At 39.6% G+C, this 60,808-nt stretch overlaps 2 protein-coding genes across 3 annotated transcripts; both read right to left on the bottom strand.

Annotated features, from left to right (window-relative positions):
• Positions 1-20,680: 20,680 nt before the first annotated feature.
• Positions 20,681-52,274, bottom strand: STX7 (syntaxin 7). 2 transcript variants are annotated; one of them, XM_030448266.1, is made up of 10 exons: positions 52,161-52,274; positions 44,878-45,031; positions 31,687-31,756; positions 29,775-29,865; positions 27,948-28,085; positions 27,159-27,211; positions 26,311-26,401; positions 24,816-24,888; positions 24,501-24,583; positions 20,681-22,348 (listed from the first exon to the last, which is right to left on the bottom strand). In XM_030448266.1, exons 2-10 carry the CDS (start codon positions 44,957-44,959, stop codon positions 22,244-22,246), a joined length of 786 nt encoding a protein of 261 aa, XP_030304126.1. In that variant the 5' UTR covers positions 44,960-45,031; positions 52,161-52,274; the 3' UTR covers positions 20,681-22,243. The 2 variants fall into 2 exon arrangements, with proteins under 2 accessions (XP_030304126.1, XP_030304125.1); XM_030448265.1 differs by having other exon boundaries at positions 52,146-52,266.
• A 6,903-nt stretch (positions 52,275-59,177) lies between these two features.
• On the bottom strand, positions 59,178-60,206 carry TAAR5 (trace amine associated receptor 5). Its single transcript, XM_008494079.2, has one exon. The coding sequence runs from the start codon at positions 60,204-60,206 to the stop codon at positions 59,178-59,180; it is 1,029 nt and encodes a 342-aa protein (XP_008492301.2).
• Positions 60,207-60,808: the final 602 nt, after the last annotated feature.

Here is a 60,808-nt window from a genome sequence, read left to right as displayed (position 1 = left end):
CCAGATCCCCGCAAATCTAGATGGAAATTTTAAAATAGCACCCAGAATGGGAAAGCCGTGGTCCACGAGAGTCATGTTGGCCCTTGAAAGATCCAAGTGATAGTCAGTCAGTTATAAAATGAATTGAGCTGTTTGAATTGTGTTTTGTTTATGTTTAAACAAAAGAGAAAGAGCCTGGCACTCAACCAAAACGAAACACTAAACCCAAGAAAACCAATCAAATTAGTACGTAAGGGAAATTAAAAATGCTTCCTTTTCACTCTGTTGCATCAAAGTATTTCACAAATGTTACTAGGGCTTCCAGCCACCTACTGTGATGTGAAGAACACATCAAACTGCAAAACAGCTTCTAGAGAAGAAAATGCTTAAAGCATCAAAGCACCAAAAGTTACTTTCACCTACAACAGAACAAGAAATAAGAGAAAACCAATAATTAGATACTGGAGAGATGAAAATAACTTTTTAAGGGAAAAGATTGGTGTAACCTTTTGAAGTAGCTTCAAAAGTGCAAAGTTAGATGACTGACAGAATAGAAAATGGTGAGATGCTCTTCTTAAAAATTGCTAACATCTACAAGTGTATGTAGATTAATTTAAGAAGAAAGTACAAGTGTGTGAGACCTGTCAAGGTCAAAGGTGTGATCTCAGCAGGGCATCATGCACTATTTGTAAAACTGTGCTAGAGAAGGGATTATTAAGACAGTTTTTTAAAAAAAGTACATTTATGTTTTCTGGGGACAGGGGCAAAGAAGGAATGATGTTTTTTAAAATTAGCTTTTTTTCTTCATTTTTGTATAAGATTGTATACTATGTTTTTGTATAACAGAAACCCTGAGATAAAGTTTCAATCAAGTGGGCGTGACAAACTCATCACAAGCTCTCACTCTCAGGAAGAACCATTGAATTAGACATCTGGTAGGAGGATCACTGCCTTTCAACCACAACAGCGGGCACCAAACAAACTAGTGCTTCTTCTAGCATGTGTTGTAATGTGTTTGTGCAAAATAATGGAAAATACTCACTTCAAAGAGCTCTCAGTTCAATAAGGATTGTGCTGACAACATTGAAGAGGCCTGTACACAACATGGAATGTTGCAATATAGGGAAGGATGCTAGAATATCCTGTGAAGTGCACTACACTGTACAGCACAGGAAGCAGGAGTATTGCTCTCTATACAGGTTCCATGAGGGAAGCAGGGCTGGAGGTAGGTGTGCACCACAGAGGCTGTTTTTGGTAAAAGCTGCACACCTCTTGTGATGGAGAGCCCAGCCTCCACCCCCCCATCACCTCCATCCAGCTCCCTGCTCCTCTTACAGCAAACAGGCACAGACAGAAAACCAAAAACCAGGTTCCATTGGATTCAGACTTGGGTCTGCTGGGATTGTTCCCGTAATTCAAACAAAACCCAAGCCAGCAGGATTACCTTGGACAACTGGCAGTATCTCAGGAAAAGCAGAGGTTTGTTTTAGAGTGTCTGGTAAAAGCAGTGACACTCATGGGAAACAGCCTGATGTTTCTGGTGAGCTGAAGGGGCTTTGGAAGGGGGACAGTCCCAGTAAAGCCCAGCTTGCAAGTGTCCTGTATTGTCAGAGTCTGTGGCCAGGATGCCCCTGTTCCACCAGATCGCTCCCAGGCTTTATTTTCTTTTGTGGAGGAAAAATGACATTTTGGAGGCTGAGAGCTGGAATGAAAACAATACTCAAGTTCTTGAAATCTCCCAAGGGATTGAATGATCTCTCCACAAAGCTTGAGAGTCAGTCTGCTGCTTCTCAGAGGCTCTGAAGCCTTTATTCCCAAATCCTCAAATTCTCTTTACCAGAATCAGATGCTGGGAACCTGTCTTCCAGCAATGGAACCACACTCAGAAGCACTGCTCACCCCGGCACTCTGTCCAAGTTATCCCTGTAACAGGAGTAGCCCTGCTACTTTCCAGTCTCCAGCAGATATTTTTTTTCCACCAAAACAAACCATCCAAATGGCTTTGCAGATCTGCACAGCTGATCCACAAAAAAAGCTGTGATAAGCCCAACCTTTTTCTGTTAGCTGCTATTTATAATCCCAAGAACAATACTTGTGTAATAAAACTTTCCTAATAGAGTTAGAAGAGGCACTTTGTGGGCAGAGTACTGTAATTCCCAAAACTCACATTAAGAGACTTTAGTGACTTCACTAAAAATTCTTTGCATCATTCAGAGACCAAATGGGTAAAAAAACCCACAGTCTAAATCTGAGCCTTAGCCTAGAAGTAATGCCACTGGAAGGAACCCAGGGTGACATCAGATTACCACCTTCTCCTGGCTGAACTGAATCCTGTTGCTCCTTTTCTAGAGGAAGGCAGTCATCTAAACAAGCACAGAATAATTCAGTAGTTATTTTTCTTTTTGGATTATCTTACTACCATTACTGAAGATGATCCTGCCAGTTGCTTTCTTGCACTGGTTTTAACCATGGTTCAGCATGGTTTTAAAAAGGGAATTAAATGCTACTTTAAAATGCTGTTAAAATACTGTATACAAATCAGAACCATCTAGTTTGTATCACAAACACTGTGAAGAAAGCACATGATCTTCAAAACGTTAAAAACTTGCTAAAAACCATAAACATTGTTTGATACAAAATAATATGCTTTGCTATAGGAGACACTCAACCTATCAATTCCCAAAACTCTAAGGAAAGAAAGAACATGGCACAGCTAAAACAAAAGCCTGTGACTACCCAGAAGCAAGCTGGCCCTCTGGGTCACTGGGCCACTGCTCAAGCCAGTGATCTAATTAAGCTGTGTAATAAAAATCTTAAAAATCCTTGGAACTGACCCTGCCACCAGATTTCAGTCAGAGAAACAACAAGAACGTCTCCCTCAAACAAGCTGCTTACCTCTCCTGTCCCAGATATCCCTTGTCTAATGAGTATAGAAGCATTTGAAACCACCTGCATAAGAACCTCCTCAGGTCCTGAAAGAAATGTTTGCAAATGCATTACAAATAAGCATGGCACCAAGTAATTGGGAGTAATGCTGTGGAGAATGGAATACAGCAATTACCATAAAAAAAAATTATTTCTCTTAAAGATGTGCAAAGAACTTTTAAACTGTGTGTATATCTTGTGTGACAGCTAGCTGGACACACAGGTAGGATTGTAGTTACATGTGTATTAACTTAGTAAAGATACATATGAAGCATAAATAACAATTTTTAAATGGTACTTGCACTGAAAGGTTTGTATGTTCAAAGGTATTCCACTACAGGGAACATCAGTGCCAGAGCAGATACTCTCAGTGAAGAATTTTTAAAAAATAATAATAAAAAAAAATTAAAAGATTCAGATGCAAGGGAATTCATTCTTTCCCACAACTGAGGAGATAAAACCATGTAGAAATGCCATTGCTGAGGCATCCCCTTGTGGCATTTGCTGTCAGCCAGCTCCCAGCATTACATAGCAATGCTGTCTGTAGCTAAGTGCCTCCTTCCACAGAGGTACTTGTAAAAGGAGGGAAAAGGCAACAACCACAGCCAAGAGAAATGAGAGACTCTTTGCTGTAAAGCTTGTCAGCTTCTCCAACTGGTCTAATAAAATTCTTGCCCTCCAATTTTCTCTCCCAAGAGAAGCAAGGAGTTTTTATGAACTTGAGTCAAGGTATTTGGGAATTTGGCAATGTCTGCAGAAACTAGCTTGCCAATATGGACAGGAAAGCTAAATCATTCCACTAGTGCCACAAGCACAGGACTAGGAAAATGAATTTTTCTAATCTTGATTTTATTCCTCTGTCCACTTAAAACATCAACTGGCATGAGTTCAAATTGATCATAAGAATAGTTGAAAGCATGCTACTCTTTATACCAGTCTGAGATTAGCAGAGCACTTAAAACCTAGGTTGTAGGTAGTACAGGAAAGCTCCAAAACTATCCTAACTGGAGCCAAGGTCAAGCTGCTTCAAGAATGGAAGGGTGGGAATGCTCCACCTCTGTACCCCCTGATGCCAAGCATTACTTCCAGCTCTAGTGATCAATCTATATTACTTCATAAGAAGAGTTTGTAGCTCCTTGGTATGCCCACCTGAAGGTGAAAACACAACTGTGTCTGCCTCTCTACTGCACCTGGAAAAAAAAAATACATAAAATGCATAGAAAAAGAATTTAAGAGGACTTTATAAGATCCATCATGCACTTACTCTGTTCACAGTGATCTATTACACTGTAGGAATTTTCCATTTAAAAACGTAAAAAAAAAAAAAACCACGAAAAAATTTGGGAATGGAGTGAAAAAAAGGAGAAAAAAAAAGCAACAGAAAACAAGCACTTAAAAACCCCAAAGATGTAGTAATAAAGCACATTCTGGACAAAATATATACTGAAATGTAATGCTGGACAACTTGTATCTCTACTTCAACAGACATCTCGCTTTCAGAGGGCTTCCTTTTCAGAAGACACAATAGAGCCATATATTTCTCCTCTCAGAGCTAGTCAATGCCTTTGATATCTTTAGATTAGGTATCTTTATAAGTATTGGGTGTCTTTATGAATATATAAATATAAATCGTTATAAACAGTGTATTTACGTGACCATGTTGCTGTTCTCCTAAGCGCAGCTTCAATAAACATCAACAAACTAAACAGGATGCTTTCTTCTCTCATCTTAATCAAGAAGGCTAAGATACACTAGTTGTTCCCAACAACTCTTTTTTGCTCTAAGTTTAATACTTTAAACAAACATCTAAGAGCAGCCAGATCATAGTCTGTGCTCGAAGAAATGTTCGGTGCTAGTGGAGGCACAGGTAGAATGTTTCCAATGTTTCCATCTTCCTCTTGAAGCAATCTTGGCCTTGAACCAAGACAGAAGAGTTTTCCAGCTCCTCTTACTTGTGCTAGGAGGATGTTAATGTTCCCTAGGAGCCCATCCTGCTGGCTCAGTATTTTGGAGACAACATCAAGTTTAAACCACAAACCTTCACATGCTCATTTCTCATCAACACTGAATGCAAACGAGATTTTGGACCCTAGAGCCAGTGATGCTTGGTTTCTCCTGCACAGGTACAGTCCCACTGTAATAAGCTGTAATAAACAGTTGGGTCTGTGAGACACTTCTCTAGCACTGTTGCATCACATTGACATAAAAATCTGGATATATGTAGGGCATTCTGCTGGTGGACAGAAAATATTATTTTTAAAAGAGTAAATAAAAGGTGCATCATTTAATTTCATTTCATTTAATGGGTGAGAACACTCTTCTTGCCCCATGCTACCAAGATGTTGCTGTTTTCTAGGTTGTTCATAAAATGTTTATAAAAGACCTTTCATTAATTAGTAAAGTATAGTCAAAATCCAATATTCAATGATTTTCTGTCTGTAAGATAAATGCAAACAGCCAGCAGGCATCCACAACAAAGTCTGTCACAGAGCACAAGGTACATTAGAAACAGGCTGGAACCAGATTTTATGTCTCTGGGACATCCTGTTTGTTGCAAGACAAACCTCTCTTAGGGCACGGCACTCCAAGGTCCAACAGCTGTCCCAGCAGAAGTACACAAAAAGTGCCCTGAGTTGGTTGCCCTCAGGACTGGTCAGCCTGGCTCAGTGCTACTGCTCCAGATTCAACTGACCACTCTGCTGGCTTGCTCAGGACTGAGCTGAGCCTGTGTCTCAGGCCTCACCTTTTATTGGCCCCCTAATCCTGCTCATGCGCAGTTGGGGCCCGCCCTAATCAGGCACAGGTGGGCGTAACACAAGCTCATGCCCACTGCCTGGTAATTAGTGGCACCTGGTTGCCTCATTGCCTCATTTCACTACACCTGTTGTCTACACATTGACAGCCAGACAGATCTGCCGGGCTTCTTTCTGGCAAGGATGCCTCAGTGATGCAACACACCAGCACTGGTGAATTATGAGTTAGGTCCCTACCCATAATCAAGCTCAATCTCCATATTTAATTAACTCATTAAGGAACAATAGGGAGACACCATCTCTTTGCCCTGTGCTCCCCAGTTCCTATCAACACCAGGGAGCATCCTCAGTTGGGTAGCACCAGGCAGCAAAGTGCATCTCTTATTTCCCAGAACTCTCAACCATCTGCTATACCCAGGTATTCCCAACCTCACTAAAACCTGCCAATCTATCCTGTGTGTACAGGTATTGTGGATGTCATGTGTAGGCCTGAATGAATAAAAAAATCATTATGTCTAATGAGTATGAAAATAGTATATATTTTGGAAAGAAATCTCTCTAAATGCACATAAACCATAGCTGACAAATTAACAAATAAAACCAAAACCACAACAATGAAACAAAAACAAGCAACCCAACAACAAAATTTAGAGTTGCAAATCTTAGTTTTTCAAAACAAATGAGGAATCTGAGGCTTCTGGGTTTTGGTGGCTTATGGTACACCTCTAAATCGTTTTCTCATAGTCTCATTAAAAATTCCATCCGTATTTTTGAACAATATTGCAATAAAAATTATGGTGATGCACAAAACATCTGGATGGGTTGAACACTATTAAATAGTTCCTCTTTTGTAATGGTTTTTCACTTAAAAACACCTCCCATACTCTTTCTCTCAAATAGCCAGATAAATCTATTAATTTGAAATAGAGGCAGAGCAGAGGAAGCCAACCAACCCCAGGAAGAAGGACAACTGGTGCTATGTGGACTTTCACCACAATGAAACAAGGGGAAAAAAATGCAGTCAAGCTACTTTTCTCTGCTGTGTCTTTGTAATTTTGAACATAAGCACAAACCTGGAAAACTAAGGATATTCAAATAATTTTTTTTTTTTTTTTACTGGTCATGAGAGGATTGTAGAGAAAGTATGATAAATATCAAGTCCAACCCTTAATCCACTACCACTGTGTTTTAAATATTATCTGTTGCTATCTTCACCTAATACTACACTTCTGAGAGACAGTGTATGATAATAGGTTTATAAAGGCTTAGTATTAAGATATATTTTATGAAAAAAAAATACAGGCTGTCAAATTACTTTTTTAAGGAGCTAACGACCTCCTTTCTCGTGCAGCCTTTACAAAGCTCAATTTGCATCCACTTTTTTACATGTGAAAAACAATCTGTACTTTTTTTCCCAACAGGACAGATGGATTTAAAAGATTCAGAGGGCATAACTTATCAGTGGGTTTAATTCCTATCTCTTGTTTACAAGTCAAAATGAGCAGAAAAAACACAAAACAGAAGGAGAGCTGGAGGTGGGACTTGGTGCCTTTGGGGAAATGTGTTGTTCTGCAGAAGTGGAGAGGCTCCCTGTGCCTTACCCTCTGTGCAAACAGCTTGCATAGCCAGTCAGAGCTATAAATACAAACAAGAAAAAAATATATAGCAGAAAGAGGGTGCCAAATGTACTGCATCCTTTGGACAACCACCACAGCATCTGTCTTAACAACGAATTGTGAAAATTAGCTCACAATTACGATATCACATAAAATGGAAAAAAAAACAACCTTGCTTTTGAGAAGGAAAGCATTCCTTGTTAGAAGAAAAATACTTGTGACTCAAGCTTACAAGCACTCTGCTCTTTTCATCAGTTCTGAGGCTTTTTTATTCAGGACTGATGCAATACATTTTGCTCCTGTATATCTTACACACACCCTCAAACATGCATACACAAGATGACTTGTGTTTATGCAAAGGAGAAAGCTTGCTTGAGATGTGCAGTTTGTATATAAAGTGTGTGCACATAAAGCATGCACAGGTTGAGGGATGAGATTCTTGCCTGCTGGTTTGAAGGGAAGTTTACTGTAAGATTTCCAAAAGATGGTGTTCAATGTGGTCATCATTAAAATGCCTGGTTTTTTCTCCTGGGTTTGTTGAGTTGTTTGCCATGGTCATAGATGATTTGTCAAGTTTCATACCTAGAATAACAAGCACTGTTACAATTCAAGTGATAGGAATATGGAGAAAAGCAATGAAATTAAAGTCCTGATAATTAAGAAATTACATCACGTCTTGACATCACTGATGTTGGCAATTTATCACTAACTTCACAGGACACAAAGCAGCCTTGAAGAAGGAATGCAAAAACATAAGACCATAATACCAACCTTAGAAAAATAAAGTCACAAGTAGAAAAAGTACACTGTAAGCAGTGATGTTGAGAGAGATGTCTTGCTAAATAATCTATTGAACAGGAGCCACCCAGTGTGAATGAGAGGAGAGCTGGCTGTGCCTCTAGTGAAGGAGGCAAGCATTGCTCTGCTCTGTCCCCTGTGCCAGGGTCCACACACTGAAAAGAAAGTTAGCATACTAAAAAATACACAGAAAATGACTGACAGACTTGCTGAAGGCCTTGAAAATCTGCTTCTATTTCTTTGCTCTGAGTCAGATGTAAGAGGTGAGTTGACCATTTATCTGTAACTACCAACAGATAAAAATTACAGTTAAAAATATACTCTATAAATAAAGATGTTTCCCAGTGGAATCACTGAAAGCAAAAGCTGTTCAAATTCAAAACAAGGACATGGAAAATTTATGTGGTAACCACAGATACCTGACCAGCTTCCCAAAAGGTATGGTAGGTACTCAGGACCTGCAGGCTGCAAAACAGGGCTCATGGTCCCATATGCATGCTCAATGCAGAGCTCTGAATTGGGTACAGAAATTTCTGGACATCACTCCATGGTGATAAGACATCAGAGTCACAGTAGCCATTCTGGCATTTATATTGGCAAAGGATAGCAGGGCATAGATCTGAAGCAAAAAAAGCTTTATGAGAAAGCTTTATGAGAAAGCTTTATGAGTTCTGATGCTTAATGACAAATTTTAAGATATTTTAATGGGTGTAATACAATCTGAAGCATGATCAGGCTGCTTCTCACATCCTGTTCTTACTAGGTACAAAGATTGCTGTCCCTGCCAATCCCCAGATAGGCACCATCACTTTCCTAGTTGCTCCCATCTCTCCATTCTTACCCTACTCTGTTTCTGCTCCTTGGTTTACTGCCCTAACCACTCCCTAGCACAGTTTTTTTCCAAATGAGCTGGTCCAAAATCCTGCTTTTAAAGCTTCTAAACTAGCATAAACTAGCATAGCTCATATTTTTTACAAGGAATTGTTTTAATTTTCAGGTTTTATTACTTTTTTTTTTTTTACTTACCTTGCTCCATCTTTGTACAAGGAAGACTTGTAATATCTTTGCAACACCACCATTCACCTTTTCTGTAGAAGTCTGTGTAGAGAAGGGTCTGCACAGATGGTTTAGGACCATATGAGAATGTCATATCTGGTAAAATATACTCCTGTGCTCAGTTTGGTCATTTTAAGAATTACTTTAAGATAATTACTTATAACTTTGCATTCTTATTTCTTTATAATACAGCTTTGTTGAGAACACGGTGTCATCGGTACATATTATTTTATGAATCACTGACATTTTTTTCAAAGACACCATGCAAGTGTTGCAGAAGAAAAGGTATAAGATAGACTTCCAGACTTATTGAGAAAATTTAAGTCCAGATGACATCAGATTGCAGCCATTTCTTCTCAACATCAGGTGAAAAGAAGCTGTCCGCTGGTCCCATTTGAGCACTACTGTGCAGCTTTACAGCTGCCTGACATTCAGAGGCACAAATGTTTTCAGATTCACCAAAGCTGGAGTCTTCCCAACAAAACTAAACAAATCATTGTTTGGAGCACACAGCACCAATCCAAAGCATGAATAATACCATTCCAATTTTTGGCGATGACAGGCTTGTTAATATACTGTCAGGACTGAAGCCCAAAACCCATACTTATATAAGCAACCTTTCTACACATGACTGTACCAGCTGAGATACATACCCATAAACTATTTGCAGGGACTTCTGGGTGGAGCTGTATTTGAAAACTTCTGCTGGTGATAGGGATTTGGATCCTTCCTGGCTTTATAATCCATCAGCTGACTCCAGGCACGCTAAACCGCAGGAGTATGAGGGGAGAGCAAAGATCATGCAGAAGGGACTGCCTGTTTGCTTGCTTTCATTTTAACCAAGGCTTCAATTCCTTTTGTATTAATCATAAATCATGATATTCACCAAATACCCAGATAATCCCATTTTGACAAAACATCACTGGGCTGTGGAAAAAAGAAACTACCTCTGCCTGTAACCAAACTTGCAGGTTAAAAAAAAAAATCTTAAATATGTATTTCATTTTAGAAAAACATTTCCTTTTAGTACCAGGCTCCAAATTGATTCCTAAATTTACTTTGGGTCAGGTTGTGTGGTCAGCTTATGGTTGGGGTGGAGGAAGGTAGGGAAGAATTTACGCAAGATGACAGGGAGATGCCCCCTCCTCTCCACTCTTACCCTCCTACAGAAGTGCCAAAGCAGGGGCTGTCCATTTCCTGCTCCTGAAGAGAAAAGTTTTATCTGAGAGAAAAGCATAAAGAGAAGTGAGCAGCTCTGATTGCCATTCCTGCAGGATTGGGTGTTAGAGCTGGGCAGTCTACAAGCTGTAAATCAACAGGAATGCTCCTTCCACATAGCCAATTGTTCCACGAGTGCACTGGGGCTGGGCAAGCAAGACTTCTTCAGGAATTGCCCAAGCAAAACTATGAACAGTGGAAATAAAAGAACAATTGCTCTAATTCAATCTCCTTATGGGAATACATGTGTACAAAACAACTTTCTCAGACCTCCATCCCAAGGGATGGAAGTCCAGAGACATCCCCAAACTTAATTATGTCAAAGAATTGTTTTTTGCCTTAAATGCCCCACTCTGGTGCAGAGATTTTTCCACAGCCCATAATTTCTTTATGATACTGTGTTTTCAAGACAAGATGTTTTCATACACTACCTTAGCTCAGAGCAGAAAATGAAGTTGTTGGGGTTTTTTCCTCCTTTACTTCCCCCAGTAAAAGAAAAATCACCCTACTGAGATCAACTAGATACAGAAATTGCTCAACAAGGAAAACTACAGGGATTACAACACTACTGGGAGAGACAATTACAATTCCATTGCAGAGGACCTCAATTTCTCTTTTGGGAAGGGATGTACAGTAAGGTAAGATGGGTCACCAAGACAGCAGTGTTGGGGAATAATGCTGGACACTGAGAAGCTCTTCTTCAGGGACCAGTCCCAGAGGCTCTGCCCAGTGAACTTGCATTTCTACCCCTGCTTCACAGACTTCCCATCTCTAAAGTCCTTTAAAGACAGTGGTTTCCAACACTGCATCCATTCCTCTTGCAGCCAACACACTACTAGCACTTATCAGCAAAATTTACCATCTGCTTTTTGATGGCCCCTTGCCCTGTTAGTGTTTTACTTTAAAATGCCAGTACCTATATTGCCCTTAGAAAGAGATTTGTTCTGGCAGCATAACACTCTGGAGTTCATGTCTCTAGGCCCACAATAGTTCTGCTTTTATAGCAGAGGTCCTTGAGGCAGTAGTGAACTCAGCACTCACCCCCAAAGCCTCTGTGGAAGCTGTAGAAGGCGGTCACAGTCGACATCCATCTGTGGTTACAACCTCAGAAGACTCATGTGATACCAATGTTGTTGTCAGCTACTTATTTCCAACCTACTGGCACAATGTGTCATTTTCAGTAAGTAGTGGTATTTCATGGACTTTAAATCATAATGTGTTGGCTTTGTTTTTTTTTTTTTTCCTTCATTCATCTCTCTCCATTTTTACAAGCCTGACATTGCAACACCAAACTTCCAGTTTTCCATTAAACAGATGTAATGAAATTTGGTTTGTTTGCTCCATACTATAATTTCACAGGGCTAAGTATAGATCAGAGTCTGACTCCTCAGCATTTTTCAAGAGCATCTGTATTATTTTAACACCAAACTCTTGTTATCCCTGGTAGGAGAAGAGGTTACAGTCCAAACCCAAACTTCCCTGAAAATTGCTGGTTGGTGTGTTTGCAGCATCTTGTCAGAGATATCTCTGTGAAGTACATCACTGTGCATTCAAGAGACATCCGCAGTCACCTGTTTATTCTTCTAGCAAATCTTCGTCTGGACTAATGATCTAAAGTAGAACTAGCTAGGACTGCCGCAGAAAATTAGGCTTCAGACTCCACCACCAGGCTGTTGCCTGAGTTTCAAGTAGACAGTTAGGGCTTGTTGATTTAGTGTTTTGGGTTTTTTGAATAAAATATTTCCCATTAGTAGCAAATATTCAGTAGCAATATTTCCCAATAGTAGCAAAGTTCTGAGGTGCCGTTGACACCTCCTTGTTCTCGAATGAGAGGACATATATGCACCAGGTCAGACTAGGCCCAGTTCTCTGACGTCCTCTTCAGTCTACTTCATCCCCTAGCCCACAGAATCTTCAACAAAGTAAACACTTGTGGTACTTTGGTACCCATTAAAAGCAAATCATTACTATTAGCACCATAATGACTAACAGCCATTAAGCACTACTCAGCACAGGGGGGTGTACTCTGTAATGTGTAGTCATGCCAAATTTTATGACCCTTGATAAACAGAAAGAGCTGTTGGAGGCTGGGTTTAATCACATGAAATTTGCATTTGCCTTTCACATTTTGATTTATAAACCCCATATATTTTTTTTTCTTTAGTGCTCAGGAATTTTGATCAGACAAATGTTTCCTGATAAAGCATTTGAAAATGTTGTACTTTTTGCTTTAATGCTTCTGGGCTGATTTTGTTAAGGACCTCATCTAAAGATCCTCTATATAGCCACATGGCAAAGCCAAACCAGGAAAGCCTGAGGACCAAGCTGAGGACCAAGCTGAGGAAACTCCTCACTTCTCACTTTAGCAAAGGCTACAGAAGGCCAGGGCAAATTTGGGGTTTCAAAAAAAACCCAAACAGGTTTAGTTACCAGATAAAATTATTCGAGGTGTCCTTGGCATCCATAAGCAGCATGTCAGGTAAGCATAAGGTTTTACTACATCTTCAGTACCTGCTATTTTGAATACACAAAAAAATCAGTCTTTATCATGGGAACTGGAGTTGCTGCATCCAAGCAGAGAATGTAGCTTGGAGCAGGGTACTTGCCAGAGAGAGACATCCAAACAGAATAGCACAGGAGTGTTGCAGATGTGATTTTGGTGCAGAATGAATCGAGGTGAAAAGCACAGAGGAGCAAACACCCATAAGGAACAGCCCATTTCCTTCACCAACAACCTCATGATGGGACAGCAGAGATGAGGAGGCACAAAAGTAACTAAGAGCCAAAAGTAATTAAAATACCAACACTCTTGGAGCCTTTGCAACCTTAAGGAAATTTTGGTTATGACTTAATAAAATATCTGACTTGCCAAATGTCTAAGTTATTGAGATTAGTACACTTTTTACTTCATACACTCATCTCATGTACAGCCAAGGTGAATTATTCATGTACATCTCAATTTCCTGATGTTATTATGATGACATTTGGTTTTCTTAATCCTTTTTACAAGCTTTTTTAAACATATCTTGCCTCTGCTCTGGTCTTCCTTACATTCTGTTTTGCTTTTTTCCTTTTTCTCTACATGCACCCTTCCTAGATAACAAGGACATAACTAGGAAGTCAAGAAAAGTTCAGGCATCTGAGCCCCTCCCTGGACAAAAATCATATAAACTATATATATATATAAACTATATAATTATTTTATATTAAAAATTATATAAAAATTATAACAAAATTTACTTCACCAGTCTACTGAATCCTCAGTATACAAAGGAAACACAGCATGGAGAAAAGCTCCTGGGTTTTTCCCTCCCAAAGCAAAGAGGGTTTTTCTGTCCATAGAGAAGGTCAGCTTTAGAAGGCTATTCATAGAAGAGCAATTTCCAAAATTTGAGTCATCTGCACTGGGTGACAGTCAGACACCATTACTTGCCCAGAACAATGTTGCATAGTGTTATTCAGTACAATTCTCCACAGTCACATCCAGTTTCTCAGACCTACAGCTCTTATATTTGTTTCTGCCCTTCTCTGTATTACAGGCCATAGAAAGATCCTTTTCTGTCTCCCCTACCTCATCCTCTCCCTTCAAATATTTTTCTTACTTTCATTTAGTCTTGTGGTTTTTATGTAATATTTCTGGGTTTTCAGAACTCTTCTAGTCTCTGTGCATGGTTTACAAAATAGCCCTTCAGCCTTTTCATGAAAAGCTGTGTTTGCAAATTGATGAATCACAAACCTCATGCTGCCTTTTTTTTTTTTTTCCTTGAGAAATAATTTCAACTGAAAGTCCAGAGGAGCTGCAGTTTAGCTAGAGTTTATGGGTATCTTATGTCTGGGGAAAAGGAGAAATTTGAGGTCAAACTTCCTGGCAATGTTCTGAAGTAAATCTGGGGGGGAGGGCAGAGGAGATGGCAGGCGGGTTGACCTGTAAGAAAACGCCTCTTTTCAGGTGCAATTCCATCATAAAATTAGACCTGTAACAATAGAATAGAATATAAATATCACTCCAGTGTCTGCCAGAAGAAACAAAATTAATTTTCCTCTTCCTCAGCAACACTGAGATAAAGCTTCAACTGGCTGAGAAGTTGATGGAAGTTACTGAACAGATGATGTCAAATTGCTCCATCACTAAATGCCTTTGACGCTGAATGAATAAAATGTTTGTTCCCAGCCTAGAACTACTGGCTGGCATAGCTATCATGTAGCCAACTTCAATGACTGCATTTGCAGAAAGCAAGCCAGCACAATGGAGCAGGCAGAACCTTAAAGCAGAGCTGGTTCTGCCCATATAGGCTGTCAGGCAAAGGCTGGAGCAGGGGAAAAGCCTCTGGTAGGAAAGGCAAGACCACGATAAGTTGTGCAAGCAGTTGCTAAAAAAAAAAAAAAAAAAAAAAGCCTCCTGTCTGGGTGATTTGGTGTGGGGAGTGTAGGGAAGGTGCTGAAGGAGGTGAGCCCAGTTCTGGAGAGGAACCTTGGTTTCAGAAGGCACCACTTCAGGGGTGATCTCCAAGGGAGATGGAATGTAGTGCTGGTTGTGCTGGTTGCCTTCTCTGTGTTGGCTCTGCACCTCCTGCACTGCACTTGAGACTCAGATACAAGCCCCCCAGCCAAAAAAAAAAAAAAAAAGAAGTGTTTGCTAAGTTTCTACAAGGGTACACTGTAAGTGGTGCTTCACAGAGACAGTTTCAAAGGGACTGGGACACTGTGGTTCAGCAAAGTGACCCAGTGGCAGCTGACAGGGCCTCAAGCCCAGACAGTCACGATCTGCCCCAAAGCAAGGGTTATGCATATCCTTACTGAACCTGCCCATCTTTCCATGTAGCTGCTCATTTTAGCTTAGCATAATGAGCAATCAAGAAAATCCTCAGATTTTGTGTGTATCTTACAGAATCATACCGATATTTTCCCTAAATAAATCCCAAATACCATATAATCCACTACCTTCTGTTTATACAGCACCGAAAGCAAATTTATGTATTTCAAAACAAATCCAGATAATCCATGTTTACATCCAAATATTTCTAACAAAACCTGTGCTCCTCAAAACAGGATTCTGCCTGTTTTGATTTCTACCTTTCAGTGAAAGGTAGATTTCTACCCTTATTCGAAACATTCAGGTACCAAAACTGTGAAAAAAACTCAACCTCCCACAAAGGGTATAATACAGAAATTCCTCTCTCATCTCAAGGCACCACTATTGAGGAACTAGTCCAACACCCACATGCAAAGCAGTTATTAAGAGATAACCCAGTGGCTCTCTCCCATAATCCAGCTACATTTTCTCACTGTAATTTCAGATCCTTCCAGTGTTCAGACACCTGATTTCATTCCTATTTGCAACCAGTTGAGCTTAATAACTACCACATGATGGCCCAGCACATGATGGCTGACCAGGCTGCAGAAGAGCCCTTTCCCTGATTCCAAAACTCCAGCATCACAGAGAGCGACAGGCATCTGTTCTTCTCACAACAGATGGTGTTTAAGAGTATTTCATCCTTTAAACTAAAAACCTCTGATTGCCTTAAGACTTGAAAATTAATGATGCCCTGGATGGTCAGATGCCAAACTGCCCTTTCCCAGGGATGTGACTGGGGCTGAAGTGAAAGGATAGCGGCTCATTGCTGCAAAGACAGCTCTTCTCCCCCTCTGGAGCATCAAAGTTTGAGATTCCCTGCTTGGGAATTTACAAGCTGTAAACTAATTGAAACAATACAGATCAGAGACAAATGCTCTAGTTTCCTTTTCCATTTAAAGTTCTATTTTTATTATTTTAAATAATGATTTCCTGAAGACATCAAAACCAAGGCTGACATAGGATAAATCCTCAACTTGTTTCTGTCATCTTTCAAAGACAGTTCAAATCTACTTTTTAATAAGCATTTCTAATCCTCCAAAATTCTTCAGCCTAATTCTCCCTGCTAACATGGTGTCAAGCCCCCAAGTTTATACCTCTTTATCCGGCAGAAGAAGGGTCAGGGGATGGCATATCAGACAATGAGGCTTCTGGCAATTTAAATGACACTCTGTGTCACAGAAGCTCTTCAAGTCCATGAAATATGAAGGTCTGATTCATTCTTTGTGCTAGGCTCTTGGAATAAAAACGTGGGTTTTCAGTTCCCTCTGAGGAGGAAACATCCAGGCGTATGTGAGGGTGGGCAGGAGAGAGGAAACACAGCACAGGTGGGAGGGAATATATTTATCTATCCTCTCTCCAAGATGCTGGCTGATGATCTGGCAGGAAGAATGTCCCCTTGACCCCTCTTACCTCCTTTAGATAAAGGTCCATAAAGGTCCAGGTAAAGGGCAGGGTTTGGGAGCAGCTGAAGCTGTCGCTGAGGCTCTCAGTGTGAGTCTTGAGAGTAGTGGGGTCCTCCTGCCTGAGCTGCAAGCAGATAGCTCCAGCAGCTTTTCCCTTTTTGAATAAAGGCAGGAAGGTTTGTCACCATTTATGCTGCCTAAATTATGCTGTTTCCCTGCTCCTTCCCATGCTTATCTCTTCACAATTAAATCTGCACTGCCAAAGACTAAACGTTTCCTTAAATAAAGGAAAAACATGACCATAACTCCAGGGTATGCCTGGAAGACTTTGGCTGCAAGAGGTGAGTGTGAACAATGCTGCTACCAACACCCAATTTCTGTACTGTTCATTTTTTACCTTTTCCTCCTGCTTTCTTTGAGACGTATTTTAGAATAGGGTATTAATTTAAAAAAGCTGCAATCTGATTAATTTTCCGGTGCTAGCAGCCCTGGTAATCTAGGCTATTATTTTTCTTTCTTAAACAAGAAAAATCTATTTTAGCAGCAGTAGCAGAAAAGTGCTGTGCTGTGGATGGAGGTATTACTATTAATAAACTATTAATGAGCAAACATTTGTAGTAAGTTTTCCTTCAGATTTATTTTTGTAAATATCAACAAGTGTGATGCATTCTCTTAACCTAAATGCCTTTCTGACACTTGGAATCAGAGGAAAAAAGAATCACCACAGCTGTGTAAAGCCTAGACATTTAAAATAGACAAGTGGGAAGGCAGAGAATCAGTTTTATAAATAGTAAATTATAACATTTTTTTGGTGCTCTCATGTTGTTCTACTGGAACATACAGCAAGCTTTTAAGAAATGTACATTTTAACACTTTTTTCTTTTTTCTGGGTTTGTAGAGTTCCTTATTGTTGTACAAACACTTGGCACTTCTTTATCAATGAATATGTTCAGGATGCACAAAGAACTGAACTGCCTTATTACCTGCATTCCTTAAGCTACAGAAACTTCAGCAACTTCAGGGACACAATCAGAGGCATGGACAACAACAAAGGTGCCTGAAAACTGATTGCTTTCAGGTATTTATTCTTGCAACTGGATCCTGCAGTAACATCTCCAATGGCTCTGCATGTGGGCACCTCATCAGAGAGTAATAACTGCTCACTCCACAACAGCTTTGGGTGAGAGATTTGGAGCTAATTGCAAACTGAAAAAAGGAAAGCCACATGCTACACACTTAAGCATCACTTTGCACCATAGGTATCCATCAGTTGTTGATATTCCGCAGAAAAGAGATATCTGCACTTTCTTCTCTCACTAATCTGCTCCTAAAAGCATCAGATAGGTTCAACCAGAACTAAACAAAAGCAAAGCAAGTTGTCTACTTCCAAATGTGGTAGCCAGCAACACAGTCCTTGAAACTACCCCAACCATGATCAACTGCAAGTCCACGTGCTCTTTCAAACTTTACTAATAGATAACGTCGTTATCTCTCTCCCTCCCTCCATCTTTTGACCTCTTACTTCCCAAGATTATTTTTTTATGCTTTCAAACCACTTTTGATGCCCAAAAACTAGCCTATACTTCTGACATCAAACATATTTGCCAAATATATGCACACAGTGTGTGTTCAGAGAACTTAAGAATGCTTTTAGGTATGAAGTTAGTTTGGGAATATTGTATACCCTGCTGATTACCAAGAACAATTTCCAAAGGGGGAGGTGCAGGGGAAAAAAAACAAAAGAAAAAAAAAGTCTTTAAAAAGCCTTCTGCCCCTCTGATTGTCAGCTCTTTAAAAAGCAAGAAAGAACAGAAAAGCACCCCTGGTGTGTGGTTAAGATAACTACAAAGGAACTATTCTTACCAGGTTCTTTCAGTAAAATGAAGGATGCTTTGATTGCATTTTTTGGCCTTGCTAATCTGACAGATATTGATAGATAATTTGGAACAGCCAAAATCCGTGTTCTAAAAACACTAACTCATACATGTTACATCCAGATGTTGTACTTGGTTTTTAATAGATATCAAAGCTTTTTTTAAATACTTGGAAATGTATTTTATACAGTTAAGCATGCACATACACAGGGGAGGGAAAAGATACGAGAGGAGCTTCGATAAGAGCAGCTTTTAAAGGGTTATATACACCCCCAACAGAGACTTTCCAAACATAAAAAAGCCCAATACTGTTTCTTTCTAATCAAGTTTGAAAATCAGTAGCACCAGGATTTGTAGTGAGCAATAAGGGCCACGTTCCACCAGGTTACAGGGGTTTGTCTGTAAACAGCCCAGCGCTGCCCTCCCCATCACCCCCTGCCTGACAGCCAGGTCAGCAGCAGCAGCAGGAGCCACCTAGCCCAATGGAACCAGGAATTCTCCATCTGGTTGTCCAGGTGGGGACACCACCATGACTTCTGAGTGCTGGCCCTTCATCTCTTCCAGAGACAAAGTGCTCCTCTGTCTGCTCTGCACTGCGATTCAAGAAAGGAAAAAAATCTTTCGTCTGACAGTACATGGGGAAGGGGCCCCCACCCCATAAGTAGCTTTTATCAGTAGGAGATCATGAATGAAAGCAAGTAATGCATGCGCCATGGCACCCAGCAGGACCCTTCTCCCTGGTGGTGCCTGAACACCACTACCACCAAAGAGCAATTAAACAGATGCCGTGCACGACTGTCTAAAAAGAAAGAGCCGACTGCAGCATGTGGGAAATAAAGACAGGCAGAGAAATCAGACACAGAAGAATATGAAGAGAGACAGGAGGTTGCAGCATGGGCTTAGGAAATGAGATACTGTGCAACACACAGAATTTCTGTGTCACTCAAAATTAGTGTCCCAGTCTGATTCTCACCAGCTGCTGATGGATGAAGCTTTGTGTACTGGCTTTTCTGCCTTGCAGTCACTGCTGGGCAAACTCAGTAAGGAAGGTATTAATCAGACCCTTTATAAGGTAAATAGGCAATCAGAAATTATGTAATTTCACCTAATATGAGCAATATCCTTCAACTTGGTAAACCTTTTAGCAGGAAAACATTATAGCACAAAACCAGATAAATTGCAGTGCATACAAATGGGCCAAGTGTTAAACATCTGCAGAATTTCTGATTTGCTAGGAGTCTGAGCTAAAGATCTCCTGCTGAAGTGCTCCTTTTCCTTCCTTGGCATGTCAGTGCAATCAGTCACTGACAGAGGCTGTTATCAGGTATGGCAACAGAGAAAAGGATTTCCTGGGCAGGTAGAATCAGGCTATCCTTCAGTGCCTGTTTGCAATAGCATTAAGAGTTTGTTAAACATTAAGGTTAGCAAACCTCTAAACTAATTTTTAGGCAGTTCACTAGTGAGAAAGTTACTCAACCAAAATGCTGACTACTCTTCTAGTTTAAACTACTGTAGTCTGGAAACAAACAAATAAAAAAAGGCATTAACATTACTAGTGTGAGCCTTACCATGGCTGGTAGTGGCCCTAAGCTACCTGATGCTTACTTAGCAAGTAAGGGTAATGGAATGGCAGCCTTACTCACAGCACACAGGCAACTACAGAGCACAGTAGAGCTGGGATCTCAGCACTCAAGAGTCCATACTGCATATTACACAGAAAAAAAAAAATCTTTTCAGTCTCAGAGATGCTTACCATGTTAGATAGAACATATTTGTGCAGTTTCACGGGATTTACTTTTTCCTCCACTGCTTTTAGGAATCCAAATACAGCAGCATAAGCCTCCTTCCCACAATGTGGACTCCCATCCCTTAAAAGCTTTTTGCTATGTTGAAGGACAGATAGTTAACAGTTTACACTCAGCACCCTCTGTCAGCTGCCACACAGAGCAAAGCAGCCCTTCCTCCTGAGTCCAGGCTCATACAAGTGGGAACACAAAATCCAGGAGCATTTTCCTCAATGATGTGAAGTGCAGCACAGGAAAATAGGTCATGTTATTAATATAGTAGCCATCAGAGCTGGCTGGAGTTCTCTGCAGCTGTAGAGAGCAGTGTCAATCATTTACATAAAGGTAAAGATGACAGCTATCCTTGTAAAAACGGATCCTGGAAAAAAAAAAAAACAAACAACCCTACTAGAAAAACATACTCTTTAAAAGACCTTTATTTTGGTTGCACGGTTACAATTCTGAAGTCCATATATGCTTACAGTTAGATTTTTCTCAATTAATATTTCAGAGCTCGCCTTGTAAACAGTGTATTCCCTATCAGTCCAGTGTACAAGAACTTTATAAAATACAGATTAAGTAACTTTTTCATTTGTACACTTTTCAGATTAGTTCACTAAGATCAATTAAAAAGGCAAATAGATTATTTGGCAAAAAAGGGTTGTTACATTTTTAGTATATTAGTACAAAATGGCAAAAAAAGAAAAAGGTCATTTTAAAGGCTATAAGCTTCAAATATCTTACACAGTTTGAATCAGTTCAACCGACTTCAACTTAACTTCAAATACCACCATTGAACTTGGAATTGAACTTGTGCTCTTCAGCTGTATGAAAGGCCTCATATACAACTTTAGATTTGTTCATGGAAACCAAATCACAGCAGTTTCAGAACAGTGATATTCAAGTGCAGTTAGGAAGTTGGGAATTTCTATTCTTCTCAGTATCTCTAAGAATTCACAGATTAGAGCTTATTTTCATATTCCCAACCTCACCGATGCACATTCAGATTAAAAGACACCAGATGTGTGCACATAAAACACAGTATTTCTTAATGCAAGAACTGAAACAAAAACCCCACACGACTACATAATCCACCCTACCTACCTTTTCAGGAGGATTCCAGGCATAACCATACTCAATGACAGATACAGAGAAATATGAAACATCTAAAAGACTTCAGGACAAGTGAAGGCATAATTCAAAGGCTTCAGTTATAAAAGAGATATCACATCAACTTCAGCAATCCACATTTTATTTTTAAAGGACCCATATCAAATGGGCAGAGGATTGGGATGGGAAGAAAACAGACAGGAAGCCACTTAGAACTTAAAAATAAATTCCAAGATGTGAATCTGTCACCTCAAGCAACAGTTCAGTAGTTTGTTTTGGTAGCAACATTTATCAATACCTCAAATAATAATTACACCACCACCCCCTTTCAAAACAAATTATTAGGAGTTTGATTACCCCCTCCCCTCAAACCTTGAGAGGATTTTATGTTAAGTTAACAGAACAGTTTATGATATTGTCTGTTTTTTCTCTGGCACTCACATCCAAGAGGGCAGGCAGTTATACTGACAGTGATACTGAGAATGTTAAATACTCAGGTCAAAACCAAGAAGTCTTTTTTTTTTTATAAGTGTGATGAAGTACAGAACTAATTTTTTACTCAGCTTCACAATGAGCAAACCACTGGAATTTCCTTTCATAATTTAAATGTCAGTTACAACACTGTCTCCAGAGACTCGTTTAGGATGAGAGGAAATGGCCTCAAGTTGTGCCAGGGGAGGTTTAGATTGGATATTAGGAAAAATTTCTTTACTGAAAGAGTGGTCAAGAGTTGGAACAGACTGCCTAGTGAAGTCACCATCTCTGGAGGTGTTAAAAAAATGTGTAAACGTGGCACTTCAGGACATGGTTTAATGGGCATGGTGGTGTGGGTTGACAGTTGCACTTGATGATCTTAGAGGTCTTTTCCAACCTTAATGATTCTGTGATTTTGTAGAGAGCCATATGATGATTCCAATAATGAATACTCCAACTGCAAGTATAGCAATGAGGATGCACATCTTCTTTCGGGACCTTTGCTGCCAACAGAGAAAAAAAACAAATGAAGTTGATTTGAAACTGTACCACACATCAGAAGACTACTCAAATGCTTTTAAGGCACTGCCACTTGTGCAATCTAAATAAATTGCATTCTTACTAGCAACAAGTCATATAAAGCTCAAGAAAAAAGAGCTAAGTTTTCCATTACTTACTTTTATGGCTATATTATACAACAGAATGATTTCAGTGGTATTTTCTGGTATATGTAATAAACTAGAGAAAGAGAATCAGTAACGTACAAATGGATGTACTTAGAATACTGGGGAAAAGAAACTATGAAAGAGCAGGTGACCACATACAAAAGAAAATGGACAGTGAACATGCACAGTAGAGGAAGTAGAAATGTTCTACTAGAAAAAAGTATTTAAAGACTACTATGCATGTATATACAGAAGGGGATGAAGGATTACAATTTTAAACTTCTGGAAGATTGACAGAGTTATTTTATGGACAAAACTTGCTAAAAAAAAAAACCAAAAAAACCAAAACAAACAAACAAAAAAGAAGATAAGAGATACACCTGACTAGAGACCCAGTTATTTAGATGTCACTACAATAAAGAGTAAGTTATACCATACAGCTGTGTAACTTTAAATACCAGAGCACCCAAGACTAGCATCAGTCTGTTGCCCTTTACCTGAACAATATGGAATTTGAAGGTTTCCTTCACAACTGGGAAGGAAATTACCATTGGGTTTCACAGGCTTTTGCTGATAGCCAAGGGACAGTAACACTCAAATTTTGCGATACTAAGCCACAGCTCCAAAATCAAAGCCAGACTTTGTTCTATCTGGCAGAGAACAGACATTTCTTCTGTCTGGCTGTTTTGGTTTTTTTCCCTCCCCAAATGACTACATCTGTGTCAGTTCTTCACTGGAGCTGTCGATTCTCCACCCAGTACCATCCAGACCTCCAAGTTTCTCAACTGTTCTCCTCTAGTTTTAGTATCTCATTGCTACTTTTTCCATCATCAGGCTATGATTTTCTTAATTTCCTTGTTTCGCTTGTTAGAACTGAATCCATTTGCTAGAGTGCCCTCCTTTTTTCAAAACTGTAGCAAATTTTCTCCTTACCCTCTCTGACTCTTCTGTTTTCATCCTGGAGTCTACCTCATGCCAACAATGCATTGAAATATAACACTTTCTCTGTAACACTACTAAAGCAAGGCTATGGTCTAAAGACATGGAGATCTTATTTGTCCTTTCCTCCCCAAGATAAAACACAAAGCCTTTCATTTTAGTTTTCAACAAGGAAATGTAGAACAGAGAATTTTTTCCTGCTGCTATTTTTTTCCTGAAGTGTGTCCGTATCAAAATAGAAGACATAACCATATTTATTGTGCCAATTAGTGCCACCTAGAATACAGTACAAGGATGCATTCACTCCTTTCCACCTCCCATTTCTGAAATCAGTAGGCAATACTTCAGACATTTTGTCATTTGACATTTACTCTCCTGTCTAGTACTAACATACATAAGAGGATTAAGAGAAAAAAAAGCCTAAGAAGTAACTCTGACTTAGGAGAGAACATTTATTACTAATAAGATTATTTCTAGTAAGTTCAAAAAATCTTATACAGTGGCATTTAAAGATATTTAAAAAGCTTTGCAAAAAACTTTGGAAGTTTGAAATATGCCTTTAGCATCAGTGTTGCAAGTAACAAAAGCTCCATACACAGCTTTGAGAAGAGTTCAGACTCAGCAAAAATTGGTGCTGACTGACTGAATCTTCCCAAGACTTTCCTGTGTATCTTCCTTACTTCCCTAGTACTCCTTCAGTGATCTTTAGAGACTCTCTCCTCTGTACACAGGATCCTTTCAGTTTTTGAGATGTAAAAAGAGCAGTTAGTTTGTTTGGCTTTTTCTGTTTTGGTTTTTTTGTTTGTTTGTTTGTTTTAAAAAAAAGGTGTAACTCCAGCTCCACTGAAAGAACCTGGCTAATTTTACAGGAAGTGCAAAGCTTTCAGAGGTCACTGACTTTTGTTTTATAGTGACCCAGAAATGCCATCATAGTCTAACCTTTAAGTAAGCCTCCAAGACTTGAGGAAATTGATAAGCAAAATCTCAACTGCATAAGTCCTGACTGCTAAGGAAGGAGAGTTACACATAACTGGCAATGGGTATTGGTTACCTGGTAGTTTGCTGCTCTTGAAAGCTGCTGGTTTGCTTGCTGCACATGTACATCTGCATTTTCCACATTGGCTTCTATGCTGTCTTTATTTTAAAAGGAAAGATATCAAATTTTGGTTAGCCATAACCCAGCCAACGGTTTCAAATGCTGAAATACACTTAAAAGCATATGTAATAGCTGCCTTTCACCTGCTGGTGTCTCCATCAATATCTAGCCTCTTATACCTTGCATTACGGATGTCTGACCCATCCTGTATTTATGGCCAAGTTAATTTCTGAACTGCCCAGGCAATCAGAGTATTTAAATTGGACATACCTATCACATCACCTTGTTCATGAATCATCATTCCTAGATCTTTAAAAATTTCATTGATATCCATAATATCTGCCTGCAAGGAAACAATCATAGCATTAATTGACATGACATATTCTAGCATCTCTACACATTCAAATACCAAATACCATTCAAATACTGCTCCTCCACCTCCTGAGGAGCCATCCATGTCTTTTTATACATTCAAATACCAAATACTATTCATCTATACATTCAAATGTATACATTCAAATACCAAATACTATTCAAATACTGCTTCTCTACCTCCTGAGGAGCCATCCATATCTTTTTACACTACAGGACAATAAAAGCTTTAATACATTTAGTTGGAAGGCTTTTTTGGTACTGCAAGACCAAGTTTATCATAATCAAACTAACTAAAGATGAATATGTGCACAAAGTACACTTCACATCACGTTACAAACAACTCTTCCTTGCTGAGGGCTTGCCAACACAGTTACTTGCATTAGTTTAACTGCAGGGAAAGGCTCATGCCACCTTTGCTTAAAAGCTATCAATTTAAGCCACATTAAGAAAAACATCTGCAGAAAGTATTTTGCCTTACTTTTAGTATCATGTATTAAAGACACAAATTTCATAAGTAGCACAGTTTACACAAACAGCCTGTATAATATGACCAGCCTTTTGCACCTATATCACATTATCCTATTACTATTTGGTTGTGATGAAGTGAAAGATGCCATATTACCACTATGAATATTAACTCTTCTTAACTATTGACTGAAGTGTGTTCAGTTCAATTCATTGTACATTAACATATGGGTGGCAAGGGAGATTTCTGAAAAATTTAAACAGAGAATGGATTTTGCCACCTGTATCAGCAAGACTTCCTGACAAATTCCAGTTCCAGCGCCTTCCTTGTTGGGTGGTAGAGATGTGGATTCCAAAGTGAAGAATTCATTTTGTCTTTACAGAAGTTTCTTGTACCAGCATTTCATCAGATGTGACAATGTTTTTGTGTAATTTACACCTTGCTTTTACATGTTTGTTTGTTTGTTTACTTTTTGCTAAGCTCTTAGCTACAAAGGTTGGAATGGAGTGTTCCAGAAGTATTCCCAGAAGTGTTCAAAAAACCCTCTTGCTAAATGTAAATGTTGAACAATACATTTGGAACAAAGGTGTAATTTTGCTCTGTTTACAGATCCTGTTAAAAAGAGTTATATAGTATGAACTCTATGTGTGGGGAAAAAAGGTATAACCACTCTTATTCTGTAACTGAACCACTGAATTTAAACATGGTATCAGATCATGGCTTTTATACAGACGATTTCAAATGCACATTTCACACCTTATGGCAACATTTATAGTTTTGAAGGAAAAAACCCACATGCACAAACAAACAAACTTCTCAAGATTAATGCCTGCAAATTATTGCTCATGCCACTATAAAATGTTTTTTTTTTCCCTTTGGAAACATTAAAAGAACATCCTGCCATAAAAAATCACTTGTGCTTACCTCAAGCTGCCTAATGGAAGATTCCCTCTCCTCAATAAGACGGAGGTCATCTTCTGTGATTTCTTCATCTTGCACTTGTGCTTGTGGTTGACTATCAAACAAACAAACAAAACAAAGCAAACCACCCCAAATTGAACAGGCATGATGAGAAATAACTCAGAAGAGTAAAACAACATAACCCATCCTTTACACTATCAGTTAACAAAATGAACATTTTTACTCTTGCCTATCAAGCTAACAGGGAAGGCTGAACGGTCACACTTTGGGTATAGGAAGCTACTGCTGCAGCAATGTTGCATAAAGCACTAAGCAAGCTGATTGGAAATTCCAAGCATGAGTACAGGGGCAAAGTTTCTTCTCAGTTCTAAACTGCAGCTTTTATATCCACCCGAGGTAAAAGCAATTTTACCAACAAAACAGATTCTAAGACTGAGAAGCAGTTTTTGTGCGAATGCAGTGGGAGATCCCAGTAAACACTGGAGCTTTATCACAACTTTCCAGTTTTGCTCTGTTCTCAGGTTTTCTCTGCTGGCCTAAGTTTGGGTCTCAGAAAGCCTAAATACAGACTTAGCACAGCGTAAGGAGATGACTAAAGCTGAAGTATAGGGATAAAAGGGGGAGATGATGTGAACTGCTCCTTTTTCTTCATAGCTATTCTACCAAAGCCTCTTCTCTACAGTTGTCCCATAGAAAGAAGCCTGAATGAACAACATGGGTGAATGTCCCAATCACCTCCAGAAAAAGTCAGATGATTGGAAAAAAAGTAATTATAAATTTGTCAGCTGTTTTCCCTGCAGGCCATTTATTAACCTGAGCTAGATTATGACTTATTAACAAAGTCAGCCTACCTGTCCCAAGAGACAAGGGTTCCTTCTTTGTAGGCTTCTTCAGGAGCACCACCCTATGTGACCAGTGTTTAAAAATATAAATAAAACATTATGGTCCTGAAAGGAGCACTGTCAGCATTTCTATAATGAGTCAATATTACAAGGTTTACAGTAAGTCAAGTTGAAACTGAAACATGATTTAACATGTTCTCATCCTGATTTTGCTTTATGCATGCATAAAGGTGAAATACAAGCAAAAAAAAAAAAATATCAGTAACTGCCTGCTAAAATTTACAAGTACAGCAATGTGTATTTTGCAGAGTGAAATGGCAAAATTGATATGCCAACAAGAAAAAGTTTAACATATTAAGCTCCTCAAAACTGCAAATCTGGCATGTGATTCTTCCCTAAAGGTCCAGCAAAAGCATTTAAAAATCTACTGAAAATTGCTTTTGCAAGCTTATGGCATGAATGCAGAGGCAGTTCATGGCTTTGGGTGATAAAAGCCAGGAAAAGACCAGTTCTTTGGGGGGAGGGTTATTACAACTTAAATGCATATATATATTTACTATATATATATATACATACAAATTGTACATACAACTTACATTCACCCTTTACTTTAAAACAAACATGTAATTCAGCTATGCATAAAAAGAAATCTTAAAGGCAAATAACTATATAGCACATCTTCTGCAGTATTTGGAGTCAGATACTTACTTCTGTAAGTAGCATTATGGAGACAAATTTGACACCCAACACCACCAACACATTGTAAATAGAGTATAATGTCACATTCCAGATACTTACAGATACCCTTGAGCTGGCTCTTACTCTGGCTACAAAGTCTTTTTCTTTCTCAGCAGCTTGCCTTTGGAGTCTTTGGAAATTTGTTAGGGCTGTGGTGAACTCCCCCACAAGACGGTCTTTCTGTATTTTTCTTTGACGCTATAGGAGAAAAAGTTTTACCAAGTCAAATGAGCTCAGGCTTTTCAAAGACTGCCATTTCTAGGCTGCTCAAAGCTAGGGCATATATTCTCTTTTTTCTAAATAGTTGTAAAGGAAAGCTGCCCAAAAAACCCCAAACATTTGCAGCTGCATGGATAAACCTTCCTTCCCTCTGGGATCACGTAACTGCCACAATTTAAGATATTTAAAGAGGAAACCAATATATTTAGCTTCACTAAAACAGCTCGAAATGAGAAATGGGAAGGGATAAAAAAAAACTTTCTACCTTCCTTATTATCTCTTGCTTATAAAAACTACTGTTTAAGTGTGAAATATCTTGATAGCCAAATGCTAAAATATGCACAGGTGACTGAATGGGGGAAAGGGTGCAGAAAAGAAGGAAATAGACAGGGCTCCACATAGATTTTACATAAATGTTGAAAATACATATTGAGCTGCATCCAGAACTGGATTCATAGTCTGCCTTAAGTGCTTAAGAACTGGTACTAAAATACCTGTTCTAACATGTCAGGCTTAACATTATTTTTTTTTTGGAAGATGTGGGAGAGGGACAAGGAATACTGAGCACTCAAGAGAGGTTTCACCACATTTTCTTAAATGCATATATTATAAGAAAATTGGAAGAAAGGGTTGGTAGAGGATACAATTTGCCACTCATCAGTCTGTTATTTATGCATATGAGAGGCAGCTTTGATGAAGATGCTCATGACAAAAGGAGTAAAGTTAAACCATAAACCATCTTGCAGCCAACTTTTTCCGCTCCAACATAGAGAAAGAGAGAAACTGTAAAAAAACCCAACCCAAAACAACTCTAAACATAGTTTTCCTGAACTAGAGGTTATATTCCAAGTCCAAGTGTTAACACTTCTATTAGAAGTTTATACCTTGATAGGATGACCATATGTGAACCATGCCATTTGAATTCAGTGTTTCAGGACAGTATCTTCCTTGAGGCTCCTCTCCAGGCAAGTTGTTTGAGTGACAACAGCCTGAATCTATGTTTTCTAGGGCCCTGTTGCTCTTCCTTTATCTAAGTGACAGATTTTGCTAAGATAGAAAAGCAGGGGATAGCAGGCAAGTATGCTAATGGAAACAGCCAATTCCCATGTTACCTCCTGTGGAAATTTTAGACAGCCCTGGGAAAGAAGCAGTTTTAAGCCTGGAAAAGTTGTTTTAGTAACAGCTCCTTTTCACTGCTCTTAAGAAAGGAAAAGTCTGTGGACACTTACAGCATATATGCTGATCCCAGTGCTGCAGAACAGACCTACAGTGCATAATCAAACTATTTGGACAGTGGCTTAGCCACCTGCCCTGCAAGGGGGTTTGGCACACAAAACCTTGCCCCTAGAAGCAAAGTTGGGATCACTGCAATGGATTACAGTGTTCAGCTACCTGAAATTACAGGCACAGCACACTGCCTCGACTCCTGGCATTTCAGTCAGACTGTCTCATTCCTCATAAATAAAACCAACTTTCGAACATGTCCGGACTGCAAGAAAATATTCCTTTGTTCTAAGTGTCCCTGTTGTGCAAATATGTCAACTAGTAAGACAGCACTTTGAAAGCCTGGTGAGGAGCACAAAAAAAGGCATGCAGAAGTGAAATCATTCAAATATTCTACATGAGCCAACATGATAGCCAAACAAGCCATGCTCTTTGGTTTTGTACCTGTTCACTTGTTGCAGGCAAAGATCCAAACTCTTTAATGTATTTGTCAGTTTCTTTGGCAAGCTGATTGGTGTATTGCTGCTTCTGTTGCCTAAAACCAAAAGCAAAGTTTCCTTAGTGACCATCAGGTTACTTTGTACCAGCAATAATAAATGCTTCTGAAGTGCAAAAAGCTGATTTTGTTATGTCCTTCACAGTAGAGATGTGAAACCATGGATTCCAGGTAGGACAGATGCTGAAGGAAAGCATGTTCCTCAGTGACTCAGTGTGACAGCACCCTTACTCATCTTTTTTTCCTATACGTAACTAGGTTTCTAGTTATTGTGAGTATCTAAAAAATGCTTGGCATGGTCCTTTTGAGTCTATCAAAACACTGGTCATTACTTAGTTCAGAATTACTGCAGAATAGATTAAGTTTTTTTCGGTGTGGTTTGAATATAATTCTGGCACCATGGTCCACGAGAGGTCAATTCCTGACAGTTACTGGGAAGCTTAGCCAAAGATATTTATATTCTCCTGTGTTATAACAGCTATGAACTTAGCTAAAACCTCCATTATTTACTAATAGTTTCAACCAGGCTTAAAAAAAACCCTTGTCTTTAACAGCGTATTGGTGTTTTAGCCTCTTTGCTTCTGATATTATCACATGCTCCTTTATCAATCTTCATATTATTTTCCTGGAACAATTCAAATTCTTCACCTGCTTTTGCACGCACCTCCCCAGCATATATAGAAAGGTACTCTCTGGAAAGCTATTAGAGAACAATCAACATCAGTACTTAAAATAATCAAGTAACTGTTCAGATACATACCCACATGAAAGGAAGGGCTAAAGGTTCAGATGAGTGAAAAAGGCACAGAAGTAAACGCAAAGATGATTAACATACATATATTACCTCCATCATAAAGGGACTAGAATGTGTCCTTCACAACAGTTTCAGTCCATTTTAGTTGTGAATTCATGCCTAGATCCTGCGTGGTTATGACATAAACTGTGTTTCCTGATCTTCACCTATTCACAGTCTCCTGTAGGATATCTATCCAGTGTTGATTATAACTGGCTAAAGTTATGGGCCCTGAACACAGGGAAGCAATGTGGCTGTTCACACAAAATGCATGTGATAAACCTCCTTCTAGTGTTTGACTGCCACAGTGTGGCAATAACCACAATAACTGAAGACTGCCAAATTTATCACCCACAGGGTTAGCACAACACGCTGCTTACCTGAACTTATGATTCAGAGATTATTGTGGGGATGCAGTTCAATGGGAAAAAAAATCATAGTAGTTCATTAGACCATTCAGAAAAATGCAGAGCAGCTGACTGGCTTGGCCTTTGGCATATTAATGAAGGTGACTGAACCATACATCACAGCTTCTCTCTTGCAGCCTTATTTCACTTCTGCTTTCTTTACACATCTGGGGGAAGTTATATCATATATATATCTATAGTATCATCCTGTACTATACCTTTCAACACTGAAAAGACATTCGTCTCTCTTCTCCAGTATCATATCTCAAAAATACACCCAATACATTCATTACCTTGTAAAACTTATACAGACAGATTTGAAGAGATGACTGGGGTGGAAAGAGGTGGCTGTTTTTAAAGCAGTGATGCTGCTTTCTAGTCCTGCCCCTTTTCTTTTGCTGACATACAGCACAGGTTTTATAGATGTATGGGAACTGCAGGCAACGTACATAAGCAAATCAGGTGACTCATTTACAAAACCATCCAAGATAAATTTTTAACAGAGGGCTTTTCAACACTTAATTTCAAGCATTTCTTATCATCTACACTTGCCTTGCTCAGTTAGATCAAGCATACTGTCTAGCAAAAAAACACCTCATCACCTATAAGAAGATTGTTTACAATTTGAAAAAATTATATGTTTTCATGTGAAATACTCACAGCTGTTGCCTCAACTCAGGTGTGTCTTGGGGTGTTCCAAGCTGATGTAATATTCGTTGTATTTCGGCACCTGTTTGTGAAGAGGAAGTGAAATTTTGATGGGACATAAACAATTCCCACTTAATTTTATGAATTTTTGCTCAACAATTCTAAATCTATAAAAGCTATCAGAAACTGATATACAAACTCTTTCAAACTACTACAAAGACACTACTTCAGACATTCCAGAACAACTATTGAATGTTCTTTGCCCAGGGTTTCTTATCACGGATGGGAATGTGTTCAAGTGTCTAGGTAGAAAGAGGCAACTTAATGATCAGCTAATAGCTTCACAATAATAAGCATAAATCAGGCCTTTTAATACTAATTTTTAAAATAAGCAGCACAATTCTTATTCTGGTTTAACCGTATTTTAGGTATATCACTGTGGAAAGTTATGAAAGACTGCCATGGCTTTATAATACACAAAGGGTTTACAATACATCTAAAAAGTCAGGTGTGCAGGTTCAATTTGTAATTTTGAGATCCTTTCATTTTTAAATGTGGGATACAAACCACCAGTGTATTTCATAAAGCATATTCATTTTCAACTGTAAAAAAGTGGCACATTTTCATAGCCTTATTTTCAGCTTCATATATTTTACGGTCACAGGAGAGAGCAAGGAGAAAAATGGACAGACACTTGCAAACATATGCAATTTATCACACTGCAAAACTAATATCCTCAATGAGCTTTACCTCAGTTTAATGCCCTTACACCTTATAAAACAAAAGAATACATATGCAAAAAAACCCTTTTTTACCTGACCTCTGCTAGTAGATATATATATATATATTCCCTTGTATTTCTGTGGCCCTCTTACGACAGGTTGGAATACCACATAGTCAACAGAAAGTATGACTGTGTGATATGAAGTGGGATACTCACTTTACCAGCACACTACCTTTTTCCCCCAAACAGAGTTAAAAATGCAGTAAAAAGCATCTCAAAGTAATGGAAAAAATGGTAAAAAAAGAGTATTTTTCCATATACCATGGAATAGTTCTGTAGGAAACAGAACTTCAGTTACAAGAAGTTAATCACCTGTGACTTTTGTCAATCAGTTAGCTAAAACTGGAGCTCATTAGAACATTTTTAATAATAACATTAATTCTAATCTTTTTTTCATAATTAGTCTCCAGTGAATTAGAGGACATTGGACTTCCTGTGCTACTTTACATAATGTCATGATGTCCATGATTCCTATAGTCAGCTTCTTCTGTGCACACCCAGGTAATGAAGATATTAAAAACTGGGGGAAAGCTTGTACTTAAGTTTTGCATGAGTTAAAAATTAAATCACAGAATCACAGAATCAGACAGGCTGGAAAGGACCTGAGATCATCAAGTCCATACTTCAAGAGGTAACTGAGTGAACATAAGCTACTAAAAGAATTACAGAATTACAGAACTGCAAAATGAATTTCATGCAGCCTGGATTTTAACCGAGCTGAAAAGCAGCAAAACTTAAATGTAAATTTTTGAGTTTTGTCCACAGTTGCCACCTGCTGACACCCACTAGCCCTGCCGGGCCCACAGCAGAGGCTCCCACCTGTGGAGCTGGGAGAGCCTCCCTGCAGCTCCTGGGCAGTGGAGATGGTCACACCTACTGATAAACACCGACTTCGGGGAATTAAACCTTCTTTTTATGTTCAGTGTGGGTGTCACCTTCATCAATCGAAGTTTTAACATCTATAAAACCAAATAAAAATTATCCTTTCTTTGTTCCCAGGCACGCCTTCTGATTCAAGAGCCAAGGTGTTCAGTTTGTGCTCATTCCGTATGTGTTTTTAAAGGGAGAAGAGAAGAAAAAACAAAACAAAACAAACTGCAAGCGCTGTGAACTGCTGTTTAGCAGGCAGAAAAAGTACCGATGTGTCCTACCGCCACCTAGAGATGCAGCATTTAACTGCACATGAGGAACAGGCAGGTGTGTGCCTTTGAATAAAGGCTCTCACGTCAAAAATTCTCTGAAAAGAAGCTTATACTCAAAATATTTGGGATCCAAGTTAATTAGATATTTATCCTACTTCTACAAAAATGAGCACAGCTCAACATATAATTGAGGCGAAATCAAAAGCCAGCACCACGTGGCTGCTCTGCTATACAATTCCAAGCAGAGGGAAGTTTATTCCAGTTAAGGTCCTGTGATTCAAGAATTCTGCACAAAATTAAAACTTATTTTACCGAAAATTCTGCAAGAATGCATCAAAAATAGAAAGTGCTAAAAGCCTTTCGAATTTCAACGGGAAAAAATGAAATAAACTAATGGGAAAAAAAAAAAAAAAGGCTGAATTGACACCAATTTTTCTGGGCTTCCTGTAATTTAGCATTTTCCACCTTAACCTTCCACAATAAGGAAATTATTCAGAAAAAAAAATAGCATTTCTCTTTTCATTTTCTCTTTTCATTTTCATTTTCTCTTTTTCTTTTTTCTTTGCTTGTATGAACTATACTGCACTGAAAAGTGAAACATTTTTTATCCAAGTATGCAAATATGCATATATTTCATATATGTAGCCACAAAACCACCTAAGCCACAGACATTTGTCCAGACACAAGAACTTGTCCATCATTATTATTAACAACAAATTTTAAAAAGGGTTTTAAGACGTTACCTCCTGGATCACAAGGTAACATGTCTTGTTCTCTCACACATACACATAGAGATCTTACAAAAGTTTATTTAAAGCAAAAACTGGCTTCAAAATTTCTTCCATAGAAGTCAATATCCCTTCCTTTTCTCAAGGAAAAAGCAGGATAGCCTCAGCCTCTCCTCATGAAAGTTAGACAGTAAAAACACCTCTGCTGGTTCTTTCTACCATGCCATGTGGGAAGTAAACAAGGAGAGGGTCCTGGCACTGAAGAGAAAGAGCATAACTGCTGGAAACCTGGGATTATTTTTCATAAAACAGAGCCCCCTAAGCTTCACTGATAGTGGTGGCATTTATGATGGCACTGCCTGCCTTGTTTAACCCAGAATTTTACCCCTTTGCAAGCAGCTCAGGCTGGCACATCAAGGCACCTACCTACTGCTTTGATGCTTCTCAATAAATCAATAATGCCCAAGAGTCCCAGAGAGCCAAGTGCTTAAGTCTAACTCACAAAAGTCCTAGCTCTGCATTGTAAACATAAGGATTACAGTCAGGGACCAAAGATCAGAGCACAGATTTGATGGCTTCCTAGGTTACCTCAGCCTCTATGGTTCTCCTTTCCCCACTTCCCAATTCTTCCAGCTTCCCAATAAGCTCTGACAGACAAAGGGAATGCAACTACCAGAGGTCCCCCCTGTCTTGGGCATCACCAATCCCGTAATAGAGCCTGACTGGGACTTGTGCATGATTTTTATCTATGCACCACTTCAGTGCCAGACCTGTCACTTGAGCCCAGGTTCCTCTGGTAGGCACAGATACCTGCTGGACTTTGCTCAGGAACTGTGAGATATGGAAGCAGATTCCATCAGAGGCACCTCCTAAATCCTGCAGCCACTTCTGTGCTGAGGATTAAGGTGGTTGTTTGCATATATTGAGGATCAACAGCTCTTTTAGGGCTCACACAGCAACCCTGCAGGAGCAGTGCCTCGCCAGTTGTGGCATGAAGGCGAGACCCCCTTGGGAACTGGGCAGTGCTGGAAGCAGGGTGCACGATACCACTCCAGCAAAATGCATTTTCTCCAATCAACTTCAGTCATGTATGCAAAAGAAAAGGATCTCACTTCTTCCACCTGACAATGAGTCTCGTACTAGAAAGAAGCAATACCAAATTAGTAAAAAGACCTCACTTGTCATTGTGGCATTCCTAATCTACATCTTGTAATAGTTAACTAGCAGCTACTGAAAGCTACCCAACTACTCTCAGACCTTTCACAAGCTCAGGAACAGGTCATACAGGGTCAATGATGAGCCAGAGAAACAATTAAGACCTAATCTGAATTCCTACAGAGAAAATAGTGTAAGAGTCAGCTCATGTTTACTTTTACTAGGCCAAGCAGGACTTCCATTTCCAGTCACTGCATGGTCTCCCTATAGTTAAAGAGAAAAAAACCGAACAAATAAACAACCAAAAAACAACCAAACAAAACCCAAACCAAACAAAAACAAGCAAAAAAACCCCACCCCAAACAAAAAAGAAAAAAAAAATACTATAGTCTCCTATAAAATGCCTTCTTTTCTCTACACAGGTCACAGGACTGGTCAGGTTTACATTTTTAATAGGCAGGAGTACTACAAAAGCATGGTCCTGCCAGATCCACAAAACATATTTTTTCCACAAATAAAACCATTTTCATGTGTGGGATTACACAGCTACAGAGCTGGCTTTTAGCTGGCTGGGAAAGAAGAAAGTACAATCTCCTTTCTCCTCATGTTCCCTTGCTTTTCAGCTGCCTCTGCAAAGCTGTTCCATTACTAAAAGCAAATCCATGTTGACATAACTGTTGGTTCTGCTCCTTGAACATGAAAATGTTTAAAATAATACAATAACTTTGAACTTAAAATAAATATACAAATAAGTAAATACAATAAAGACTAAAAAGAAAACAACTTCTTTCCTCTAGGAACAAAGAGCAAAGTTAGCCCCAACTGAGAATTAGTAATCACTGTACAGGCTGTAACACCATAGTGCTATTGCAGAAGAAGAGGCAAAAAGCCCTCCAAATCTTTAAGTAAAATCATAGTCTTCAAAAGGCAATGACCTTAATAAGAGGAGTGAAATGAAGAGTGGACTGTAGGTCACCTCCTTTAATCTGGCAGGGCTGAGAAGCATCCAAGCACCACGTGCATCCAAGCATCCCTAGCATGAGAAAAAGGAAACTGAGGATGGTCTTGGGAACACTTACAATTAACTCTGGCTACAAAAGAGAAGGTTCCCAGCTGTCTTTCCATCTCAACCTCCATTCTATTTAACATTTGGAAAACTAAAAGTTGAACTCTTAAGTTACCATGACTTACTTTACAGCTGTAACAGTGAGGTGAATTGGCACAGAGATCACTGAATCCTAAGCGATGGCCACAACACCAAAGCATGAAATTGAGGAAAAACCCAAACAATATGTTTAATGAGTACTGCTTATTACCCCTTTGCAGTCTGGAACCTCACTTCTTACTTGGATAACACAAGATTGCACTATAGCCACACAGGAGCAGCTTCCTTCAGTGCTACTGTCCAAGTCAGACCCACCACATTGCCCAGTTTTATAGTCACAGTCTAATGCTTCCATGGGAAATGCAGCATCCATAGGGTGTGCTTGGAAAAAACACCGACAGCACCAGAAGCAACAAACACCGAGGCATTGTACTGTAGAACACAAGAACAGGACAAGCAGGCAGGGTGAGAACAATAAAACCTGCCTCATGGAACAGCAAGGGTTGGACCTGTTGCAGGAAGGAGTAAGAATTCCAAGCAGCAGATAAAGCTGCTGCCAAATATTGACTGTAATGGTGAGGTCCCCCCCATGCCACTGCCTGTTATTTAAAAAGGGACAAACAGGATTTTAGTCACTGCCTGACATTCATGGGACTAAAAGTAACAATGGGGATTTAAAGCCACAGATTTTCAGTCATTCTCCTAGAACCTGAGCCCAAGCAGAACGCATGGGATCAGCAAAACGTTTGTTCCTTCATGAGCACCAAATGCAAAGTCTGCAAGGCTCAGGCTCAGCTGTGGCTTCAAATGGCAAATAAGCAGTGTACACAGCACCAGCACAGTCACCATTCAGAAATGCTTCATCAAACTCCTTACATACATTGCCAGTGGTTGAGTAATTATGAAGAAATCTGCTACTTGTATCTCGCTGAACAAGTGAGTCAACACACAGCACATCACACAGATTAAGAGGTGTGGAATCTAATAAACTTCAGAGTCACTTCAGAGCTGGTTTACTGGATAGAAGCATTATTTCTTAAATTTACAGCAGTTTAAAATTCCTTTTCTTAGGGACGACAGGATTTCTCAGTTTATTCAAAACCAACTTGGTTTGCTTTCCTCGTGTACTTCGACTGAAAGTACTTGACTGAAGATGGACAGAAGCTACAGGAAACATTCTTGGATCAATCTTTCATAAAAGCTTACTAACTTATGCATAATTCTGCAGCTGCACAAACGCTATAAACCCAACCCACCTACATGAAGAAAGCTTGGGTGTTTTTAAAAGGTCAGGTCATTAACACAGGAAGCTAACCCTGGAGCTAAAGTGGAAGCAAAAACACACAACCCATCACTGACTGGTTGTCACAAGCAAGTAGCTGTCACTCCAGAGGTCACTGGCAATCCACCACTGACCTGGGTCTGAGCCCTAACTGGAGTGCAGCCTCCTGCACAACAGTTTTGTAGGAGATTTGGTGGAGGGGTCTCTAGGTAATCCAGTTGCCACACAATCTCCTCTTCTCCTGTCCACAAAGAGCAAAATCCATCAGAACTGAATTGGAATAGGTATTTTAAGTACCTAAGAGAGGCTCTGAAATGTAATTCTCTAGAGATAGGAAGGAGCCTGGCCACATCCCTTCCCCTGTCTGCTGCAAATGCTGGCTGATTTGCAAAAGGTCTCTTTTCTAAGTGACTCCATTTATCCTTGCTCCATCAGCAAAAGCAACAGTTGCAGACAAATTGTGGATGTCTTTAGTAGTCATATTGGTATTCATATTCTTTAGGAGTTATATTGGTATTCATATATTGCCCAGTGATTTTACAATTGCTACTTAAACTGCTTCTGAAATAATCTTAATTTACCAGAGCTCTTCTATCCCCACCACGCCCAGACTGAGGCAGAGCAAAACAGTGTAGGACAAGGAAAATTTTGCCTTTTCTGCACAAATTAACAGAAACACAGCTCTAAAGTGTACAAGATAAAGACCCATTTTTCAAGCTATTCTGCCACTAATGTAAATAAACACCTGTGCCCTCTCTCTCCTGCAATGGCATCCACATAAGACACTATTTCATATGTTATTTCCCATAGAACAAAAATATTTTTAACAAAGATGACGAAACACAGAAAAACATTAACATAATTTTCCAAATTAATAAATAAGTCTGTGGGGCATACTAGCTTAAATATATATGCTCTTTACACAGAATAAGGCCTTTAGGAATAGCATTCAAATAATTCATGCTTTAAGTTTCAGAAACAGTTTATTTCTAAAGTAACTGTGGGCTTCATGACTTCACCTCACTGCAGAAAGGCATTTACAAGGAACCAAAATACCTGAATTTCTCCTCCTATTATCTTTCACATTGAGGTTATGAATTGGATGGAGCAGTTTCAAGTTCAAATCTGCAGCCTTGGAGGAGCCCACAAAATGGAACATGGAGAACTATTATGGCTGCTTAAAATACCTAAATAATGAGCCTTTAAGGTTTTATCAAAAATTCATCCTAAATCCAAAAAGCCTTCCTGATAACACCAAAAATAATGATAACGATAAAAAAACCCATTGTTCCAACTACTATCTTCCCATGACATTAAATTCTGGTTAACTGCAGCTAATCAGAAATTTCTGACAGTATCATCATGAGAAGTCTCAACAAGTCTGCTTTAAGCCTAATTGCTTTAAAACTACACCTGTACAAAACCAAACTTTAAATACAGACATTGCTTTTATACAGGCTCAGATTTCAACACCTCAGTGATTTAATTTACTTTTCAATTGCCCATCTGTATCTTTCTTCAGCTGAAGAATAATACTGCAAATCTGTTGGTGTAACAAACAGTGGCAGACTGTTTTTCATTAAGATTTCAGCCTGGTTTAGGCCGTTTTGAAAAACCACAGCAAAAATGCATATATCAGACCCCTAATATTCTTCAGAGTTTAATCTATGTTTATAATTTTTACAGCTACACGAAGTGAAAGCTGAAGTCATACTATGAATGCAATTCAGCCTCCATTTTAACAATATTCAGTGAAAATACTGGCTTACAGAAAACTAAGGATGCAACAGAAATTGGACAAACTTGCTGTCATGAGAAAGTATCACATGATGGGGATCTCTTCTGGCTGAAGCTGACCTTCTGGGAATGGGCTCTCTATGAATTGATGGTTGTCCTGCTTCAATGAACAGAAAAGAAAGTAAGCAGAAAGCCTAAGTTTTTATGAGAAATAATCTTTCAAAGCCAGGCAGACTCCCTCTAGGAATATGTGGATTGTGGCTACTGAATGTCATGTTATTTTATTAGCTTGCAATATGCAGAGCATATGCTTCTCCAGCTCAGCTGACTTTCAGGGTGCATGAAGAAGTCAAATATTCTATCACTGACCTTACCAGTACTGAGCAAGGGTAGATTAAGCCATCCTTACTGACTTAACTAACTTCCACTGCACAAAATCCTGCCTTGATGACCTTTATAAACTGAAGGAGTGTAAGGGAGAGATAGGGAGGGAATATGAATGCCCCACTTTATAAATGTTAAGTTCTGTAAATGATTGCAGTTTGCAAACCAGACATTCCCTGAAACTCAAAGTCTGGGTGTACTTCATCAGTGTCAGGCTTTGTTTGGTGTTCCCAAGCTAAAGAAAAATAAATAAATAAATAAATAAATAAAAGCTGCTTCTAAACCAAGAGCTCCCTACACCCAGCTTAATACTGGGTTGCAGAAGAGACATGACAGCTACCAACCTATCCTCTATCATTCCAGCTTTTCTTGAGGAGCTGCAGAGTGACCTTTTTGGAAGCTACAAAGAAAATATCAGGAGCAAAGCAAAACAAAAGCATACAAATATGCTTCCTCAGTGACCCACAGGTGGGAGAGAGACCTGAGAAGATGTATGTAATGGGAAGGAAAAACCAAGGCTGCTTACTTTTGCTTGCACAGTTCCTGTCAGAACACAAGTCCAATCTTTCCAGCTGAGTAGGAGAGACCTCTGTTTCTCTAACCATGTCATGTAGATGAATGCAGATCAGATTTTGCTCCCTCTCAGGAACCTCTTTTTTTTTAAAAAAAAACTCTTTTTGCTATACACAAATAATTAATTATTTAAATTCAGGAAACTCATATTTCAAAGAACTATCTTTGCCATTTTACAAAGTTTGAAATTGACACATTTTAAAGGTCTTAAATCAGGCTTTTTAGTTGTTTTTCTTATTCCACTTTAATCTTTTTGTTGCAAGATCTGATTTCCTGTTGTAAAATTTGCTACATGCTCTTCAAGAGGAGGAAGGAAAAATGGAGAAAAGTTGACGAGGAGAAAAGGAAAAGAAAAAGAAAAAAGATCATAATATGGACTCAATGCAGTCATCCTACAAGGCGTATACCTAGTATGGTAAATGAACATGCCTAGTAGAAATACAGATCTGTAAGCAGGCAGGACTTACTTTGTAACAGATATTTTTTGCTAGCTCATCTCACTTCTGTGCATCACACAAATTCCTTGTCTATCCAGTTGTAGTAATCGAGTGACCAACAGGAAATATTTCAAGGAAAAGTTGAAGCACTGAGATTTCTCTCAAGTTAAGCTGCCACAGAAGTGAAAGTGCAACCTATGAAACCCAGTCCTGGAACTATTGCTCCTTCAGTAAACACTGACTAAAGCACCTTGATATGTTCTCCATCTGCAAAGCCCAGACTGGTTGGGGACCTATACCCTGCACCATTTCCTATCTTCCTTCTGTTCTCCATATTCGATATTCAGAAAGTTGGGGACAAACCACAACCACCTTTTATTTCATCTTTCAGCACAATGTTTGTTATCTAGATTTTATGAACGATATAAGATAGGCCTGGAATGAGAATTACAGTTAATTTGGACCAGAGTCCAGACAGACAGTCTTTCAAACCTTAATCAAAAGTTGTGTTCTATTAACACAGAAATTTAGCAGCTGCCTAAGCCTAAGAAGTGCCAAAGCTCATTATATGCTTCTTTGGCTTTATTATTTAAATCTGGAGTTTCTCTAGTTGTTTGCAGAGCTGCTTCTCATCACTGCTAACACAGACCTGAAACCAAACCCCAGTGAGACAGAGCTCGCAGGCATCACTGACCTCATGGAGTTCCAGCACTCAACACTGCAGCTCATTCAAGCACATGTGATTCAGGCTCCCCAGGTCTTACAGCACTGCCTAAGGACAGTCACATGGATTCTCTAAAAGTGCCAGGAGTAGGTCTGAGGGCCTTACCCTCCTCCAGCCTGAGGCCTGCCTCTCTACATCCCATATCAAGAAGAATCTTGAGCTCTGCAATTCCCCTGCTGTTCAGTGCAACAGTTTTAAGAAAAGGCACAGAGAAACACTCCGAGACTAGTTCCCTGGATCTCAGCTCAGAGTTGTCATGATAAGCAAAACATGACTTTCGGTCTGGGTAAAGCAGACTCCATTCCCTACATGTTGCTACTTAATGTTATCATCATTTATTCCTGCAGAAATGGTGGAAACAGAAAGTAGAGCACAGATTCTTCTTTAAAGAGCGGCTGAAAGAAAGTTCTTTCCGCAGGAGCACACAGGTACCCTCCAGGCTTAAGTTCCCAAGAGAGCTCAGAGTGCAGAGTACAGTGTATGCTGCCACCCATTAGCTAGCTCAATTTTATCTTTCAAGTCTTAAATTGACACACCAAGCTCTCTCCTCCAAAGAAACTCAAGTATTCCACTACAGAAAACATTTACTGTAGTGGTTCACCAGCAGTTCAGGCAAGGCAGAAGCAATTTACAGCTCCTAACTCAACGTCACGATAAGATCAAGAGATCAAGGTCTGTTCTTAAAGTTAAAAGGGTGATAAGCTAACCCAGTGGTCCTCTCCATAACCACAGAATAACTCAAAGTAAAGAGAAGTAACTATGGCTAGATGGTATTAAGTGGTATGTTAAACCAGTGGAGGGATGAGCTTTTCCTGTCAATCAGTAACAGTGGGCTTCATATACTAGGAAAGAAGGAAGGTAAGGATCACAAGAATCAGTAAGACAGAAGCATTATGTGGGTGCATTATGAAATGCAAGCTATTTAATGTATTTATTTTATCGTGTATATGTATGGCATATTAAAATCTAGAACCAGAGCAAATTTATTATTTGGAGGGTGTTTGTGTAATAATTCAACCTTGCAGTTGAATGAAACAGTAAAGATTGATGTTCTGACCTATAAAACTGATGTGTTATGAAATCTTGGCAGCACAGTGCTGTCTAATTCAGGATGTTCTTCTGTATTTCTCCCACAAGTTACAGGGCTAGCTTCTTCTCAACTAATCTCTTATCTATATCTCTGTAGCAGTATTCACAGTTTGATTGCATGTTAGCAAAAGCATGAATTACTTTACAGGAGCCTACTGAAATGGTTCAGTAATCCAAAGCAAAACACTCTTAATTGATCTCACTCTGAAAGCCAAGATGATGAATTGCAGTCTAAGAGACACCTGCTCAGCTGCTGAGCAGCTCTATTGCTCCCTAAGCTTGCAGGCTTCTCCCCATTTGACTTGGAAGTTTCTGAAGATCACACCTTCCAACAGAAAGCTGGGCAGGTACCACCAATAGGAACAAAATAGCTAAAAAAGTGTCCATAAACCCTTAGAGAAGTCATTCCAGAAAACGTGTTCAGCATGTGCTTTGGATTCAGATCCTCATAAAATCTACTTGAGAAGTATGGACTACAAGAGTAACTGCATAGTAACAGTTCAGTCAGGTCTACAGAAGAGCAAGGGATGAAATCCATCTGTGTATCAGTCCTAGAAAAGTGCTTGGCTGGTGCTTTTTAAAGCAAAGCTCTTGTTTCAGCATCCATTCAGCAGTGGGGCTAAGGGAGATTTGGACTCGGGTCTTGGAATGGCAGAAGCGCCTCTCTGTTGCTCATACTTCAGCCATCTAAATTTCAAAAAGGAGAAGAAGACTACAAGTAGCCCCTGCAGCATGGCTCCCATCTAAGACACAGCAGCTTACTAAATTTTGTTTGTCCTGAAGGGAGACACAGCAGAAGCAAGACAAGAGATTGAAGCAGAAGGATGAAACCAAGGTCTTGCTGAATCCAGCACCAGGTGTTTAACTGTATTCAGCAGCTGTCTTCACAGTGCTCCAGCGTCAATCATTTAATTGATTTTACATTTTCACCTGACAACTAAAAACTTCTTTTCTACGTTTTGGAGCCTCAGTCTCTGACACCAGCAACAGGTGTTTCTAGAAGACCAAGTTTGAAGCCATGAGACCGAGTGAATTCACTGAGCAAATTTTATGAAATAAAGCATATTGGCTTTTTACAGAGCCAGTTGGTTAATTTTACGTTGAGGAAATACAGTCACGATGTACAGAAACTTTTCAGTAAAGCAAAACTGCAATTTTTCTTCCTGTCTGCTGAAATTTAAATAAATTCCTTCTGGAAGAAAATACAAAATGTAGCTGAAATGATAAGAAAAAAGCCCAATCCATGCCACTAATCAGTGCTACAAATACCAGCTCCTAAAACTTGTCGTTCAAAACAAAGATCAAAGTTTTTATTAAAACTGACACACTTAACTTATTAGAATTCCTTTGAAGTTTCAATTAAAAAATATCCATTTCTGCATGCAATTTATGTCCTGCAGAGCATCAAAAACATGCATACCAAAAGCTAGTTATATGCTGTTTGTGGCTAGCTCCCTTCTGATGAATTTGTGAGATGAGCTGTAGTTGCTATACATAATATTAAAAATGTAATGGAAAATTGAGGGAAAGGGAACAAGACTGAAAACCCCAGCAGCCTGACTTACCTCGAACTTGGACCCCTCAGAGAGGTGACTAAAACAAATTAGGTGGCATGAATCTAAGCAGAAGTGTATTAAAACTTGCACTGTCTTATTCACATATCTAATATGTATTTCCAAGGACAAGTTGCAAGGCCACACAGCTCATGTCCCTGCTGCACAATTCAAGCTCCAGCAAATATTTCATGCAATCTTTGCTCAGGAAATATCTTGAGGTACCACCTTAAGGTGCCACATAACAGGCCAGGACAAAACTGGATTATTACCAGCAGCCATCTTCCTAATTAATTATTCACTTGGTGAATACAGAGTGATACTACACTTTCTCAGGATAGATCACACTTAACCATACATAGGAAGGACCTGATCTACTGTGGGATGCCACAAAACCATCAAATAATCAGGAACAGTCAGAGTGAACTCCCACAAATGAATCTGAAGAGCTAACCTCAAATGAGGGGCACCACCAGTATTTTATATAAAACATGCATAAATGCAACTTACAGCATTGTGTGATCTTCTGGATGTTAGAAGTTATGCGCTGGGCTAGTTGATTCGGATCTCCAAAACCTGCAGTGTATGACATGGCTGAGTAGATTTGCAGTCAAGATCATCCACGATGGGAACAAGTCTGACAGTCTCCACGTATGAAGGACACCTAAACCACCCAGAAAACAGGGTAATGTTTTGGTCATTGATTTACAAAGTTCTTCATTACCTTAAAGAAGAATACATAGGAAAACGTTCAAGAAAACTAATGTTTACCCTCCCTGAAAATACAATACTTCAAAGATGGAATTTAAGGGAACATTTTCTTAAAGTATTAAATAAAAATAGGACATCCTTTTTAAAAATTTCCTACAATAAGTCTTACTGTTAAGATTCTTAGTAATACATACAGCTTAAGATCTGCAATTACACTACAGCAGCTACATCAGAGAAACTAGAGCCTTTGTTCAACTTCTTAACATATTTCCCCACTGTAAGCAAAGTAAAAGCATGAATAATCATTGCCATTCCATAAAAAGCTGTATGTTTCATCTTCTGATGCCAAACCATCTGATTAATTATGTCCCAAACCAATTATATCATTATTCCCATACTGTGAATCACCCATCCCATTAATACAACCTAGCATAAATAAAGCACAGGAAAAACAACATCAGATATTGCAGAAGATACTAGAATGAAGGAACCATGCAGTTCCCTCTAAACACCAATCATCTGTACCAACTTCAGTTTTAGTTGTAATCCAGTTTCAGCTTAATTCCATAAATTGCCACTTTATCATGTTTCAGTTGCTGCATTTCTTAATGTGAACTCATTTTTTAACAACTTGGGGATACAATCACATTCTTAGGTGCATTTTTTTGTACCCAGAACTATCATATATGCAAAAAGGTAAAACTTTGACAACACAAATACAAGTATACTTACTCTAAAAGAACACATATACAATCATGTAGCATTTAACTACTAGAGATGTCCTAGCCTGCTCTCTACCCATACAGACCAAATTTCAGCACAAAGTCAAAGATACTCCAAGTTCAAATTACCAAGATACAACTTAGGATAAATGTGAAAATCAAAACTGGCAATTTAGCTGTTCTGCAGTGAGAATGCAGACTAATGCCAAGCATATGTGCATCCAACACAATCTCACAATCTCATCCAGGCTGTGCAGTCTTAACCTTTCTATGGATCACCTTCATGGGTTCAACATTGTAATCTCACCAGTTCCCCACACTTCTACTGACCAACCCAAATCACATGCTTTCCAAGAAAAGTCCTCTTCTCCTAGTCTGTTGAACTTCTGTTCAATAGAAACTGATAACACTCCATTTCAGGGAGAAAGAGAAAGGACATTTAAAAGTTTAAACAGAAAATAAGGAAATGAAAAGGCCAACTGATTTGTAAAGCATGATACCACCTGTGGTGCTGCTTGCAAACGAGTCTTTATGAAATTTTAAAATAAACACTATTAACAGTCCTTGTAGCCAAATTTATTATTTTTTTTTTCACCTTTGGAAATGCCTGTGTTACTACAACACAGGAACACCCTAGATGTTTTAAAATATGACTGTTTTCATCTCTGTGATACAAACTGATCTCTAGTGGAGCTGCCCAGACACTACACTGGTCAGACTCATCCCACCAGAACTTCCCAAGGAATGCAACTGCACAGGTCAGGCACATCCCTGCTACCCTGCAGGCTACATTACCTATGCCAGATGGAGAAGCCTCTGCTACCATGAAGACAAACCCTGCACAGTTTTGAAATGCCTGCTGCCACCAGGGTCCCAAAACTTGCTTGGAGTCTTCAAGCCCTGAAGCATCCCCTAAGTAATGAACAACCTGACTGCAGATGAGGCAACAGGGAGGGAGGGTATTTGCATTCTTCTGTGTACTGACTCTACAGTTGCCTGCTAGTCATGCTATCTCTCTGCAGTATTGTTTCCTGTCTTTGTCTGTAGCACATGCAGATTCAACTTATTTTGGGTCACAGACTAAAGTCTGAAGTCAGCCAGCCAGCCAGCCTAAATCCCACTTATCTGATTTCAGACTGGCACAACAACCTTTGACTTTTTTGAAAACTCTAGGCAGCACTGCACTGATTTTATATTGTGAGAGCAAACCCATGCAAAAAATTTATAGCAAATAAATGGCTCTGTGGCATGGCATTTTGACTAAGCGAGGAAATTATACAAATTTAGCAGAAAATAAAATCACAGGAATAAAATGCAAAGAAACCACATAACAGAAGATAGCTTGAAAAAGAAGATTACTCAGAACTTTGGACACTGCTGCTTTTAAAAGTTAGGACTATTTCTAGACACTTAAGTAGCATGTTATACAATGCCAGCAGTGGCAAAAAGTACTTTTTAGTTAAATATTATATTTAAAGTTAAACATTGAAATATAGCTGCTGGAGAGAAGAGACATCAGAAGATCAAATTCCTTTGTGTAGAGAGGCTACAGAACTCACTGAAACAGACCTTCACAATTGTTTTTTCTCCCTTCATGTTCCAGACAGCTGCTTGTAACACTGTTCTCATTAACAGCCTTACAGTCAAGAGATACACACAGTATATTTCATCCAACTCTTGACAAAAGCAGAGATTGACTTTCTTTTTTTTGCCCTGAAAATTTTTACAGCTGACCATAAGTATCTTTAAAAAAGGTTACTCTGCACATAAGACTCTGAGCTTTTCAACTTTCTCGCTACATAGTTAGGCAGCCAAACAATACATAGAGTGGATATTCAGATGGTACTTTGGGAAGTCCTCTACAGGACATAGTTTAGCTTTTTGACTGCACACATAGATTTCTAATTGTTGATAATTTTTTTTGTATTAACACACATATTTGAATTTATAAGTTAAGTTGCAGGACATTCGTGCAAGTTCACAGTTGGTTTACTTCATTCAAATTCTTCTACTACCAATGCTATTCCTGAGGAAAATTAATAATGCAGGGGTGATGGGGTAAGCTACTGGTCAGGGGAACTGACAGAAAGAGATGTTAGCTATCAGTTCTCATCACTTCCCAATCTTCACTATGAACTCCCCAAGTCAAGAAAAAACAAACTGAATAGTTCAAAGGCAAGGAAATTTTTGTGTTTGATTATTACTATTTTTTAAACAGGAAGTGTGAACTTCTTCCTCATTCTAGTTGTCACAGTAACACAGGCATTTAAACTGAACAAACGCCTCACCTCCACTCACAGACCCTTTGCTCTTAGCACCGAGTTACTCAAAATCCTCAAAAAAACACAGATAGCTGAGCCCTTGGAAAGTCAATGGGAGTTTTGCTAATGGCTTTGACAAGGTCAGGGTTTCAACCAAAACAGATGTGTGCACCAAGTGCCTCCTTCCATACCAAGGTGACAGAAGCATTCATCTGAATTTCCACAGAAATTAACCCTTTTCATTTCCACATTTAAATACTTCACCCTGATGCGTTTTGGTGTTTATTGCCTTTGGTGTTAACTTATTAAAATAGCAAAGTTAACAGCCTTCTGCAGTTGAGGGAAGTGGACTTTGCATTCAAACTGGAACAGAGCTCCATCTGTGGTAGTCTTCAGTTCCCCTAAAAGTTTCAGTTGGCTGAAGCTTTTGATTGTACATTTTATCTTCTGCTCACCATCTCTGTCTTTCCATGGGAATACACCTAATGGCAAATTGGTTTGTCAAGCCACTGAATAAAGTATGAAGAACTAAGTCTTCTGGCACAAATGAAAGAAACCATCAGAACACTTCGTCAACACTCATTGCCGCAATACCTCTCTGTATGTACAAGAAGTTTAGAGAAGTCAAAGGATTGCTATATATTTTTCTAAATTTCTACACAAACTGGTTCCTGCATCACACTGCCACTCCATAACAAAGCAAAAAAAAAACAACAAAACAAAACCTTAGTGTCAACTTCTTTTCTGAAAAGGTGTTTTCAGGCATGAGTATAAAATCCACTTTTCTCTTGGCTATTTTCAGCCAGATTACTGCCAAAGGCAGAGAGAAGAAAATGGAAAGAAACTCCACAACAGAGAGGGTTCCCAGTGCCATCTTTGAAACCTTCATCAGGAGAAAACAATGCAATGTGACAAGCACAGCACATGTCAGATCTCAGCAGGAGTAACCTAAATACCTAGCAGGCTCCAGCCACCTACAGTAAATAAGCATTTAATATATTTTATATTCTTTACTGTTTAAGCAATGTTTTAACATCAAGAACTACAAATGTTCACATGGATCCTTCCTTCACTTTCAGAAAGAAAAAAAAGTACACACTGCATCTCACAGAAATGCTTGAAAAATTAAATCTGATTTGAATTAGGATTTTATGCCTTTAAATATCCAGAGACAAGTCATAGGGCTTTCTTGTATGTGATTCTTTTTCTTTTTTTTTCTAAATAAAGGCCACAGAAACAAAGCTTCCCCCAAACAAATCCTAAATGTAACTTCCTTTGCAAACTACTGCCAAAAAAAAAAAAAACAAACCAAAAAAAAAAAAAAAAAAAAACAAAAAAAACAAAAAAAAACAAAAAAATCCTTCAAGCAACATGAAAACACAGGCAAAAATGAGAAACTGCATAAAGACTTTGGAAAAAAAAATTGCAGCCAGTCACTGTGTTAGTTACAAAAAAATTGTATCATGGTAACAACCATGATTTGTAAGATTTCTGCAATGTAACATTGTGCAAACTGTTTCATCTCAGTAGGTTTCACCACTCAAATACTGAGACAAGGTGCACCTGAGGAGTGACCCTGGCACCTACCTAAGGCAACCCAAAACACACTGCTGTTTTCAGACAGCACTGGCTGTTGAATTTTGTAATAATTTTGCAGGAGGTAAAATTAATCTTCATTTAAAAAAGAAGGGCAGAGAGTATGCTTCAAGATAAATACTCCCTACTACAGCACTTAATGGATTCTCATAAACAGCACACAGTAAACGACCTAGTAATATGCAGGTAAGCATTAAATCTGTCACTGCTTCCTCTAGTGGGGATGAAGGAGGTTAGGCTGTGGGTTTTTTTGATTTATCTGTTGTTTCCCTTATACTTAGGCTAAAATACCTAGATACTGAGATTATATTTTCCACTTCGTCCTTTTACAGCTCCTAATGTGCTGCAATCCAGGTCCATAAAGGCAGGCTGGAGGCTTCCATAATACAAAACCAACTATAGAGCCTAATAAGCATGAAAAAAATATAGCAGTATAATTAATTCCTTACTGCCTTCTTAAAGTAATAAAAGAAGTTTCCAGATTGTTGTCTATCATCTAGTTTTAGGTAGAAGTCAAACTTAAATCCATATAGGGTAGGGAAAAGCAAGCAAAGTTTATTTAAAACTTCCTTTGCTCTAGCACCAACTTAAAAGATGCCAAAAGCTAATTTTCCTTTCCAACCCCTTAAGCCTTGACACATTAGCCTTGCTGAAACATACCAAAACCAAGCTGTTACTGTGTAACAGCTAGAAGCATTATTTTTCTTTTAAGGAAAAAAAAAATTACTAGATTGTGCCACTGGTCAGTGTTTTAGTCATCTGAAACTGCCACAGTAGTGGCAGCATTTAGAAATATTCAGTGTGGAAAACTAAATTATGAAAAGCTGAGATACTATTAGGCCTAATGTACCACCAATGCCCAGTAGGTATGGGTAAAAAAAAAAAAAAAAGAATATGCTTATCATTATCAAATTCACCTAGCCTGGTATTTGTAATGAACTAGATGAAGGAAGCACATAATATTCACAAACCTAACAGAACACACTAGTTCTTGGGGAAATACTTTAAGAGAGTAAATAATGTTTCCTAGGAGCACAGGAAGCATTTAGAGAGCTGATGATGAAGCAGGGATAGGAAAATGAATGTTGGATACAGGAGCTAATGCCACAGGAATAGGTGGACTGAAAATGGACCCGGGATAAATGTTTCGTAGTGACAAGTTTCTTGTGCTGCTGGTGGACAAACATCTTGTAGGAAAATGAAGATGGACCAGAAGTACAAGACATTTAGCCTCCTACGTGTTCTCACCCAAACCTACCTAATGGCAGCTTGCTCACTTTGAACCAAATGCTCAGATTAAGGATACTGAGGGAGAAATTATCCTTGCACAAAGTCCAACTGTGCCGGATACCAAGACTCTCTGAGCACTACCAGGATGCTCATGACTACATGCAGCTCATTGTCTCTTCTCTTCCCAGAAGAGTTTAACTTCAATGTAAGCAACCAAGAAGAGTGCTTAATATTCTCATATAAGACTACAAGAGGTGCATCACTTTCTTCCAATTTTAACATTCTTTTCTCTCCTTTTCATTGTATTTTCTATTAACAGCACCCATACAAAACCCACTCACTCCCAGAAGGGATGCATTGCTGGGAAAGCACATGGCTAGACTATGATGGGTCAGGAGATCTCCGCCTGCCCTGCTGGCACAGCTCTCTGCTTTTTCACTGTTTGTTGTTGAGTGGAAGGGATCACTGCACATGAGCACATCGATTCTGGCAGGAAGTATCCCAGGACTCGTATCACCGAGCTTTAATTAAGATGCATTTCATGCAAAGCAGAGCAAAACCTTCCACTTCCTTCTAGAGTTTCAAGAAGTGCCCATCGCTGATGCAGAGGCAAGAGGTTCACCAGGAAAAGTCATGATAACTTCAAGCCAGCAGCCTGAAAAGCCAGGCCTGGACTTGCTGTTTACATAGGTGATTTTTACACTCTTCTCCTGCTGACACCCTTATCTCACCTCGGATCTGGAGAGCTTTTCAACACGGCAGAAGTGACCCTTCCTACCCTACAATTCGACATTAAGCTGCTGTAAAACACCAGCTGTAGGCCCCGAGTCTCTCCTTCGAGCATCACGCTCAGCATCAAACCCCAAGCCTTGATTTCAGGGGGATGTCACGGGGAAGGCTGCGAGGGGTAGGGGAAGAAAGGAGAGGGTGGTGGCGACACAACCCACCCCACTCCAAAACCTCCCTCCCTACCCACAGGTCGCCCCCCATCCCACCCACCCCACCCGTGACCGTATCCCGGTCGCCCCCCTCCCGCCCACAGCCGCTCCGGTCGCCCAAACCGGGCGGCACCGCCGCGCCGGGGGAACGGCCCCGACCCCAGCGCAGGCCCCTGGGGCGCTGTGTCCCCAGCTGGCTGAGGCCCTTCCCACCGCCCTGACACAGGCTCCCGGCCGGACACCGCCCCGACTGCTCCTTCCTCCGGGCGAGCCGCGACCCCTCCGCTCCGGCTCCCCGGCGGAGATCCCCCTGCCCTTACCCGGCCTCGACGAACCTGCTCTCGGCGGGCGGGGTGGGCGTTGTCAGTACCGGCAGGGCGGGGAGGGACACACAGGCCCCGTCCCGTTCCCGTCCCCGCCCCGTCCCGCCGTGACGGCGGAGGCGTGGAGAGGCGGGACCGCGCTGCTGCCCCGCCCGGCGGGCCCGAGGGGTGAGGCGGGGAGGCCGCGCAGCCTGGAGCGGCCGGGGTGGCCTCTTCGGAGTGGCAGCGCCCGGGAGCTCCCGGTTTGACAGGCAGCGGGGGCTGCCGAGGGGAACGGGGCATCCCCCGCCCCTCGCCAGCCGCACCCCTCCTCAGGTGGAAAAAATATGGGGCTGGAGTGTAATTTAAGGAAATGATGTTGTTGCATCAGGAATTAAGGGGAAAGCGTGTGTAAGGAAACAATGTTGCAGTGGGAAAGATGTTACTACATTAAATATCCTGTTTTGAAGCGCTGCTTTCGGTTTTGGTCACTTCGTCTCAGCGGGACGCTTAGAAGAAAGTGAGTGGGCAATGATAGATTTATTTAAAGGAGCCTTTAGACAAGGAGGTTTACGATATTTAGCTGATAGGAAGGGGCAAGCGGTGCCGGGAAAAAAGGAGAACTGAAGGGTGTGCTGACACGGGGCTGGGCGGGACGGAGGAGCGGCCGCTGCCAGGGCAGCCCCGGGCACCGTACCAGGGAGAGACGGGGCAGAGGCTGTAGGAAACTCGGTCTCATCCTGACCCGGCTGCCTGAGGAGAAGGAAGGAACGGGTATGCCTTGAGGCTGCCTGCGTAGCAGCTGGGACACTCTTGCATCCTCCCCAGGATTCCTCCCCAGTTACAGGACCAGATGCATCCCAGAGCTGGGCTGGGCTTCTCGGTCTGCAGGACACCCCTGTGTGCATTTAGTGCTACAGGGCACGCAGTGCTGTCCCCTCTGCAGAGCCCTAACCTGGCTAAGGAAGCACTGCAGAAGTTTAAAACTGAAGTTTATTTCTGCTGCATCCTAGATTTCAGTCTTGGCTAAGAATTAGAATAACTAAAGCAGTGGAAACTGGAGCAACCTCCAAACTAAAGAGCACGGATAGAAAAGTCCAATAAACTGCCAACACAAGAGAGTGAAGTTAAGGGCCTGAAACAGGCAGAGTGCCCTTTAAAGGTGGTTCTTGATGCGTCTCAAAGTAGGCTGAAAAGGAGAGACATGATAGCCTCGGAGACTCGTATGCCTACATACATTTTTTATGTTCATTATGTTTGGAAACATCCTTTTACCACTTTCATAAATTAAAGTTACAAAGGAAAAATATTCTGGTATGACTATTTGCTACAGGAGTGCTGTGTGCATCTTCATGCCGGTTTAATGGTTTATTTTGATTAGCAATTATTTTATCGGCAAGGTGTTTTACCCTCATGTTGGCCCACTGAAGATGATCCAAGATGATCCCACTAGATGGTGTGCTAATGAGAGTATAATGCATGACCCTGCTGAATTAAGGAGTCTCCTTGATTTTTATCTCCAAGTGTTTGTCATATGAACTCTGTTGATTGAGCCTGGTCACTCACACTTTATAAAGCTTCAGCTGAGCTCACTGTCAGTTTTACTTCAGAAAACAATACATCTTTTGCTATCCGATGTCAAATATGTGCTTCCAATTAAAAATACTGAAAAGTGACCCTTTGTCAGTGAGAATACTTTATCTAGAGAATAGCAGTTGATTATATTTTTTTGTAGCTTTGAGGTCATCACTGATCACTGCTCACTCTTGCGCTGTGGAAAAGAGGTATCCAACATTTTCAAGTGATGCTGAATGTTTCATAGGCAAAATCCTGGTGCTCACTTGCTGTTGGCTCACAGTTTCCACCTTTTATTGTTCAATAACTAACAATCTTCACTATATAATGCTTTAAAGAAACCTGTTGCAGCAATGATACTCCAGCCTGGGAGGAAAAGCTGGATCATAAGAGCAACTTTTCATTAAAATGTTGTCTACACTATCGAAATACTTAAATTCTCTTTAATCATATAAAATAAATATGAAAATACAGTTAAGAGACCAGCCAAGAAGTCCTTTTTATTGATCAGAGATTTCTAAGAGCATTGTATGTCCACAGAAGATTTTTCTTAACGCCTACAAAAAAGCTGTTGGCTGGGAGAAGGTGCTCTGTTTCATCACTTAAAATAAAACAGGAGAATTCCTATTGGATTCCTTTGGTTTCCACATGCTTTCTTTTTCTAGCAGATAAGAATGTTTTCAGTGGTGTGTAATCCATGGACAGGAGTTGTAAAGAAGCTGTCTAAGATTTATTGTCAGAGGTGCTGAAGAGAAGTGCTGCTACAGAATTCTGTCTCTAAGCTCATTTAATTCTTTCTAGAGCTTCCAGACCAGCGTTACCCACAGTTCAGAATCATATATTTATCTACTTATGCACTTTTTCTGTTGCATTTGGAGAGTGACCAGATTTCAACTGATGAAATTAAATGGGGAAAGAAAGGGGAAAATGTTGAGACCCTACTATTCATAGGTACAGTATACCAGGAAGAATGCTCTGGATATTCACTAACTGAAGATCAGAGTATATGCCATTATATTCCTGGTGACGTATGTAAAACTGAGCCACAAGGGATGTCACTTCAAACACGTGCTGTTTAAGGATCAGTACTCAGTATTGCAGCTGATGATTGCAGGGATTGGAAATTAAATCAAAAACAGCACAGCTGGATTTTGAAAGGGCATTCTTTCCTCTGAGCCCAGTATCTGAATCTGCCCCACCTTCTTGATTCTTAATTTCTGACTCCCACATCCTTCTCCTGCTCTGGTACTGAACTGGCAGTCACTCAGGCCCGTCTGGGTGGGTGGCATAAGTCTCAGGGACACAGGTGACAGGGGAACGTGGCACCCATTTCCATGCATCTCCCCACACCTGCATGAGGTGTGAGGAAACCATGGAGAAGCAGCCCAGCCCTGCCCTCAAATTCCTGATGAGTGTCCTCTTTCCAAGGCGTGAGCTGTGCCTAAGTGGTGTGTAATTTACCCCACGGGCAAATTTCATTCTCTGCTATTGCCTTTTACTTGTGTGCCTCTAACTTTGGACGAGAAGAGAAATCCTGCCAGTATTTGGTACCAGTGGCAAACCACCTGGCAGAGCCACTTAGGCACTTTTTACTGATGTGTTCCACCAGCTGGAAGAATTGCTGTTATTGTCATCATCATCATCTCCTTTTGCTAATTTAATTAAAATATCTGCTCCAGTACCTGAAATGAGATTGAATTCTTATTACACTTGATGCTCTACAAAATTATGAAGAACGATGGTTTCTAGCCTGAACAAGCTTATGGGATAATTAGACTGCGGAATGGCATGTAAAGCCTATTTGTTTAAAAAATTGTATTGACCATTTGAATTTATTTAAGATGGCACCTTCTCTCCAGCATACATTTTAAATAAACAGAAAAATCCTGTTCCCAACTTTGATGATAATATTTAAAAAAAAAAAAAAATTAAATTTACCTGTAAATCTGTCTTTGTGTTTCTCTTTAATTTTCAAATACCGTAATATAATTTCATCTGCACTAGTGAAATGAGCTGGTTATAGTTTTAAATCCCAATGTTTAAAAAAGAAGTACCTGCAAATACATAATCTTTCTAACTTCAGACTATTTTTAAATTATGAAGAATTATAAGGAGCATAAAATTAAATGGCAACATTTTGTTCAAATAAAGAAATACAAATCTACTGAAGGAAATATATTAAAAATAAAAAAAAAATATGGAGTTTGAGGTCAGCAACTAGCTCTCATAGAATCCAACACAATGTCATTTTGAAAATGAAGTCATTGTTGAGCAATCAATCTTTGTAATTTTACAGCATATCATCACTTTTATGATTCACAATTAGCTTAATTGTTTCTTGAAACCAGAGAGAAAAAAAAAAACAAAACCCACAAAGGAATCCTGACAAAATTTGGCTGTGAAAACCAAAGAGATGTCAATGGCAAGGTGACACAGAGAGAGTTACAAAGATGAGGAAAACATTGCTTATTGATAGATGCTAAATGCAGTTCCAGAAAATCCTGAAAGTGAAGGTGGCTACTCCCAGAGTTTTCACTGCTTTTCCTTCTCACTTGTTTGCTCTGCTACTGTCATCGTAAATATTCAGTAGTATGGGTTCTGCTTTTCCCTCTCTTCTTCAGTCCAGCCTGCTGTTTAGTCAAAAAGGAGATCTAGCAACAGTCAGCCAAAGTTATGGCAGAGTCCTTACACTGTGGCATAGACAGTAGGAATCCATTGAGGGAATAGGGCTTAAGAAAATAAAATGATAAAGACAGATTATGCAATGAGACTCAGAAAAAAAAAGCGGCCAACCAAATACATACATGGCATATGCGCTCTGCAATCTTTTGAAAACTGTAGAAATTTCCTCAAAAAACCAACTAGAAAGTCAATGGAAATTCCTTTTCTCTATTGCTTTGGCTGCAGTGAGTTCAGAGCAAAATATATTAGTGGATGATGCTGTTAAGATGCCCCTATGACATGACTTAGTTTGAGACTTGCAGTTTTCTACATACCAAAATGTCTAAACTGCTATTATATGCTCAGTGCCCTACAGATGGATATCTAAGGCCATTTTACATACCCAGATGTGTCCCACCTGGTTCTCTGCTTCATTGGTGCTGGATGTAGCTTATACCCCATGTGGACATCTCAAACTCCCTAAGGCATCTTAGGTGGTACTGGCCAAATGATTCATATCCTAAATATCCACTAACTGCATCCTGATCTTAAACAGCCATTCTGTCTGTAGTAGCTGTAATCAGTGTTTAGACATCTGCCATAGTTATAAGCACCCACCCATATTTATTAAGACCCTTAATCTTGAAACTCATCCCGCAGTCTAGGTCTTTCAAGATGTAAACCACAGCTTTCCTATAGATTTCTATGGTAATTTGGCACCTCTTTTTTTCTAAGAATCCAACACTGTTCTTCATTCTTTAACCTGGTCCCCATGTTTGTTACCCTTATTGTAGAAAGCCTACAGCCGTATGCAGTAGGGGTTGGGTTTTTACCTTCTGCTACAGCATGAGTTGACAGAGGAACAGTAGTAGAAGCCTTGGCTTCTGTCCTTAAGAAGCTGTGATGTTTAATATAGCAAACTGGGGGTATATCAGACACTGGGATAATGAAGTGAGACTGAATGAAACTCCAGCTACAGGCATAAGTCCTCATGAATATCACAGCTTAGAAACACCAATATTTTCTGGTCATTCTCTATTCAGGACATCCCTGAAAATAACACATAAAAGCTCTCTTTCTATTCTCCTTCTTCTACACATATGGTTTAACTCTGAATATCTTGAATTCTTGCACTTTATTTCTGACTGGGATCTTAAAATTATGTACAGCACTGAAAAAGGTTTGAGATAAATAGATGCCTGAACAGATTACAACATTTCAAAGTTATAGTTCATTTGTACTAGTGAAGGAAACTGTTCTTTCCATGCAAAAATTTAAGGATAAGATTAAAACAAGGGGAAAAAGTTTACCATTAGTTTACTGCATATATTAAAATATGCAGTGTAATATAGTGATATACAGTCACTGTATTACACTGTTTTCCTGCAAATATCTGCAGTGCAATCCCTTTCTTTTGTTCTTACACATGTAGGGCCTGATTCATTTGCATGCTGCAATTAATGAAAAATTGATCCCTCATTTGAACAGGCTATGGGGCATCTTCTGGTTTCTTACTATTAGTTGCATACTTTCTGTAGCTGTTTGTTTGTCTAGTGTTTGTCACTTGAAAGATATGCAGCTGACTATAGGATAGAATAGCTTTTGTTTAGAAGGCATTAAAAATTTTAACAACGTTCAAACCTAGTACTGGTTTAACATACCATAATCAGAAAAAGACAAAAATATTAGAGCTGCCATTTATCTGCTTATAATTTTTTCAATAGAAATGTTACTCTTACTACAATTTTTTTCCTGATAAAATGTTTAAGAGACTGAGGTAGAAAATAAATTCTTTACAAATACTACAAAGTTTTACCTTGGAGTTTGCTGCTGAAGAAATCTCAACTTATCAGCATCCACAGTTTTAAAATTTGCCTCATGAAAGTGCATAAACACAGTCAACATAAACTGACAATCTGCACTGAGATTTTTTGTGCAGCCCAAGGATGCCAGCATATGTTTTATCTGTAAGCAGACCTACTCATTTCTTTGGAAACAAGCAAATGAAAGCATGCAGAATCATAGAATTGTCAGTAAGAAGAAATAAATAAAAAAAAATTAAAAAACTAAATCATAGAAGCAAGTAACACCTATTGATAACTGGAGCTGCAGTTCCTGACCTTCATCTTATCCCTTCTTCTAATCTCTTTATGCAGCAGGAGTAGAAAAGATACAGAGTAAGGCAATCAGAGCAGCTGCCTTGCAGACATGATCAAACCAACATTTAACAGCTGTTGGTGGATGCTACTGAGAAGTTCAGGACATTGCCTTTTGCACAGGGGCATGTGCCTGTGGGCTAGAAAATTAACCTACGAAATACTGGTATAACCTTACTCTCTTATCTGCTGTTGGCCATTAGCTTAGGTAGACATTTGATAACACCTGTAGTTGCATCCTTATGCCTTATTTTATTTAAAAACTGCCATTCAGCCTATGTAACTTGGTAAATCAGCTCCACCTGTTTTATGTAAGAATAAGACAACTGCCTGGGAAGAAAGTTTCTTCAGAAACAGGCAGCAACTATTTCAGGCTATCCAAGAAATAATATGGACAGGGTCCTCTTTGGAGATGATTACAGCTGATTTACAAACACTTGGTGGCAGCACATAACAAATACAAGACTAGTAAGACTTGTGTGCTGGTTCAAATGTTATGGATGGTGCTTCAGAGAATGGCATATCTATTTGAACTTTGGATCTGTTTGAAAAAAAAAAAAAAAGACAAGTATTAGCTAAGTGGATGTTTAAAAATATTCATGAGAGATGCTGTGATACAAGTCTACAATATTTTCTACAGTGCATGTGAAGGATGGGGTTACTCCTGGTACAAATCTACTGTAGATGTCCTCGAACAAAAGATCCCATGGGCTAAGAGTAGTTTTACAGCTTTCCTGAACAAGCGGTAGGAGAATACATAAATCAAGGGATTGCAGGCAGAATTGAAGTAAGCAAACCAAATTAGAATGTCAAACAGAACTGGGGGGGTAGCAAAATCCAGAAGACTGTCTACCATGGTATCAATAGTAAAGGGCAACCAGCACAGGAGGTAGACTCCTGCAGCTACCCCAAGGATCTTGGCTGCTTTCTTTTCACTCTTGGATGCTCCTACATGTAGCTGAGTCCCAATACTCCTATTCATGTTGTTTATCATTCTGATTTGCTTTTTAGCTACAATGAATATTTTTACATACGAGACTACAATTATGAGGCAAGGGAAGAAGAATACCGGGAAGTTCACCCATCCCCAGAGCTTGTTGAACAGCAACTGACAGCTACCAACACAGGACATGTCTTGCAAAAAATTGCCCAATCCTTCTTCAATCGCTTTAGTGTAGAGGAAAACAGAGGTATAAGCCATAGGCACTGCCCAGCCCACCCCAATGTAAATGCAGGCCACCCTTACAGTGAACTTGGTGGGGTAGAGCAAAGGGTAGCAGATGGCACAGTGCCGATCAATGGAAATGAAACACAGATGAAATATGGAGGTCAAGCAAAAGAGAGTGTCCAGAAAAGTGTGCAGCCTACAGAAATCATCTCCAAAATACCAGCAGCTCTCAACAGACCAGATGGTGCTAAAAGGCAGCACAGTCAGCCCCAGGAGGAAGTCAGCAAGGGCGAGGGAGAGGAGCAGGAGACTGGTGGGAGTGTGTAGGGCTTTGAAATGGGAAATGACAACAATCACAAGCAGGTTCCCCAGCACTGTAATCATCACTCCCAAGGCACAGGCTAGATAAATGGCCAGCTGGACCCCAAAGTGGTGTAAGGTTCTGTAGCAAGAGCCATTTGCCTCATAGCACAAGGTGACCAGCATCCCCTCAGCACTGGGAGCCTGGGCTGAGCTCATCCCAGCCTGGCCCAGGTCCCACTGCCTCCCACACCTCTGCCACAAACCCAGAAAAGGACCTTCCAGCAGAGGTACCAAATGAGCAATCTGGAAAAAAAAGTATATTAAAAAGGCAGTTTAGAAGGAGAGGTGGCTTAATCAATTACTGTAATTAAAGCATCATACAGTTTACATATTTCAAGCAAAAAAAAAAGAGCCTTATTTATCTGTTTTAAGTCCCTATGGAAGTAAACCAGCTTCAGATGATGTGTGCAGTCTTTGTGTCATCATTTTTATATTATTTTTATTTTGGTTTTCTTTCAGCCAATACTGTAAGTAGGGCAAGAAATGGAGCAAATCCAGAAGTGAGTGGGCAAGCAGTCAATAAAGAGAATTTCTGCATCAGGAGGAAAACTCATGTTGAGTAACAGGCATTTCAAGCCAAAGCTCCTTAAGGGATTTGAAAGGTGACTTTAGCATAATGGTACACTGGTTCTTGTAAATTTCCCTGGAAATGAAGTCAATTTTGTTATTATTCTATTTATGAAATAGAAGCTGTGAAATGATTATTAGAAAATAAGCTATGCCTGATTGCAAAGTAAAGCCCCTTGGGGCAAGTTGCA

This window comes from Calypte anna, chromosome 3 (assembly GCF_003957555.1).
Source record: "Calypte anna isolate BGI_N300 chromosome 3, bCalAnn1_v1.p, whole genome shotgun sequence".
Classification (NCBI taxonomy): Eukaryota; Metazoa; Chordata; class Aves; order Apodiformes; family Trochilidae; genus Calypte; species Calypte anna.
The sequence above is the reverse complement of the archived record's forward strand: the minus strand, read 5'-3'. Positions and strand labels throughout refer to the sequence as shown.

Excerpts from the sequence above, each read along its gene's own strand:
- STX7 (XM_030448266.1), bottom strand. The coding sequence starts at position 44,959 with ATGTCATACACTGCAGGTTTTGGAGATCCGAATCAACTAGCCCAGCGC. Across the intron at positions 26,402-27,158 it reads ACCCTTGTCTCTTGGGACAG|TCAACCACAAGCACAAGTGC; the intron begins GTAGGCTGACTT and ends TTTGTTTGATAG. Across the intron at positions 24,889-26,310 it reads CTTCCATTAGGCAGCTTGAG|GCAGATATTATGGATATCAA; the intron begins GTAAGCACAAGT and ends GTTTCCTTGCAG.
- TAAR5 (XM_008494079.2), bottom strand. The coding sequence starts at position 60,206 with ATGAGCTCAGCCCAGGCTCCCAGTGCTGAGGGGATGCTGGTCACCTTG.